The 72,089-nt window shown below is 44.5% G+C and overlaps 1 protein-coding gene across 1 annotated transcript; it reads left to right on the top strand.

Moving 5' to 3' along the window:
- Positions 1-15,548: 15,548 nt before the first annotated feature.
- On the top strand, positions 15,549-22,323 carry LOC146796925 (olfactory receptor 1M1-like). The gene is made up of 2 exons (XM_085631452.1): positions 15,549-15,622; positions 21,379-22,323. Exon 2 carries the CDS (start codon positions 21,382-21,384, stop codon positions 22,321-22,323), a length of 942 nt encoding a protein of 313 aa, XP_085487578.1. The 5' UTR covers positions 15,549-15,622; positions 21,379-21,381.
- Positions 22,324-72,089: the final 49,766 nt, after the last annotated feature.

The raw sequence follows: 72,089 nt of genomic DNA, 5'->3' as shown, positions 1-72,089 counted from the left end.
GACGGGCCATCTTGCCAGGTTGGATAAGAGTGGAGCTGTACCCAGCCCCATTTAGTTTTCGAGCCTTGACAGGGGAATGGAAGAACTTTCCAAAACCTGATGTGGGGGTAGGATAGGTAATACCCCACTTCAGAGGCTGGCACCAGGTATACATATTGAACCTCTAAAACTATTTTTCAGTACACTCCTCAACCCATGGACATTACAGAAGGAGGACTGCCTTCTTCTCCAGCGGACTGCATTGCTGTTCGAGTCCTGCCTTGTTCCTCAGAGGACTGCCTTGCTGCTACCAGTAGACTGTCCTGCTGCTTGAGGACTACTTTGATGCCCAGGGGACTGCCTTGCTGCTTTAGGCCCGCCCTGCTCTCTGAAAATAAAGATTGAACCTGATCCCTTCATCCCAGTCTTACAATTAGTGAATCACAATATATGGGTAAAAATCAGCCCTAACCACAAATTAGAAGCTTCAGTCTGCAGGAAAGACAGGTACCCAACTCCCTCTCTTGCCAATGTTCTCTCATACTATAGTAATTTGGGGAAGTACACTGCAGATGGGTATAAGAAATTAGGATAGGAGAAGAGAAGAGAAGAGAAGAGAAAGGACCCCCCAAAGACATCTTGTTTTGTCAACTAAAGTGTAGCTATTCTATAGTCTTCTATAATGTCAATGCTTGGTTAGGCCCCAAGCCAATGGAGTAGTCTCTCCTGTTCACGCTCATACATAAACAATCATACAGCATTACATAAAATATATTTTCTAGATGTGCTAAACTCTTTTAGTTAACTTGTGTTCACCAGATAAACCAAGTTATATCCATCTAATTCTCAAGTATCCAATAAGAGTTTTACTTTCTTTCACACTAGGGTTTTGATATGGGCAAACACATCAATGTCATGCTTTCTAGTATCTTCTGAAATAAAAATATAACTTTAGTAATGACAAACTTTGCCTATCTATTATATCCCAAGGTCTAACTAACATGCATACAATTTGCTGTCAATGTGCTATGTGCTTTTATTCAGGGCTGTGACCCTTTTGACTTCATTAGATCCTTCTTGTTTGTTGGACTTAAACTCTCCAAACTGGACACTCAGAGTTCACATTAGATTATATAATGATGGTATACCAAATTACTAATGTACTGAGTCTCAGCACCAGTTAATGTTCAGAGCTTAGATGTTGCATGCACCATACACGTTTGCCTTAAGTTTTGGTTTGCTTATTTCACAAATATTGATGGTGATTCTGGGAGCACAGGAAGAAAATAAGCTACCAGGAGACCATGAAACTCTGAGGCCTAACCCCGGATTCCACACCTAAAGAACTTCCACAGATCCATCCTCTATAATGAATGCTGCAAAGGCAAGCATGGCTTCTAACATGCGTGAGGCATAACTAGAGATCTATGCAAAGTTGAGTAACGATCCAATTAGACTTTGAACTATTGCTTGGTATGAGTGCAGGAATATTGCCTGTCACATGCATGCTTCACAACTATCAACTCAAATGCAAAAGGAGGCAACTCCTAATACTCTCACACCTGGCTGCATACAACTTTCATCCAGATCCAATGCCAAACCTCTCTTATTCACAGTAATTGACTGCACATGGTCTTTGTGTGTGCACAGTGGGAGTTGAATTCTACCTTGTGTTCTCCCAAACTCGCTTTGCAAACCTTTTGACAATTCCCAACCTCACTGTGTATGGCCTTTACATGTATGCAACAGGGGATTGCTGCGGTCTAAATCCCAACATCCCATGCACCCACCTCCCAATTGCCTGAGTACTCAAATTCACTTTCAAGGCATTCATAGCAGTCTGTGTGTGCAGGCACTGCACCAGGCACTGTACCACTAAATTCTTTGTGTATGATCTTTAGAGGTGTACAGCATAATTTGGCAGCAGGGCCTGGCCTGTGGATATACCTTGCACCAGCCTTAGTGCCTCTGAACCAGATATGCATGGCCCTTCAGTGTGTGCAATGGGCCCTGGCAGCTGGGCCTGTCCTGAAGCCAGGCCCAGTGCAGACCCCTGTGCTACTAAGTCAATTGTGAATGACCTCTGACTGTGCAATGTAATCTTCAGCCACAGAGCCTGACCACATACCAACTCCAGACATGCCTCCAATATACACAGTTCACATGATTCATGATCCTTGCCATAAATTGTTGCTATGTGATTTTGTTTGGCATATTAACTTTTTCCACAATTAGAAAAAAGTTTAATTGATTATTTTAAAGAAATTCTGAATCTGCCTACAAATGTGTGGATCCACAGGCCAGATCATGTAAAAAACTGAGGTTTTCTTTCACTTGTTCAAGGCACGTGTTTCGCTGCCTGATAGCCTGTAAAGTCCATCATAAAAACAATTGCTTCCAGTCAGCCAGAATAACTCCAATTCATTAAGGATCCATGAATTCTCCATTGGACTGAGGGGAAAAAGGCTTCCTCTTGAATTAGTTTAATATATTTTCTACTTTAAAATGTTTGGAGGATTTGGTTCACCTCTGATATGTGAACTAATGCCCCCCTGAAAACTAAGGGCCTTATTAAGAGTTTGGTGGTCCACTTGCACCACCGGCCATAGGACTGCCAAACCTTTAGTTGGACCGCCCGCCAGATCAGGAGTTTTCCCTGTGTCTGGTGGGCGGTCCATCAGCAGTATATCAGGCTCATTAGAGAGACTAACAGGCAGACCGCTTCTCTCAGAGCATCGCCTGCACCTTCCTGCACAGTGTGGCATCCAGGCCACACCGTGCAGGATCTGTGGGTGCAGATTTACAAGGGGCATAACATGTGACCCCCTTGCATGCACCACCAGGCCCAAAGGCACAAGACCACCCTTTTCCTGCCAATGCAACTGCCATGAAAAGGATTAGGGGTGAGGCAACTCAAAATATGCTCTGCCGTGCCGCTGCTGCACAGGCAGCATATTTTAGCCTCAACCCAATGCCGGGTCGCTGTAGGATCCTTGACCCGCGGCAGTTTCAGCGGTTGAGTCTGTATGCCACACTTATAATACTGCGGCTGGTCTTGCAGTGTGGCGGTGGCCTGACCACCATAGCGACTCTGGTGGTCCCATTGACCACCGTAGTTGTAATAATTCCTTAAATATTGCTCTTCTAAGCCCACCTGGCACTTTTTTTTATCAAACTTGTGTTTTATTGAATTTTTTACTATAACTATCACAGTACATGGCAATGCAAAGAGTCATACGTCCCGTATACAGCTGTAATAATGCTTGTTCCGTGTACAGAGTATTATGATTATTACGGGTCCCAGATGTTTCTAGGAGACATATACACATTACCGGTACATTGCTGACAATAGCTTCACCTTAAACTAACCCCTCCCCTGAAGTCCTAACCCCCCCAACCCCCAGACCTCTTGCCAAGTAGTCACTTCTGTTCTCGTTTACGGGAAGCCTGCAAGGGGGCCTGGGAATGAACCCCCAACTGTGTGAGAACAAAACATAAAAGGAAAATAAGTAAATAAAATAAACCTGGGCTCGTGTAAGACAACCTAAATGGAACCCTGGGTAATTAAAGAGTGCAGAACACAGCTCATGAGGCCCTGCGTAAATTATTGTGTGTTTGACAAGGAAGGAATCCGGATTGGTCCAGATGAATGAGATCCGGCAACAGTTTGTCCAATCTCGAGGCCAGTATCTTGGAGTAGAGTTGAGGGTCAAGGTTAAGAAGCGCTATGGGGCGGTAAGAACCACACAACTGGGGGTCCTTTCCTGCCTTAGGAATCACAGTGATTAGTGCTTCGCTCATAGTGGGAGTCACCTGGGCAGCTTCCGCTATATGGTTAAAAAGAAGGGTCAGTTGGGGAATGAGTTCTTCGCTAACGCTTTTATAAAATTGGGCAGTCAGTCCATCCGGGCTCGGTGCTTTGTGCAGCTTAAGAGTTTTAAGGGCCGCATGAAACTCCTCCTCCAAAATTGGTTCCTTGAGTGAGTGATTCCTGGTGAGTTCCTGGTGAGTGATTCCTAATTCCTGGTGAGTGATTCCTGGTGAGTTCCTGGTAAGTGATTGTGGTGCTGGGCAACAGACATGAGGCATGAACCTCCTCCTCTGAAATTGGTTCCTTGAGTGAGTGATTCCTGGTGAGTTCCTGGTGAGTGATTCCTGATTCCTGTGAGTGATTCCTGGTAAGTTCCTGGTGAGTGATTGCGGCGCTGGGCAACAGACGCGAGGGCTGACATTTCCTGGCGGCTTAAAGCGATCAGACGCGGCAGACGGAGGTTCAGCGGGGAGAGGCAGCCACCTGATAGAGGCGGAGGGCACCGCACTGGATACCCTTTGCTGGATGGGGTCCTCTCGCGTCCCGGACGGCACTCACTGCATTGTAACCACCTGAGAGTCAGTAAATTCAGAGATTGCCCGACCTCAACATGGCACCCGCGGCGAACGCCATGCCTGGTGTGGACACTGGGGCCTCTCATACAACGGTAGATCTGCACCAGGGGAGGAGTGTCACCCGATCTCCACATCACTAGGGTGCATTACATCACATAGCTCCAACAAATTGCAGGGAACTTGCTCATATCCTCTGTGGAGACTCATAAAGGCGACAGGTTAGTCATGTAATATTGAGGGCTGAAGCTGACACCCCTTGTTAGGTGGGCTGCAGGTAACGCAAAGCGGGGAGATTTGACGACAGAGCAGGAATATTGGCCGGAGTGTTGCTCCCACGACCTGGCACTTTTTTAATGTACATTTCTCAGACCAAGTAAATGCATCTCTCTGAGTAATTTCTATTTTCTTGATACGCTTGTCGAAATTCCATTTGTCACTTTTTGCTAAGCAGAGTTCCCAATGCATGTTGAAATTGGTAACATATTGTTGTCTCTTAGTTTATCCCGCCCCCAGGGATCTATCCAAAACATGTAAAAATTCATACTGTAGCAACTTTCACTGTTCAATTGGAAAGTTTCCCAGCAGAGTCGTTAGCAGTTGTCAAAGTGTTTGTCAAACAAAAATATGCCTTTTGAAAGGAACGTGAGACTTGCTCTTAACTTCACAGTTGCTTTCTCCGACTGTGTAACACATGTATCTGATTTTCCGCAGCTTTTATTTTAAAGCGACCTTCCTTCACATACTGTGCAGAACTCATCACACTCCTGGTGTAAGATTATGCACATTAAACAGTTCTTGTGTCACTCAAGACCTAATGTATGTGAAATGCCCAGCGATTTTTATGCCTCATCTACAGATATCTACAGTTGTCTGTGGTCACAGATCTATTTTCCAAAATAAGATACTTTGGGGCCTTTTCACAAACTGTATTTTGTAGTACATTTAGTAGTGCTACAATAACGAAACAGAAATATTACAAAATGCTTTTCACAAATCTACACACAGAGGTCTTTCGCCTTTGCCTCTCCTATCTTTTGTGTGCAGAGTTCTCCATACCAACTGTGGAGACCTATACAGATGTATACCTAGGTTTTAATAGTAAATATGGAAGAGATGGTGGAATGGCTGGAAAATGAGGAATGCTTACTATAGTGGAGTGGATAACGATGCCGTTAAGAAAGGCTCCGAACCGGATTTGGGTCTGCCGAATCAGATTAGGAACCCCAGTTTCCGACTGATTCGGACACCTTTCTGAACGACCAATTACGATGTTCTGTGTTTCCAAATCAGTTCAGAACCCAAACCGGATACCATTTGGAAAGTCTGAGTTGGTCGGAGCTGGATCGTATGTTTCTTCGGGTCGCGCTTCCGACTGAATCGGATGCTTACCGAATGAGCGATTACGATGTGGGATTTGGACAGCCTTTCCGAATCGGTAGTTCCGACTTGGATTGGCTGTCAGAAGCCAACTTTGGGGGCCCGTAGCAGGCCCCCCTGCAACTGGAGCCTTCCAAATCAGGCCCGTGGGGGGACCCATGGGTCCCACTTTCCCAACCATGCATGGTGTGGGAGGCACCAAGGGGTGCCCACCACTGGGTGCACCATTTTCCCCAGCCATCCCATTCTTAAATGGGAGCCTATGTATTCAGTTGTAACATAGGCTCCCATTTAAGTCAGTGAGAGTCCAACTGGACAGTGTCTGGATGCATTGTAATCGCTCAGTCGGACTCCCAGTATCCGATTTGTTCTGAAACCAATTCAGGACCGATTCGGTTGGAATGGTTTCCGACCAAAATCATGATCGACCCCTAAATGGGAGGTTTAGGGAGGAATAAGGAGGGTAGCGGGAGGGCTAGTGAGGAGATTAGGCAGGCAGAAGAGTAAGACAATTTTTTTCACAAACTGCAGTTCTATAGTCACTATAATCAAAAAGGATGCAAAACAGTAGAACATGTACTCCAGCTACGACATGGAGTAAGTCCTGCACCACACTTTTATAAAAAATGATTTGCTGTAATGTTAAACAATTAAATATAAAAACAAATACATATTGTTTTATTATACATATTCTAATCCTTAAACATACATGCAACATTAATTAAAAAATAGTTTAAATGAATCCTATACATAACTTTTACAAACTTTTAATACCTACCAAATTCATGAAAACCATTTTACTTTAGGTCAATTTTTTGTTTTTACTTAATCTTTACAAAAATAATATTATTTTAATTTAATATACTTAAATACATTGAATATGTAATTCAACATTAAGTTAATAGTGCTGTATTCTTTAAGATGTGCTCTATATCTAAAAAATATATAAAATTAATTTACATTAAGATTTAACATGAAAATATATTTTCCTTTTTTTTAAACTTAAATAAACTTTTATAATTGTTCCTAACTTTTACCAAAGGGGTATCCCCATCTCAACTGTGGATGGCTTCATCAAGTGTGCGGAATGTGAAATATAGTAGTAAGTTGCTACTACTGTAACTTTACTGTCATGCTTAATGTTTTTTCAAACTTTACTCTTTGTTTCAATGGGTGGGCACAATTTAGTCTACACTTTGTAGCATGTTTACATTCTTACATGGTGATTAGTCAACTGTATTATAGTTAGTTACTACAAAGAATAAGAGTAAATCTACAAATGTGGATTTGCTGATGTGTAAAGTTGCCATTGTGGATACGCTCCTTAATATCTGCTTTGAGCCAGCTACCAGCTTATTATTGGATGTCTTTCTCACATAGTTCAATTTTCTGCATTAAATGGCATTCCTCCATGTTCTTGTGATTGCGCTGCCCCTGTAAAATTACTGCTTTAGTTTACTTCTGTCTGTATGAGTTGTATTCTTCCACTGCTACTTTGGGTACAATCCTTTTGTATTTCACTTACAGCACTTCATAGAAGCACTTGCTTTGACTTGCTCATCAGTTTGCTCCCTCTTACATCCCTTCCCATGCTCTTTCTTTCTGCCGACTTCTTATTTGTCCATTGGTGTCAAATTATTATATTTTTATTCTACAATATTCTACAGTACATTTTTTCTGAGGGGCCAAGAGCTAAAAGGGACACCAGACTTCTTTTTCAATGCTTTCCTGTGCAGTTACATGAAGCAAACAGTGGTTCTGACACGACTCACTTTACAAATACAAGTAGCTTCAAAGTCATTTATCCCTTTTCTCCATTGGGATATCAACTAATGTTTCTAGAGAAATTAACTAAACACATGATACAAGCAAAATGGCAAAAATTAATTGTGGCGTTCAGTAATTTATTTTAGTCAAAAGAAGGTGTTATTCATAAAAAAGCAAGTACTACACACAATAGTATTTGGTGAGGGATGTGAGACAAAGTGAAACAACATATAACATACATACATCACAACAAATGTATTGGATACAAAAATAAATGACAAATAACATTCAGGCACGGAGTGAAAAACAAATATATATTCTCAGAGGGACCTAGAATTTTCTTTGAACAATTTGTAATGGTCACAGTGGAATGTACTGCTTCTAAATATTGGTCGATATGTCGACCGTAGTAAATCTGTGCTAAAGTTGAGCATCAAATGTGGGTCTTCTTCAGGACAAGAAAATATTAATGGTGTGTAGTCTCTTCGATATGGTTCCCAAGGAATCCAATACCTGCGGTCCTAGCAAGGAGCTCTGGCGTCACTCATTATTGTGAGGCAATCAATCCTGGAAGTACTCCCCATAATTTATCTTTGGGTATTTTTCGCATAATTCCTCCAGGAAATAGTATAGCAACATAGGTTGAGCAATCCCACTGAGTTGAGATATCCATTAGATTGTCTCTGATGATTGAAGGTTCCTTGATCATAAGCAGGCATTTATCTTCCCCATTATCTCACTTGAGTCCCAGTAATTGTTCCCGTGAGCTCTTTTGCGGCTAACACATGGCTTAGTCGTCGGGTGTTTCAAAGTACCCTGTGTCAGGTATTCAGACCCATCAGAGTCCCGGTATCTGTTCCCATGGGCTCTGAAAACGGCTCGCTAACAGCATCGTCGCAAGTGGCTCCTCTCCAATTCCTGTGCAGTTAGGCACTTATTTATAGAGATGTGGCATAGGGCAGAACAGCATGTCATCTTGCTGCGCTGCCCTATTTCAAAGTGAACGGGCAGGAATGCACCTCATTTATGCAATACTATGTATTTGTGTCCTTTCCCCCTGCACTGGTGCATTTTTGGTAGCCTAGCGCCAATGCAGGTACCCTTGCATCATGGTACAAGGGTGACTGTGTTGTCAGCAGGATTGTTTTTGTACAGGCAGGGGAACATTCCTGCACAAAAACAATCCTAGGAGGCATTTTCCTCTTTCTATGTCTGCAGAATGCAGCACACATAGAAGGAGGAAAACCAAAGATATTTCTCCTCATTACGCCTCACCTCTTGAGGCGTAGGGATTTGGCATTTCTCCAGGAATACATGATCTTGTAAATCTGGGACAGTATCAAAATCCATGGGTATTGCATGGGAAAACTCACCACTTTGCCCATGGAATGCCTCCCGAGTGTAGAGTAAGGCAATGCAGAAATTTGCGCTGCCTTGCCTTACTCCACATGTATGAGGCTAGCCAAAGCCACGCATAGTGGTTTGCGTGGCCTCATAGATATGAATTTGTAGTCTGCGCCGCTGTCACAAAAAGTAACACTCCAGTGGCGCAAGGGTCTCGTCAATAAGCCCCTTCTTTCCTAAATTTTAATTTGCCATTCCAGCATGGCCATCAATTATGTTGGAATGTTAAATTAAAACTGCACAAACGACTGCCACTGCATCAATGCTGCACATATTCTGCTACCATCTGCACACAATTGTGTGTTACCGTTGAGGTCCTGAGAAGGTGTGGGTAATTATTTTAAATCATTGCTTCATACCATGGTGGTGATATCTAGGATACTACATACATCGGAAGCAGTGCTGGAATGTTGCCAGATCCCAGTTAAGGCAGCTATTTCTGGGCTGGATCTGGGATCCGACTGACCCAGGGAAATATCCTGAATTTGTTGTGGTTTAATTTGCCGACACCGGACATAATTCAGCAGCACCCGCAAGTTGTCTCTTATGTTTGGAGCAGTAACCTGCAGCCAGCACGGAGGGGGCATTCTTCCTTTTACTTCTGGTGGACCCAAGACAAAGGGCTCATTTAAAGGGCCATGAGCCTTTCTTTTGTTCAAGTATCAGTCTGGCTGGGTGCTATCTGGTGACTACTGCCTAGATTCCAATGCAGTGGAAGGCAACAAAGGCACATGGTTTATCACTTCACAAGTACTTTAGAGAGACTGTGACTCGGAGGCAGCTAATTGTAAAAGATGTGCATGCTCTGTAAAAATAAAAGGTTTATCCATGTGAATGAGTAATTACACAACTAATGATTTAAATGGCAACTACCCCCGCAGTAGCCGCCTTTCTTGACGCCACTAAGGCCCTTGATACCCTAGAGTGGCCCTTCTTTTTCTTTCTCCTTCCACGTCTTGAGTTCAGCCCAGTATTTATATGCAAAATCTTACTCCTATACACTCTACCCACTGCCCGTCTTTGAATTAACGGACAAATATCTGATCCCATCCCTATCGGATGCGGTACCCGCCAGGGGTGCCCGATTTCACCCATGTTCTTCGCTATTGCAATGGAGCCACTGGCGGCCAGACTCTGACAACACCACACCCAGAGGGGCATTGGCTTCACAGCCCATGCCCTCTTAGTCTCCATGTACGTGGACAATATTACGCTGTATGTCCGCCACCCCCAAGAAAATCTTAGTCCTCTGGTATGCGAGATCATACGGTTCGGAGGTTATTCTGGAATCCAGGTGAACTGGAGTAAGTCAGTCCTCTTTCCTCTCACCGTCGCCACTACTCCCTTCACTCCGGACTTCCCTTTTGTGTGGGCATCAGGCCCTACTCACTACTTGGGTATCTGGCTTATCAGGGACGTGGATGAACTTTGGAGGGCTAACTTCGGTTGTGCGGTGGACTGGCTTGAGTCCAAGATTCCCCAATAGAACCGGCTACCCTTGTCTTTGGCCAGTCGCATAGCTATTGCCAAGATGGTGGTCCTCCCGAAATTTTTATATCTTTTCCTGAACATCCCTGTTCCCCTCACTGCCCACTTTTTTCGTAGGATCCGCTCACTGATCATCTCTCTAACCTGGTCTGGTAGGCAACCCAGGAACGTGCATGACACTCTCACCCTCCTGATGTCATGCGGAGGCCTGGGGGCCCCTAACTTTAAGCTTTATGCATTGTGTGCTTAGGCCAGTTTTTTGCATTTCTGGATTCATCCCACTCCCTTCCAGCCACATGTGGTGGCTGAGGTGGACCTCGCTGCCCCGTGGCCGCTCGTCACCGCCCTGTTTGTCCCTGTCAAACCCACACGCAACGAAATAGACACGGTCGAGACCTTGCACTCCCCCCTCAATGACCACTCTTGATTTTCTGTACTCCTCTCCCTCTCCTCTGAAGTTGGCGACCAAACTTTACGCCCTCACGCTAGCAGCCACCTCCATCTCCACTGACCGCGCTTGTGTGGCATGGGGCGAGGACCTTGGTGTTGACATTTCCCAAGCTCACTGGCTTTATTGTTGCAACCAGACGAAGCGATTATCCTCGAACTATCGCCTGCGCCTAATACATTTGAAATATTTGCATAGGCTTTACTGCACCACCGTTCAGCTTCATAAGCTGGGTCTCACCCCCAGTGATAGATGCCTGCGCTGTTCTGCTCCTGCGGCGGACTTTTCCCATCTCGCCTGGTTACGCCCAAAGGTCTCCGACTATTGGTGTGAGGTCTGTACTGCTATCTCCGAGATCACCTCCTCACCGGTTCGACCTGACCCTCTGCTCTGCCTCCTAGGTTTTGTTAAATATTGCCCAGACGCCTCCCGCCACTTGATTGCTATGCTGCTTGTCCTTGCGTGGCGTAGGGGTGTCCATGTGCTGGGGTCGCAAAGCTGCACCTAAGTTCGCCCAGTGGCTCGAGGATGCATCACGATGCCCGACCCTTTTATCTGAATTCTGGGACCTTACGCCAGCCAGATCTCGTCCACTGGACATATGGGGCCCCCTAGTGTCATACCTTCATGCTCATACCCCCAAAGCCAGACTGCCTCTCCCACGCTCCCCGCCGGCACTCTGCCCACGGCGGCTGCTGGTGAAGGTCAGTAGCCGCCCTTTACCCCATTCTTATTCCCTTTCCGGTCAGGCCCGCTCCCTCTCCCGCAGTTTGCCTGATTTATATCCGCTGTTTCTCACTGGCCAGATGTGCCTAAGTAATGTCTATCCAAGCCGTTGTACTTTGCTGGTCTGTGTAATTGGCCCTCCTTTATATCCTCAATTGTTGCTATGTATACGGTGCTCTGATTTGATGCAAGATTGTAAAATGTCTATGCAATTCTGTCAATAAAGGTTTTTTCCCCAAAAAAAATTACAAAATAGCAACTACTATTTTTCTACTTAATTCTTTTGCAGTGGTACACTACCAAGTAAAAGGTTTCAGAGGGCTTTACAACACACAGAGATGCACAATTAAGAATGCAAGTTTGTAAATCAATGTACAGGGAATATTACATACGAAAATAAGTGTTATAAGGGGTAGGATTCACATACCATCCATACTTGAAGACATATATTAAAAGTGAATGGACGTGAGAAACACAGTCCGAATATAAGAAGTAACGCAGTGATTGTGGTTATTATACTAACAAGACTTTTATACTTCTCAAAGGAAACCTTCCTTGCAATCTTAAAATAAAAATGATTAAGAAAAGCTAATAATAACCCATATTGACAGTTTGCAGGCAGCTCATTTAAGCAGATAAATAGATAACTGCCCTATAGTAGGAGGATTTCAATTTATGAACTAGAAGTCACAACATAATCTGTGTCAAAAGCAGTAACCCATTTACGTGTTTATATAAAATACATCTTTGTGATTTTCATGTTACACAATGTGCTTTGTAGCAGGCATATTAACCCTCTATGCTGCTTTATGACTCAAAAATATGACTCAGCAAAACTCAGAGCTCTCACAGAACTTCATTAACCACTAGAGGTATCTCACTGCTATTATAATCTCCTCAAAATTGCTGGGCACACAAATATCTCTACAACAGGTGCCTTAACCGTATAAGATGTTTTAAATGGCAGCTTCTTTGTGGCCAATTATGTGAGCTAGAACAAATTTACTGTCACATATGTCCTTGTTGCCAGAGATGTAGTGAGACCAATTTGAATTTTGGAGTGTGAAATAGTAGGTGACCATCCACGTTCTACACAATTTGAAGTCTTTTCACAGCAGACTTAGTAACTCATAAATATAAGACATTACGATAGTCAAGGCATGAACCAATTAAGACATGCACAATGATCCTCTGGGAAGAAACTGGCAAAAGCCAGAACAACTTCCTTCAATATCTTAATAAGCCAAAGCAGACAGCAGCTACTTTATTGACTTAAAATGTTGTCATCAGTTTGTTTTCAAGCCACAAGCTTAAACTATTAACTTCCCAAGTTGAAGAGAGGAGAGCAACAAAAATTGTTGGACACCATTGATTATACAGATTCCCCACACCTGGCACTTCTTATTACCATTAAGTTTAGACATTTTCTTCCTATCTAGTGTGCGGCCTCCGTCAACCACATACTCTGGATGGATGGCATGGTAGAGTCGAAAGAGTGCAAAGAGACAATTATTTGAATGACATCAGCATAAGAAAAAAGATAAGGCTGTAGCCTTTTTAGTATGTCATCCAATGGGCATTTAAATCAGGTTTCTTAAGTAAAGGAATTACCAAGGCATGTTTACAAGCCAAGGAGGCCCTACCTTCACACATAGAAGCATTGAGTAATAACAAAAGCAAAGAATCTAAAATGGGACTGGTCCTCGTCAGGACTTCAGGAGGAAGAGGATCTAGGGGACAGCCAGGCTTATTTAAATTTAAGATTGCGTTAAAATGAGTTTCCTCAAGAAGATTAAAAGAAGAGAGAGGTGGGTCAGAATCATACTGTTGTCTATTAATGAAGATATCTTCTGTATAAGTAGTAAAAGAAGCACGAATATCAGCAACTTTATTAAAAGAAAGTCAGCAGAGACATATTACTGGGATGAATGAGAGATTTGACTATTTGAGATGGATCTCTTAAAGAATTTTGGGACTTAGAAATGTTTTCACTGGGGGCGTGGCTTGGAGCCCGGCGGTGATGGCGGTGCCGTGGTGAAGCTCGCGGACCGGAGCGGGAAGACATCGCTCATTCCGCCTCATTCTGACTAGTCCGTGGAGGAAAATGCGGGTGAACTAATACTCGCAGGGATGCTGCGACATTAGAAGCTCTTCCGGTAATTTTCGTGTCTCTATTTGGCAGTTTGTGCGCATCGGTGAAATCGCGCTATGCCGGCCGCCATTTTGTTTTATTCTGCTTCTTTTTGCCGCGGCTGACAGGACCCGCGTTCATGAACCAAATGGGCATTTTTTTTCCTATTTCTGCCTCCTTCAACTCCAGTCTGGCTATTTCATCTTCCTGTGGGGGCATGTGGTGGCGCAGCAACCTCGCTTTACCCTGTCACTTCTGGATGTTGTGGTGATTAGGATGTAGCCGCCATTTTGCCTTGCCTGCTATTCCTTCTGCGAATGCTCCTGAGTCACCAAGGAAAACCCTGCTAATTTCAACGGCTGCTTCTTTTACGTTGAGAGGTCAGCATCTTTCTATTAACTAGTGACTTTACCACTTAATACTTATTTCTTCGGGCAATGTGGTCCTTCTCTCCTCACGTATCAATTGCCTCATACAGTCTTCTCAGGCTTTCAAGCTATCGTTGGTGACTAAATAGACTCTAGATCAATACTAAGTCCTATTGCTTATTTTTTTTGTCTACTTTTCTTTTATTTACTTATTTATTTCTTTTTCCACTGCTCACCTCACGCTTCCTCCATATTTCTTGTGGGTTGAGTCTGTTGTCCTGTATTCCGACCAACAAGGATTTATGGGACGCACTAAAGGGACCTCCTATGTTACTTCGAAACCTAAACGCATTTTCATTAAAAATTCAAAAGTTTTTTCAGAGCTTTCTCAGCTAACTACTTCAGGTCTCCTGGTACCTGATTTGTGTCACGCAAGTATGGAACCTACACACTCCGCCATCGGAAAGGTTAATATGAGGCGTCAAAAAAAAGACCCCCCGTCACCACCTAAATCGAATTCTCCAGTTTCCATGGAATTGCTGCTGCAGGAAATACGAGCCCTCAGGCCGTTTATGGAGGAAACCAATACCAAACTACAAGTTCTTTCGGATAATTGGTCACAATTGGACGCCAGGCTTACAACAGTGGAACAGAATGTCTCCTCTTTTCAGGACACTACCAAGTGTGTTACCTCCTTACAATCTCAGGTATCCACGTTACATAAACAAGTTGAGGATCTTGAAAACCGAAATAGAAGGAACAACATGCGTATTTATAATCTGGCAGAGGGAGTTGAAGGTACAGATCCTGTCGCTTTCTTCAAGTCCTTTCTCCCAAAGGTTCTCCATTTACCAGAGGACACCAAGCTGAACATACAACGTGCTCACAGGCTGGGTCGTGTTGCCTTTGCAGCAACGTCCTCACAGAAACCGAGGGGTGTTATTCTCTACTTTTTGGAATACACAGATTTGTTAAAAGTTCTAGCTGCTGCCAAAGCTCGTCAGCAGATTTCCTGGTCAGGAGCTACATTATTTTTCGCGCAGGATTATTCCAAAGCTACGGCGTCAAGACGTAAGGCCTTTCTAGACATGAGACCGGTTCTTCGATCCATGGGTGCTAGGTATGGTCTATACCACCCGTGCCTGTTCAAAGTCACCTACAACAACAAAACCACTTCCTACGAGGATCCAGTGCGTCTGCAGAGCTTCATCAATGCACACAAGATAGACTTAATGGACTCTTCGAGACCCTCTTCCTCACATGGAACTTGATTGGCTTGAAATCTTTTCTTAAGACTGTTCTCTTTTATTTACTATGTTTTTTCGCTTGTTGATTGCAGGAGCTATGCTGTTGTTATATATTTAGATAATTACGTATTGTGTTCTTATCCTAAGAAATAGCTAACTGATTTCTTATTTTTCATGTTTCTTCCACAGTCGCGTTTATGTTATGGCGTGTTTTCCCATGGTTCCGGGTTGAGCTCCACCGAATGGCCCGTCTGTCTCACGCTGCTCCACCTTTCCCCATCTCCTCGTTCCCTAATTGTAGGTATGTCTTTTGTTTTGTCTTTTGTCTTTTGTTCAGTATTTCTATTTCCCCTTATCTTCGCTTCAGGTGTCCTTTCTATTCCTATCAACTCCTATTTTCTGTCTTATTTACCTTCGTTCACTTTCTTACTTTTTATTCTTTCCGGTTTCTGGACTCATTATCTTCCCCTTACCAATAATCATTTCTATTCTTTCCAGATTTTCCTCTTTTCCTCAACATTCACGCTTTCTGATCATCCTTTTTATCTCTTATCTGAGTCTTATTCTCCTTTCCAATTTTCTCTATTCTCATTCATTTATATTCATTGTTGTATTCATAGAATGGTTGTGCGTTTAACAGGTTTGGATCATTATTTTTTAAATTACTTATGTCATTGAGATTTATTTCATGGAACGTTAGGGGTATGAATTCGCCCATCAAAAGGCAGAGAGTTCTCACCCATTTAGCTAAATTGAATGCTGACTTGGTGTCCTTGCAAGAGACTCATTTAACGGACATCGAGTCATCAAAGCTAAAAAGAGGGTGGGTGGGGGATGTTTTCTCATCTCCAGGGGATGGGAAGCGTAACGGTGTAACGATATTATGTCACAAGTCACTTCCAATCTCACTCTTATCGCAAGAATCTGATGGGGAGGGCAGATGGTTGCTTGTCAAATTGATGTTAAAAGGAGTCCCAGTATCTCTTCTTAACGTTTATGCCCCTACTTCGGGTGAGTCCTCCTTTTGGTCTACATTGGCTAGACAGATTACACACGCTATGGAAGACAATTTTATACTGGCGGGTGACTGCAACCAGGTTTTTGACCCATTTATTGATAGGAATTCCAGATTCCCTTTTGTTCCTACCAAACAGCATAAGTCCTTTGTTCATACCATTAACCAACACAAACTTCTAGATGCGTGGCGTTTGTGCAATCCTGCCATTAGAGAATATACTTTCTACCCATCACACCCAATCTAGGATTGACTATATTTTTGTATCCCATAACATCTCGCAAACACTCACACATGCAGAGATAGGCCCTATTTTACTTTCAGATCATGCTCCCGTTTTGATCGGCATTGATATCTTACCCAAATCCTTAACCCCTAGAAGATGGCATTTTAATAATGCGCTTCTCTTAAACCCAGAATTCACTGCTTCTTTCACTGCTTTTTCTAACGAATATTTTCATCTCATTTACACCGATTGCCTACTGTTTTCAACAATATGGGATGCATTTAAGGCCTCGGCAAGAGACTTTATTATCCGTTTTGTTGCTAAGAAACGAAGATCTGCTCGTTTACACACCAAGAATCTTCTTCAAGACATCAAAAAGTTGGAACACTCTTACTACACATCACACTCAAAAGACTGTTTGACTGCCCTTATTAATGCTAAATTGCAGTTCAACAAAAAGTATACAGATGATGCTTCCTTGTACTTGTTAAAATCTAGTGCAAAGTTTTATGGTGGCAAAAATAAGGCGGGGAAAATACTGGCTAATTATTTAAAAGTCAAGCAAAACAAATTGAACATTGATTCAGTCTACGATATTAATTCCAATCTAAAATTTAAGGATGTAGATATCTCAAATGAATTCTCCCATTTTTATCAATCTTTGTATTCATCTGAAACGCAGCCCACTGAAGATTCCCTATCACACTTCTTCTCTACCATACCAAGACCAAACCCCTCCTCTTTGGATCTGTCCCCTTTGGAGTCGGACGTTACACAACAAGAGTTGACAGATGCACTTCAACACCTTAAAAAAGATAAAGCGCCTGGCCCGGATGGTTTTACCATTGAATTTTACCTCCACTTTTCCAAGATCCTTTTGCTCCTCCAAAAAATCCTCTGGTTCCTTCTCTGAGGCACATATCTGTCTCATTCCCAAGGAGGGTAAGGATTCTCAATTTTGTAAAAATTATAGGCCCATTTCCCTAGTTAACATTGATTACAAAATTTTTTCAAAAGCTTTGGCTATTAGATTGGATTCTTATTTGCCAAGTTTGCTGGGGAAGGAGCAGTCTGGCTTTGTAAAGGGACGTTTTATCACTGATAACACCCGCCTTCTTTTCAACATTTTGTCTAAATCATCTCGGCTAACGCACTCCCTAGCAGCAATTGCATTGGATGCGGAAAAAGCGTTTGATAGGGTTGAGTGGACTTACTTGCTCTACACTCTTAACTGGTTTGGTTTTGGCCCTAAATTTGTTTCTTTGGTTTCTCTCCTTTATTCTAATCCTCGTGTTGCAGTATGTGCTAATGGTTTAATTTCCTCTTTCTTTGATTTAGGCAGAGGAGTTCATCAAGGATGCCCCCTATCCCCTTTTCTGTTTAATCTTGCTTTAGAACCTTTCCTCTCTAAATTACGCCACAACCCTGGCTTACATGGCTTTCAAACGTCTAACTTTCACATTAAAATGGCAGCCTATGCTGATGATATTCTGCTTTTTGTTTCTAAACCAAATGAATCGATTCCTGCCTTTCTAGCTGAAGTCCAAGCATACTCCCTTATCTCTGGATATAAGTTAAATAACGACAAATGCGAGATTTTACCGCTAACCAAATATACTTTCAAACCAGATTTTAGTGACTCCAACTTCACATGGAGTCCCAAGCACATTAAGTACCTAGGATTGTATGTCACACCTAATATTTCAGACACAGTAGCATTGTGTATGAGTAAGTGCACTCAGAAGCTTACAGACCTGACCACTAGATTGCATCCCCTTTACTTATCTTGGTGGGGACGTTTAGATACAATAAAAATGATGCTGTCACCTATAGTCTTATATACTATATCCAACATGCCAGTTACGATTCCTGTTAAATCACTTAATAAGATTAACTCTATACTAGTTTCCTTTTTATGGAATAATAAAAAGTCCAGAATGTCCCTGCAACGGTTAATTTGCTCCAAAGATAAAGGTGGAGTTAATTTTCCGGATTTCCGAACGTACCACCAAGCATTTCTCTTACGCCAGGCATCTTTTTGGTTGCTTGAGTCCACGGGTGATTGTCCTTTATGGACCTCAATCGAGCCTCTTTCTATATCTCCTTTTTCTTTTCAGGAATACCTTGCCTTTTCGCGTCCTCCGCAGTCTATTTCGACTCCCATAATCAAACTGACTTCCAAACTTCTCCATCTATTGCATTCCCCTGCACGACTTGCTAAGGATTCCTTCCTCCAAACACCCATTTGGCACAATAAGAATCTTCTGATTCGCAATAGGCCCTTTTATTGGAGGACTTGGAGACAGAGGGGACTACTATGGGTTCACCAATTATTTTCCCATTCCGACTTTTTATCTTTTCCCTCGCTTAGCCAACTATTTCACTTACCTTCTTCATTCATTACCAAATATAACCTTTTAAAGGAAGCTGTGAGGACTGCTTACACCCATTTACCCGATGCACCCAATCCTTCCAATAATCCTGATTCCCTGCTACAATTTCACAACATGTTAAAGAGTACTCCTAAAGCTTCTACCATATATAGTTTTTTGCAGTCCACTCACGTAACTGGGCAGAAATCAAAAATAGAGGAAGCATGGGAACATGATCTTCACACCTCTTGGCAACTTTCTCTCTGGAAGAGCTTATGGATTAAGTTACGCAAATCCTCTGGGGCTGCCAACAGCACGCAAATATTGTTTTATATATATAACAGGCTTCTCTTAACACCGCATGCCTTAAACAAAAGATTTTCAGATGTACCGGATGCATGTTGGACGTGCTCTTCCCCAAATGCTGATCTGTTCCACATGTTATTTTCTTGTACGCATGTATGTGATTTTTGGAAACAAGTTTGGAGTCAAATTAATCTAATTTTTGATACTGCATGTTCTTTTACCTTTACTAATGTCTTCCTCGGCAGTCTCTCTCCTGTCTGGGAAAGCACAATGTCCAATGTTAAGATTATTGATTTGTTAATTGCAGTTGCTTTTCAACAAATTACTGTTAATTAGAAGGATTCTACAAAAATTTCCTACAGAGCATGGTGGTATGCTGTCTGGCATAACCACAGATTGGATACAGCTTTTATTTATCCTGCACATTTGGCAACAAAGCGTCTGGCGTTATGGTCCCCTGTCACACAATTTCTTGATAGAAATGCTAAACAGTTTTCTCAGATGCAACCGTCACAACAAGAGGTTCTCAAACCCCCCTGAGCCCCAAATTGTTCCAATTTTATTCTTTTTTTTTTTTTTCTTTAAGTATAGGATACTCAGATTTTTTGTGTACTATTAATCTCTCATTTATTGTTATTCATTTATTAGTTTGTGTATTTCAGATTAATGCTTATCTGGATATGTTGATATGAGGCAAATGTTATGTTTTTTTTTTTTTATGGACACCTTTATGCTTCTTAATAAAAACTCTTTTTGAACTTGAGAAATGTTTTCACTGTAGAAAGTTCAGAGCAAGCAGCTGAACTGGCCATAGATCTGAAGTTTGCCGGTAATGAGGCGTAATTTTAAGCTTGTCTTTGTCCTGAGCATCAAACTGTTTTTGCCATTTGCATTCAAGGCACTTCCAGTTTTTCTTCAAGACTAGAAGAGAATCATCAAACCAGGGGGCGAGGTAGCTACCTGTCTGCCTAGAGAAAGACATCAGAACGACCAGATGGTGAGACCATCATTGGCGGCTCGCTGAGGGAGTGCTGCGGGGTGGGGGGGGGCGGGAGAGGGGCAGGGTGAAGGGGTAGTGGAGTCCGACATACAACGGACAGGAGTAAGGTAAGTAATTAAATAAATAAAACAATTTGCACTGCGTGCGCTGCTGTCGCTGAGTTGGTGATGCAGTGCGCGCAAGGTAAATTTTTTTTATTTATTTAATTACATACCTTACTCCTGTCCGTCGTATGTCGGAATCCACTACCCTCCCACCCTGCCCCTCCCCCGCCCACCCACCACCCCGCCACTGCAGACCATATCAAAGGAATGGGAGAGTCTACAACAAGAAGAGGCAGATTAGTAAATATGGGATTAAGTACATGTCCGGCTGGATTAAAAACGAATTGTGGCCAGCAAGTGCTGACTCCGAGCAACTATTAGAATCATCAAAATGAATACTAAAATCCCACAGTATGCTGAAATTGGCATATTTTTATATAAAAGATAAAACCTCTGCAATAGTGTTTCTGGAGAAATCATTAAAATTGGTGGAATTTGCCAGTTTTTTCTCTGCTGCTCTAATGAGCTGGAGTTATTTCTGTAATTTCCAGACTCCAGCCCCTGCAGAGCAAATATGGATTCCCTATTTTTGCAGAACCGGGAAATAAACAGGACACGGGCGTTGAAACAAATGGCATTTCTACTATCTATGCTCCCTTTGCCTTACTATGTCATGAATCAGGAGTGAAGTGTTTTGTTGGAATAGCATGAAGTTAAACAAGACAATACAAGGATGAAAACGTAGAGCAGCCAGAAGGGCATGGAGTGTGTGTATACCTCCCTATGCCTAAGAAGGCAAAAAAGAAAGAAAGTGATCACAGCCACCTGTATAGATTCCACAAAATCTGGAATGTGTAAAGAGAGGGGCTTGTTAAAAGGAAACAACCAGATAGCAATATTATGAGGTATTCCTACGTGCAAGGAAGGGAACCGTGCTCACCTGCACCATTATAGTCAACCATTCCAGAGATTTCATCACAATTCTTGCATATTCTGTCTGGCATGGTGTCATTACTATTATGTTCTTCCCATGCTTGCTTGTTATTCACACCCTATGGTACCCAATAATGATTTCAATTTTTGTATTTTCTTAGATTATGTCAAGTATGGAAAAAAGTAACACAACTACTGCAAGAGAATTTATCTTTTTTGGATTTTCTGACCTCGGTGACAATCAGAAATTCCTCTTTTTCATCTTGTTGATCACATACATCGTGACACTGTTTGGAAACATTGTCATCATCTCATTGATTGTTACTGACTCCCACCTTCACACCCCCATGTACTATTTCCTCTGCTGCCTGTCAGTGGTAGATCTCGGTTTCACCTCCACTACTATACCCAAACTTTTATCCGACCTCCTTCATGAAACTAAGACTATTACTTTCTTGGGCTGTTTCACACAGATGTTCTTCTTTCACTCCCTTGCATGCATGGAAAACATCCTCCTGGCCTTGATGGCCTATGATAGGTATGTGGCCATCTGTCGACCTCTCCACTACACCATGGTCATGAGTACAAAGGTCTGCTTTCTTCTGATATCCATAGCTTACGTCATCGTCTGTCTGCATTCATTGCTGTACACGGTGTGGACTTCCACGTTCACATACTGTGGGTCCCACATGATCCATCATTTTTTCTGTGAACTTGCACCTCTCTGGAACCTCTCCTGCTCAGACATTGCACTCATTAACCTCATAGGTTTAGTGGAGGTAAGTAGCATCATATTAGTCCCATTTCTGTGCATTTTCATATCCTATGGACACATTGTCAACACCATACTAAAGATAAAAACTGCTGCAGCCAAGCGCAAGACCTTCTCCACCTGTTCCTCACATAGTATGGTGGTCATGCTCTTCTATGCATCGGGAGCTTCAATATACATGCGACCCGATACACACACGTCTATTCTTCATTACAGGATAGCAAGCATAATGTACATTTTCTTGACTCCTCTCCTCAATCCTTTCATCTACAGTTTCAGAAATAAGGATGTTAAAGGGGCTTTGAGGAGAGCCCTTGATAGGCAGAAAAACTGAACTTTGACTGGTCAGCATGCCGGATTTGTAAGAAAAATTGTCCAACAGTAGGAAATGTCTCTGAGAAGGTTTCTCCGCCGAACATGAGATGGGGTATTCATTGTTGGGGCAAACTCTCTTCTACTGATCTTTGGCCTGAAGACTAAGAAAAATCATTGATGGTTAAATAGACAGGCCATTAAGCTTTGGGTTGGTGCAACCATGTTCCATGTAGATCTGTCGATGGAATTGCTTGAGGTTAAATGTTGTAAAGTAACATAGCTTTTTACCTATCTGCCATGGTAGAATTTAATAACATTTCTGAGCCAAAGAGCACTGACTAAGTACGCCTCATTACTGGCAAACTTCAGATCTCCAATGGTACACCTTGCTATCCTTCTTTAAGGGACAATGTTTCTTTAAGAACAAAAGATCGCATGGAACTGGTGAGGCTTGGCCTCCAATTCTTACCTACAAAGTGTCCAACATGCACGGTGCCGACTAAAAATATATAAAGAAAATATATGACATTCAATGATGCCCATTCTTCTTTGGTTGTCTATCCAGTGAATGCGTCAGCAGGAATATAAGATGTAAGTGCCTTCAGTGGAAATGAAAATCAAATGAGTAGAAACTCTTGTGAACAACAGATCCGGCATGGACAAAATAAGTCTTTTGGAACTAATCATCGGGGAAACGGAAAGAGATCGAGAATGCCTGACCATCTACAAATACGTGGTCACACTCAAACTTCCTTAAAACGTTCCCGATTCCTAGCTGTGAAACTACGTATGGAGTGAGCTGCAGAGAGCGGCTGGTTTCATGCAAACTGACAGTCCTTCTGTAAATGACAAGTACAGAACATCAATGAAAGACTTCTGTTAGTACTTCATCAGCTACGCATCTTTGAGTTGTTACCACTAACAACAAGCTGGACTGCTCCTGGGATCTAGAAAGTGAGGCTGTGAATTTCCAGTGTCACCTAGAGGCAAAATAAACCTCAGCTGGCCTTGAAACTGTACAATGTGTGCAATCCTTGCTTGAATTGGTGGCTTCACTGTTGCCTCAACCGCAGAATATGTTTCACTTGTTTATGGCATAGAGATCGTTTCAGATGTGCGGTAGCTCAAATCCTGCCAAAGTATGTGCTTGACTTTGGAACCAGCGCACTATCCATGGCTGCCCCAAAATCGTGCTGGAGGGGACCTTATGTCCCAGGTTCTGTACTCTTCAGGGGCTCTGCACCACGGGGCATATTTACAAGGGGATTACGCAACCGAAACATCACTTTTTTGACGTTCCGGTGGCGCAATGCCCTGACCTTTTTTACAAAGTGGAGTTGTTGCAGGGATTCTGCGCACAAACAGAACTATGCATGGAATTATGTGACCTTAGTATGTAGGGACTGAGTTATCCTACCACCATAGTACACATAAGCCCGGGACCGACTAGCTGTAGTGTCTCACTTGCCCTCCTATTCACTCACAGAGGAGCAAGTGATTAGACACCCTAGAACACAACACTCCCGACTAGCTCAGGAATCGTGGTTGCAAGACATACCCTTTCGCTCACACTTTTGTACTCGTCCACAATAAGATCTGACAGAGACATGAACAAGCTTAATATATTTATTTTAACTAACGTGCTCTAGTATGCAGTATAAGTGCCACAATAAGCAGAAAAATACATAACACAAGTACGGTCAGCATAGCAAGTAGTTCGTAAATCATAAAAGGAAGCTATCATAATGAATGAGAGCCTACCCTAACCTCCTTCCCCTTGTATAGAGCAAGATGATTATATACTAGAAGATCTCTGGCGTTATCAGCAGACCCTTTACCACAGTATATATTTGGTAGAACTACATCATAGGTGCTGTCATGCTCACCTCCCTGGAACGGTCCCTCTCCAAGTATGTGTTCCCAAACAACAGCTCATATGAATGTTTTTTCTAGGTGTTATGGCCTGAACAGAACGGAATAGCAAGGGGCATTGTTGTTCGACCAAGTTCACAATGTTCAGACTAAATCACAGGAACCTGCAAAGCGTGAAAACAACTGCAGGTTCTTATCTGAAGGTTTCAGAATGTCACTTGCAAAATAAACTCATGTGGTAACGTGCGCAAAGCAGCGAACGGTCTGCAGCGTATTCATGCTAACTTAGGGAAGACGACAATGTCCCCATGGGCCATGTGACAGAGTTAAGCCACTTTTTGTGGCGTAACGCCGCTTCGTAAATATGGTACGCTTTCATGCAGATATCTGCTTGTAAGGGGCATGCAGTGGGTTTTTCTGTGGGCATTCCACCACAACACCTATTGCGTTTTGACGCTGCACAAGATTTACAAGGATGTGTAAATTTGAGGCAGCGTCAAAAACTAACACCATGCAATAGAAGGTGTTAGAATGGCGCAACGAGGAGAAATACTTTATTTCTCCTCATTTTTGCTTTTCCTATGTGTGCTGCATTCTACAGCACACATAAAAAGAGCAAAATGCCATTAATGATTGTTTATGTGCCAGAAAGTGTCACTTCCTGCTCATAAACAATCATTAAATAATGGTGATTTGATAATTCCATGTGCTAAAGAATGCAGCACACACAGAAGTAACACATCGTGATTACTGATTGTTATGTGCAGGAAGGCACACCTTTTTGCACATAAACAATTATTCTCTGAAACGCAGGCACTATTGCACTATGGCCCAAGGGTCTCTGTGTTGGCACTAGGCACCTATTTTTAGCACCAGCGCTAGGGAAAAAACATGGGTGGGCCATATTGTTGTAAATGCGGCACATCCCTGCGGCTCTGCAAAATTTGCAGCAACGCTACACTCCGCCAGTTCCTTGTCAACATGCTTCCACATTGTTACAATAGAGTGCATATCTTTGCCTAGTAATGCAAACATCTACAATTGACCATTGCGTAATTCATGCAAAAATTGATGCTGGGGATACCGTCTGGAGGCAGCTTGCACCAGCCCATTTCTCCTGTAACGCCACCCAAAACAGAGCCAACTACTAACCAGGAAGTGGGGAGATGATGTGGCGTAATGGCCAGAGCTGCCTACTTTGGAGCTGGGAAACCAGGTTTGAGTCTTGGCATCAGCCCAGCATCCTGTGATTCAGGGCAAATCACTAAGGGCCAGATGTACAAAGGTTTTTTTGTGTGCGCAAATGGGTTTTAGACCCATTTCCGCCCGCAAAAAACCTGTGGCCTATGTACTAATTCTATGCTGCGAGTCTCAAATCTAGTTGCAACTCCCAAAATAGGATTAGCGACTCGCTATTAGGAAGGGGTGTTCCAAGGGCGTTCGTTCCTAATAGTGACTCCTTCAGCTATGTAAGAATGTTTTGCGACCGCAATTGTGAATTCAAAACACTCGCAGTTTACCACCCTTCTCAGAGGTGGACCCATACCCATTTGTGAATGCATGCTCAAATATTTTTTAAGGGCAGGCAGTGGCCCCAGGGAACACAGACTGCCCTCAAAAAATTAAACTGAAAAGTTTCTATTTTATTTTTTGAATGCATCCCTTTTTTTGCTTTATGGAAAACGGGCTGCATTAAAAAAAAACCTGCTTTATTTAAAAGCAGTCCCAGACATGGAGGTCTGCTGGCCCCAGCAGGCCACCATCCCTGGGAGTGCCAGCCATGCCCAATGGGGTCGCAAATTGCGGCAGCCTCATTAATATGAATGAGGCATGCAATTTGCTACCCCATGGTGAATCGCAAACTAGCGAGTCTGCAACACAATTTACGACTCGCTAATTGGCAGATCGTACATCTGGCCCTTAATCTCCCCATGCCTACCAAAAATGAGTGTGTCCTTAACTGGTGCTGATCAATCTATAGCACCGGTGTTGATGATTAAGTGCCAATGCTGAGCACCGGAAACCACCGGCTCAAATTAAGCACTGCAATTGACAGGCAATCTCTTTCTTTTCACTTGCTTGGTTGATACAGGTCTGGTGTAATAGGGCACCTATCTGCATGACCTATTGTAATCAGTTCTTTAAAATATGCACACAATATGCACACAGGAAGGTATGACCCGACCCAGAGGAGCATCACTCTCTTGACTCCTGCTATCCCCAATTTCATTTATCAGTCCGCCTTCCTGTAAGTGGTTAAATTGAATGCATACACCTGAAAAGCCCCTGAAAAGCCCACCTAAACATCACACTGACTGTAGCACTCTGATGTGTACCTCCTATATTCACTCTATACAAAATCAATCCTTTCTGGTTACTTTTCAGGGCAGGCTGCAATATGATTAACTCCATTTGCATTAACAACATATGTAAACAGCATTTGTTAATGCCCTTGTTTACACGCTTTGGCACATTATTGATTTTTGTACTGCTAGTCTCCTAAGCCTCCTTTCCGCTGTACATCCAGCAGTAAAGATTAAACAGTGTTTATTTTTTAAACTATGTACATATAAATATGTGAGAAATAATTTCATATATTTGTTTGAAGGTGAAAGAAAATGTCTGTTTTGTGAAATTTCCCTTGCAGCTTCAGCATTCATGCACTAATTCAAGAAAAATGATTAACTGTGCTCTGTGTGGAAAAATTACCACATCTTCGGGAAATATTCCATTAGCATTTTTGGCTCAATTTCCTTGTTGAAACAGATGAGCAAATATAAGATGTCCACTGTGTTGTGATTGGTTAAAGGCCATGTAGTTATCTATGTTGTTCTTGAAAAAAGTGAGACGGTGATGTTTGTTTAGTTCTTTCAGGACACCTAGGGACAGATATTAGACGTTTCTGTAAGATATTGTGCAATGATTTGACAATATATTTTAGATTAAGTTTTATAACTTCGTTGCGCTACAATTCTATGCACGACCACAGGGACATATTAACAAGGGCCAGCGATAATTATCGCTGGCCCCACATAGCGGTAGAAATATTATCGCCGGCTATCGCTGAAAATTATCGCCATGATAACGCTATATTAACAATACATAGTGCTATGACGATAATATTTCAGCGATAGCAGTGTTTACCGTGGAACATCGCTGGTTTTCAACAGCGATAACATTGCTGATACGACCCTGTGGTCGTATCAGCATAATCCACCTACCATTATTAGTATGCCTTAGTCTGGGATTTAACAGACGTTAAATTCCAGCGTTAAGGCCGAGGTAGTGCGATTTTTGTATCATTGCACCTCCTTGTTAATATCGCGAAGCTGCCTTCGCGATATATTCATGTGTTGTTTTCACAGCCACGCCTTCTTTGCATCTCATTAGCAATGCGAGGCGAGGCTGAGAAAAAACGGGCTCGACATCAAAGAAACACGCGCTACCATGTCCTTGATGATTATCGACGCTTATCGCCCGAAAACAGACGCTAAAGCGGCGATAATTATATCGCCAGCCCTTGCTAATATGCCCCATAAGTGCTTCTTTATTTATGAGGGGTGAGTCTGTCCCTTAAGTTCACCCTGGTGTTCATTTTGAAACCATCGATCCCAAGTATTTTCTCAAGCCGCACTGTTCTGGTGCCTTCTTTACTGCCTCACAAGAGAGACAAAGATCTCAGCAGCTGTTCAACCCTTGGTCTCTTGGCGGATGCTGCCACCTACCGCCGGTGACTAATAACTACACAGCCTCCTGCTCGCAGCTTCACCTGTCTGCGGAGCACTAACTACATTCAGCCACAGCCTTTCTGTTTCCTATGGAACGCATCCTTAACGCAAAGCAGCGCATAGAGCTGCCTTGTGTTACATTTTGGGAAAACTCACACATAAAGCCACGTATGTCTGATTTGCGTGGCTTTATAAATCACAGATAACATTTTGCTTGGGGGCTGCGCCTAAAAAGTGTCAGTCCTTAAAAAAAAATCCAGAACTTTGCAGGTCATTTTTGGTTTCCTTATGTCATCACTATAATCAATGTCTGGTCTAAATCCAGTTTTTGAGTTGGAATTAGTAAAGGGCCAGATTTATCAAGGTTTTGCTTCGCCCCTGTGTCACGCAAGGGGATGCAAGGGCGGCGCAAAACCTGCAGGTGAATTATCAAGCTACGCAAGGCTACCTTGCATGTCCCTGCATGGGTGGGTGTTCCCATGCATCCATCCATTGATTTTGGCCCATTCCCAGAGTTACCATTAGAGACCTGGAAATTGTTCGAAATGTTATGCATCCCCAGGTGAGGTGTAACAAGGAGAAATATCTTTATTTCTCCTCATTCTTTCCTCTTTCTAGGTGTGCTGCATTCCAGCACACATACAAAGAAGGAAAATGTGTCTGAGGATTGTTTTTGTGCAGGAAGGTGCCCCTTCCTGCACAAAAACATTCCTGTCTATGATGCAGGCACCCTTGCACCATGACACAAGCGTGCCTGTTTTTGCTCTAGTCAGCCAAAAGGGCGTTGGAGCTAGAAAAGGACATGAATGAGATATGTAACAATAAATAATGTGCATGCATTCCTGCCCTTTCCTTTTCATGCAGCACAACACGGTGGAATACTGCATTGGACTGCATGAAATAAATAATAAATAAGGGCCATTATAGTGCTGGTGTACAAGAATAGATAATGTAGGATTCCTGCTTGATATAGACAAATAGTGTCAAAGTCCAACATTTTCACTACTGCTGCGCTGTTTGGAGTGGGAATAGTAAATGCCCCCCCAAATCCAGTGTTTTCTCTACTGTTGTAATGTTTGGAGTGGGAATAGTAAATGTAAGAAAAATAAGAAGAGAAGTCAAGAAGCACGTGAGTACCACTACTAGTGGAAATGAATCCCATCAGCCACCTTGGTAGCCACCCACATCATCCAGTGACCCTAGCTGTGTCATCAAGATTGAACAAGGCAACAGCTTAGCAGGCAACTAGACTCAAACTCACGGTTCAAGATATAGTATCTACCGTGTTGAACAAAGATGTGGTGTAATCGTTGGAGGTGGTGAGAGAAAGCAGTGCAGTGAAAATTGTGAATCTTAAAATCATCTACTGAAACAGATATGAAGCTTTAATGGTTCTGTCTAAGTGATGAAATAAAACCAGTGCAAGAGCTGCTTTGAAAAAATAGCTGCTCACGTCCAGTTGGAAAAATGGTCTACATGTTTCAGCCTATGGATTATGTGGAAATCCGGCTTTCGTCAGGACCAAGGAGTATTTGCTACTGCTATGTAATAATGTGAATTATCCCAATTGTGAAAACACATCAACGTGAAAAAAACACAATAAATGGAAGATATACAACCTACTTTGGTTGTGGACTTAACCATTCAACACTCTGTACTGGTTACTACAAGAGTGTCCATCCATTTCCTAAAAGTAAAGAATAGAGAAACAATAGATAGTACAAACACCTGCTTCATTGATAATCTTTTCTCAACTTCTAGCATGATAATGCATTTCGCAATGTACAAAAATAACTCCACCAAAACATCAATAAGCTTACCCGTCACAGTCCGGGCGTGCTCTCCTCCTCACCAGGCATCCGCTCTGGGAAATGAGGCACCGCTCTGAATCAACAGAAACGGGAATACAGTTTGTTGCAACAAATCACACGTAAATGTAAGTTACATCCTAATGAACCAAAGCACACCTCTTTATTGACCTAAAAACAAAGGAAATTTGTTATGATGCAGCCCCGAGTGACTGCCCCTTTAGTTAATGATCGCCACACGTAATAAAAAAGGACGGAGCAAACCGTAAATTACAAAATTTCAAAAACTAGTATTAATAATAGCGATCAATGTTTAGCTCTTCTAGGGGTATCCCCATGGTTTAGTCTTCACTTGCTCACAAGGGCTCTACTAGCTGTTGTCAATTGAGAGCTCGTTATTGAGTGTACGATAGCACAACCTTTACTAGCTCATACACCGTTTGGTGTTGACGTCAAATGTAACATAAGTACCGCGTCTATAGATAGAGAGCGCCCGATCAAGAATAACTATTTTTAGAGCTAATCGGTGGACTAACCTGTCCGTCGATACCTCGGTCTTCTGATCGAGAAGGAAGGGGAGGCGGCGGTATGTATATATTGGTGGTTTAAATAAGCTGGTTTGTTGGCGCCAGACTTACGCATCATCATAGCGCGCTAGTGTCTAAGCCTCATGGGAGTTGTAGTTGTTACTGAGATATCTCGCTAATAAATGAGAAAGCGCTTTATTAACGAGTCAAAACATAAGTCTCTTTTACATGAACGACTTTAGGTACACGATGAGCGCCAGGTATTCATAAGTTATTGTAAACAACTATATACACAGCAATTATATGGACCATGCCGTTTTAGGGCATCCTGGAAGTTGTAGTCCATTTGTCATTGCCTTGTCTGCCTAGCTCTAGAACAACCCGACTGTTACAATAAGGACCCCTCGAATTCTTTTTATTATTAGAATGATAATCCTAGTCAGTTTTAAGTTGTTTGTCGATGAACTAACTAATTATTTGTGTACCTGTACATAATACATTCTCTTTGGTGCTGACAGTAAGAAATGTAAAAAAGGTGTTTTGTTTACTGCAAGAGACTGTTATTTTTGTACATTGCGAAATGCATTATCATGCTAGAAGTTGAGAAAAAATTATCAATGAAGCAGGTGTTTGTACTATCTATTGTTTCTCTATTCTTTACTTTTAGGAAATGGATGGACACTCTTGTAGTAACCAGTACAGAGTGTTGAACGGTTAAGTCCACAACCAAAGTAGGTTGTATATCTTCCATTTATTGTGTTTTTTCACTTTGATGTTTTTTCACAATTGGGATAATTCACATTATTACATAGCAGTAGCAAATACTCCTTGGTCCTGACGAAAGCCGGATTTCCACATTATCCATAGGCTGAAACATGTTGACCATTTTTCCAACTGGACGTGAGCAGCTATTTTTTCAAAGCAGCTCTTGCACTGGTTTTATTTCATCACTTAGACAGAACCATTAAAGCTTCATATCTGTTTCAGTAGATGATTTTAAGATTCACAATTTTCACTGCACTGCTTTCTCTCACCACCTCCAACGATTACACCACATCTTTGTTCAACACGGTAGATACTATATCTCGAACCGTGAGTTTGAGTCTAGTTGCCCGCTAAGCTGTTGCCTTGTTCAATCTTGATGGCACAGCTAGGGTCACTGGATCCCAGATGATGTGGGTGGCTACCCAGGTGGCTGATGGGATTCATTTCCACTAGTAGTGGTACTCACGTGCTTCTTGACTTCTCTTCTTATTTTTCTCCAATTTGCTTTCAAGCTAGACCATAGGTTTCTATTGTGTAGTTATAATACATGTAGAATTAGGGGGTTAGGAACCTAGTGGTCTTTAAATAATTTTCCCCTGGGCCCCCTTTGATGTATCTGGCAGAGTGCAGATATATTTCAGTTATTGAGAATAGTAAATGTAACCCTTTCGAACTCAAACACGTTCCTCACTTGTGTTTAGACTAGTGTGGAAATAGTACATTTTCCCCATTCGAAGTCCAGCACTTTCCCTACTGTTGCACTCACTGGAGTGGGAATAGTAAGTCTAATCCCTCGAAAATCTAGCACTTTCCCTTATATCGTGGTGACTGGAGTAGGAATAATAAATCTAACCCCTCTGAAATGTAGCACTTTCCCTGCTGTTCCATAAACTAGGATGGGTATAGGATATTTAATATTCTTAGACTCAATGTTTTTCATAGTATTGGTCAAATAGTTTTCATTGCATTAATTATGTTATTTATATTTTATACTATTTCCTAACATTTTAAAACTAATTTTAATGTTGATAAAAAAAGACAAAGGTTAAAGGTTGTTAGGTGTGCCTCAGCAGGAATATATGTTATGTATCTGAAAGAACATTAGAACTGAAAAATAACAAAAGTTAAGAGGAGGTTATAGTTAGGTGGAAATGACAGTTAAAACATTCTTTTCTAAATTAACAAAATCACTGAAATTCAGCAGTTATTGTTATCTCACATAACGGTAACTTATGCCCTTAAGTAATTATAGTTCTCGCCTTTTCCTGCTGTACTACCTGCAGCCCCCAGAACACTTAGAAAAGATGGTGCTGAGATGGGGCACCACTGTGCATCAAAATATATTTAATTTATAGCAGCTCATTTATTTTTCTTTCTCCTTTTTTTATTAGAATTTGTGTGGATGTCTGGTGCTGCACAGGACACTCACTGGCTTCATCTTGTTGAGGTCCATGAGGGGAGTCCCAGGGCCCCTGCGTACCCTAGCAGCTCCCCTGCCAGAATCCGTTGTGGTTGCTAATGGAAGTCAACCTCTAATTGTTTCTGGTGTGTGCCTGTGCAAAACCAAGGCTCCCACAGCTTTAGTTTCTTTCAAAAGCAGTCCAGATAGCCCTCTCTTGTGCTACTGTAATCTCTTTTTTTGGGGGGGTGGGGGCACAGACTGACTTGCTGCAAGTGAGGAGCCAGCAGTTTTCTGCTTCGGAAAACATCCTTTACACTGAAGGTCTTTCAAACGACCTGCCCTTACAACTCAGTCACTACCCCGACTTTGTCGTTACCACTAGTTACTTTACCCTGAAAGTCATCACAACGACTTGCTGTAGGAGGCTGTTGTTGGACTGGTATTGGATTTTTTAAGTCCAACACCTTCCCTACTGTCGCGTAGACTGGAGTTGAAATAGTAATTTATACTAGTCCAAAAAACAGCGCTCCCGAAAGCAAGGCGAGTGACTGCATTGTAAATGCGTGTGGGTTCCATCACACAACCATCTGCTCTCTGCCAGCATACAGTAGGCAGGGAGTATAATGCAGTGTGCCCACACTACCCCAGCTATGGGGGCTGAGCGCACGCTGACAAAGAACAGGTGCAGGGGTGACCGCCTACATGTGCCTTCGGTTCCCTGAGTCTCGGTCTACCCTTTTTTGAAAACAGCAGCAACTCCATGGAGATTAAGCCATTTTGGATGGTACTCCCCAATCCTTGCTCACCGGATTTTCCTAAAACCACAAATGTGCTACTCTCCAAACATAGACATTTCGGATACTTCTCCTTAGTCCTGAATAACATTTTCTGGCTTCCAGATCAGTCCGGAATTGACCATTGCTGGTGGACATATGGACCTCAGGATCAAAGAAGCCTTACATTTGCAAACCACAATATTCTAAACATCTCTAGATTGTAATCAATCCTTCACTGGTGCTGCAACCAGCATGTGGCACTCTTATACTCCTCTAGTGTGTCTCAAACTGCCCAGTTGGGTTAGGTTTATTCAGTCTTCTGTTCTTTGTCTCTTCTCTGCCTGTTCACCTGTGACCTTCACAGCTGGCAAGCGTCTGTCATTGCCTAAGGACTGTTCTTTTCTACAATTTCATTGGTATCTGGAATGCTAAGCCCTGCTTCCCTAACTTGGCATCTAGTTCCCAACTTGATTATGACTGGCTACTGGCTTTAACCACACTTATAGGTCTGTGAGCAGCAAACCTCAGTACTGACACTATTCAAAACTTGTGCTCAGAGACTCACTGCTTTCAGAGTAATGGTTAAGACAAAGCCCCTCATTATGTATGGGCTCTTAATACCAGTTTGGGCAGAAACATGAGTTTCCTCCCAAACCAATATTGTGAGTCCTACGTTATTACTGCATGCATTAATACTGCCTTGGGTTCTCGTGCCACATCCCCAGGTCAAAGTTCTTGGGGGCATATTATCAAGAAACGGCGTTAAAATTATCATTGCCTTAGCGGCAGAAAACTGCCGCTAAAGCGGTTCTAATAGGCTTGATAATATGCCCTTAAGAATTCCCACAGAAGCCCATGTTCTGGTGTCAACGTGGGCTTCTATTGGAATTCTCTGCGGCATATTATCAAGCCCATTATCGCCACTTTAGCGGCAGTTTTCTGCAGCTAAAGCGGCGATAATTTTAACGCCGTGCTTGATAATATGCCCCTTGATCCCTGTACGGTGGGCTAAAAATTGTTTTTGATATATTTGGAAATAAGCCTCATTCCTTGGGGAGCATACACAAATAATGTATAATCTCTCTGTGGTCCTAAATCTGACATTTACAATATCGCCCTCTTGGTAATACCAAGTGTGATACCACTACATACAATGATAGCTAGTAGACAACGATATCTAGTACTGTATTACAGTCTACTTTAAAGACTCTTTGTTGGCACCTTAACTTTCACTTTGACCTCCTAGAGCCGCCATTTTCCCGAGGCTGCTCTAAAGTAATTCTCTCCTCCTTTGCTATTTGGACCGGCTGATGGAGCGAACAGGCAGCGGACGTGCCCAGCGGACGCGCTGCTGGCATGCCGAAGGCGCACCTAGGACAAGTTGCTATGTGCCTGCCTGCATCTGGATCGTGGCCAGCACCAGCCACGCTGCCCATGAGGTACCCTATCGAGTACCTTTTATTAAATATAATTAGAGGGAGCTTTGGGCAGTACACCCTGTGCAATGTATTCATTTGGGCATTCCTTATGCTGTAAGCTCGGGTATAGGCTTTACTTGCCCTAATTGCAGTTTTACCTTTGGATCAAGCCTCGCCCTCATTTAACAGTCTCCCTGGATGCTCACTTTCTGATGACTCTTTGTAAAAAAAGGATCGTTTAGGGGAGGTCTTTTAAATTGCCACTCCCTACCCAGGCATGCTTTGGACATTTTTAACCTGTTAGATGATGATAACTGGGATGTTCAGTTCCTTACTGGAACATGGCTGGAAGATAGTTTGGTACCGGATATCGCACTAGCCATCACTCAGGAATTCTCCATCAAACAATTTGATTGAGATAATAAAATTGGTGGTGAAATTGTAACTATACATTGTGTGTCATCTCCATGATCTGTCACTAACCTTAACAACTTTGACAATATGAAGGGCATGGTGCTCACCATAACTCTTTCTGAACCTTCTCTGTCTCAGATGCGCTTATTTTTATTCTCCCACTGCTTTATTAGCCACATAATTACAATCTCTTTCTGAGACATTAGGCAAACTTTATTTTCTCCATGCTAATTTTATGGTGCTAGGAGACTTTAATCTCCATATGGATGACATTGACAACATTTTGGCACAACAATTTCTGGGCACTTGGAAGCTTTTAATTAGGGACAACTTTGTAAGGGACCCACTCATATAGCAGGTCATATCTTGGATCTTATTTTGGCCAGTCCTCTTCGGGTCAAAATACTTTCGGTCCTTATTCTTACATGGTGTGATCATGTCTTAATTCCTTTTGAGATTTTAAGTTCCAACTCGCGTGTCCTTTCCTACACAATCAAAAAGCTGTTCAGACCCTGGCACAAAGTTAAGGACTTGCTTTTGGCTGACGCCTTACTATCCATCACGATTGATCAGACTGGAGTGTTAGAGCACGATGCCGCTCTTTTCAAAGATTGGGTTGAGAAGGCCATTGAAACTATTGCACCTAAGAAAGTGTACTCTGGTTGGAGACTTAAGCCCTCAGCCCCCTATTTCTCAGATGCAATAAAACTTCATAAATCTAGTTGTAAGAAGTTGGAGAGGCACTGAAGAACTAGTTATGGTGAGGAAACAAAACCAACGTCTCAGGATGCTCTGGAAAAAGTATAATAGAGCAATATAAATGCTCAAAAAGCTTTTGTTGCTCTATCAATCCCCTGAGGCAGATGATTTTCTCAAAGAGCTGTTTAACGTGCTGAACGCCTTTCTTTCTCCATTAGAGACATGAAATACGCTAATTCTATCAATGGAACTCTGTGCTGACCTTTCTGATTGTTTTCATAATAAAATTAAGGCCATTGAAAAACTTTTTCCTCAGCCTTCTACAGCCTCTTTAGGCATTCTTTCTCATTTCTTAACCCCACTCCTGTCTTGTTTCTATCCAATTTCCCTTGAAGCATCTGCCAACGACCTTGCCAATTGCAAATCAGGATCTCCACTTGACTCATGCCCTGACTATTCTTAAAATGGCAGCTTCAGGGGATAATCCCCTGGTGAACAACTTGCTTAATGAATCTCTTCCTCAAGCAAGGGTCCCCTCGGGAGGGAAGCAGGCCCATTTACTCCCCCTACTTTAAAAGCCTTCTGCTGACCCTCATAATTTGAGCAATTTCAGTCCCATTTCTCTTCAGCCCACTATGGACAAGCTGGTGGAAAAAGTTCTTAGCAGAAAGCTCTCTATTTTTGGAGGAATACAATCTGCTACATGACTCACAATTAGGTTTTTGCATTGGTTATATCCCTAAGACTGCCCTTTTTGAGGTCTCTCAACATATCAAAAGTAATCTTGACTGCAATTCTTCTGTTGTGTTAATGTTTTGGGATCTTTCTGCGGCATTTGATATGGTCTCACATGCTGTTTTGTTGGAGAGTTAATGTATATATGTCACTCTTGGCCAATATTGTGGATGGGGAATCCCAGAGTGTGTTTGCAACGGAATAGAAAGAAGATCACTTCATCTATTTATGAAAGATAGACCCAACCCTGAGTAAGTCCATGTTGGACAAAACGCATTGGCTGGGCTGGTGTATGCATTGTCGCACTTGACTTCAGAAAAAGACAAATTGAATACAAGAAGCTTCAAGACTCCTTGCTCTACACTTTTTTAATTTTGTGGATTCAAAGATATTGATTATACTTTACAGTTTAATTGTATATAATTGTATGCTCCTTTTCATTGCTTTATCATTGGGAGGGAAATAAAAAAAATTCTTATAGGTTACTTCTAAGCGGTGGGGTCTCGTTAAGTTGAGCATCATCAAGTAACAAAAGGATTGAGAACTACTATACTTGTGCAGCCGATATTAGCCAACACTGCTGATTGCATAACTCCACAGATAGGAACCATATTAAAACTTTAGATAAAACACTAGGTTAAAACAATATATAATAAAATATGTAGGGCAGTACAAAAACAGGTTGGATTGCAGACAACTGGCCAATTCATCTACCATCTGCCAAAAGCGGCTAAATGCAAATAATACCAGAAAATAAAGAACTCAAGGTAAAGGGGCACCCATTAAAGGTATTCTTAATTCATACTATAGATAATATAAAGTGCAGAACGGTGCCACAATCAATTAAAGTGCAAGTTAAGAGATGAATAGTCTCATTTTTGATAAAAGCAACCATAGGTAGGATGCGACACAGAAATCTACATAAGGGTCGTTTGGAGAATGGACAAAGCTCGGCGACATTGTACAAAAATTGTACATCAAAAACAAGGTGTGAATATACTTTTTCCATACACAGGAATAACATTTGCAGAAAAATATAAAATAAAGATTAGATTGGGTGGAGGTGCCATCACATGGGCAAACTGGGAGTTCGTTGCTAGGATACATTCCTGATGGAAAGCCCAGCATGCAAGGGATAAGATTTAATCTGAATCTCAACAATAAATTCCGGTGTCGGGCATTTCTTACTAAAATTAGATATGAGTTTGCTTCCCCAAGGGCAGGTGGAAGGCCCACATATGATGCCACCATAGTTTTATTACAATTTAGTGTGAACCTTTCATTATCCCTATACTCTTTTGAGCAAGATTTGATTTTGGTTTTTGGGGTATTCAAACAGGTGAGAGGGTCATAAAATAAAAAATCAAAGCCCAATGTTGACAGGGTGGCCTTTACATACCACAGCCATGGAACCTGGTGCACCTGCTCAAGGGATAGACAGTCTCTAATAATATTTTGAGTAAGTCCCACTGCATCCCTGGTCCAGATTGAGTGCCAAAGAAGGACCGGGGCTTTAAATATTAAATCAGATATAAATGGGACATTCAGCTCTTGGTGCATCATATAATTTGAACAACCTTTCGGGCGAGATAATAATTTTTTTAAGAATCCATCTTCTTTCTGTTGCAATGCCTCAGCTTTGGTTATTCCCCAAATCCCTGCTCCATATGTAGCTGAAGCGATAGCTTTAGCAAAGTAAATCTTTTTCATTGGTTCCAAAGGCTTTGTGCCCAGCTTTTTCAAGAACGGACATATAGCCATAGCGCTCTTCTCTAATGCATTACATCTGTTCTCTATAATGTTTGTCCAAGACTCTGAACTATTAAAAAGTACACCCAAATATAAAAAGGTCTTATTTATTTCAATTATCCGAGTAGCAATAAAAAAAGATGGTAATTTTTTAGGCTGTTTCCCCACTATTAGGACATAGGTTTTTGATTCGTTAACCTGGAGATCTAATGCAGCCATATAAGACACATCATTATTTATTAGTATTTGCAGGGCTAAGCCAGTCCTAGCAACCAATATGGCATTGTCAGCATATAACAGGATAGGAATCCGTTTCTTGTTCACCATGTGGACGCCAATCACCTCATGATTCACTAATGATTTCAAGCTGTTTTGTGTACAGTGAAAACATGAAGGGGGCTAGGACGCATCCCTGCCTAACACCCCGGAGAATGGGGAAAGATCTTGGGGAAATTCACAAGGAGCTATCGCCGAATTAACGGCACTTTATTGCAGCCAAAGTTGTAATAAATGTACCTCCCTATTCACAAGCTGGTGCTAACAGCCCACAGCAGCAGTTTACCAGCGATAGCAACCGCAAAAAACATTGCCACAGAGGATCCCCGCAACTATCGCTAATGAGATGCAGAGTAGGCGTTCCCGTGCCAAAAGCCGCGACAACAACACACTTTCACATTCTCAAGGACCAGCCAGATCGGCGATAAGAACACAAAACCGGCGATAAAGCGCATTAGCACCAGGAAATCTACACCTGCTCTGACCTGGTGTTAAGTCAGACGGCAGCCAGCACCACAAAAGGGAGATCAGCCCAGGGCCACATCGGAAGTGCAACAGATGCTATGGAGCCACACATCATGCGGCCCGGACACCCAAGAGGGCCACAACACCCATCAACACCACCCCCCAGACCACCCCTCCCTGGCAGCCCCACACCAACAAAGACATGCCACATCAGCTACACAAAAACATGTACAAAATATTCTGCATGATGTCGCACAATCACAACAGTTGAAATGCATGTGTCTTCACAGAAATGAGCATCACACATTCACTTTCGAAGCAACAAATAAAACTTTATTAAAATGAACACCGAAATTAAATGAAGACACATGGCGGCTCCCCGCGGGACAGTCCATAGGTCACAGCCTGCAAGACAAAAAACATGATGAGAAGGTGTGTCCTGCGCACATCAAAAGACAGAGAGAGAGCGAAGGAGATAGAGAGGAAGAGAGGGAGAGAGAGAGACAGAGAGAAAGAGAGAGAGCTTCCCCTGCTCACCCAGTCCACACTGCTCACCTGCTGCCACCGGTGTGTCTCCAACCACGTGCCGGTATGTCTAGCAGTACACCAGGACACACATCTGAGTCAAAGCCGTCATCTGAAACAGAGTCCAGATACATGACTGGCACAGTGCACACACTTGCACAAGAAAACATCGCCTACCCGCCCATGCACACCCAGGCAGAGGCATCACAAAGGCACCCCCTGCCCACGGAGCATGCCCGCCCATGCACACCCAGGCAGAGGCCTCACAAAGGCACCCTCCGTCCATGGTGCATGCCCGCCCATGCACACCCAGGCCTCACTGCTCACCTTCCGCCACCGGCGCGTAGGCAGGAGGTCCCACCACGTGCAACTGCAAGCCACAAGCCCGGGGCCTGCAGACATGGCACACTCCACACCATGCAGCCATGCTCCGCAGGCCACCAGGTCTCACATTTGTTGCTGGGTCTTGAATACTCCATGGCAGAGGACATACCAGTGCACCCGGAAACATCGCAGGCTGCACACCCGCTCAGTTTTGATTTGTTCAGCATTACGTATATCAATTGTGTGTCTTTTGCACACCTGATCAGCCCAATGGGTGCCACTAGTCTGTGACCCGGAAGCGTGGCCACGTGGCGGTAGGCCCGCGCTGCCCACAGGCTCTGGCCTACACTGCAGTCCAGCAGGGCACACGAAACCTGAGTTGTCTGGACCGCCGGAACGGGGCATCATCGGAGGGTGCCCATCCGCTCAGCAGCTTAAGGTGCCACTGACTCAGTGCACCCAAAGTCAACGTTCCGTGGCGTGGTGCCTGTGCCTGCTGCAATGCACTGGGTGCGACTAACCCTGTGCAACCCCAGTCAGCATCACATGGTGGTCGGCCCGTGCCGTACGCAGACCTTCGTTACCACTAACCCTGTGCAACCCCAGTCAGCGCCACATGGTGGTCGAACCGTGCTGTACGCAGGCCTGGGTTCCAACTAACTCTGTGAGCAACAAAACTCTTGTGCCCTTCATGATTCGGAATCGTGGCGTCCGTCATCCAGTCACCACGGGCAGAGGAGAATGTGATGTCATTGGCCCCTTATATTGGCGAAGTCACATGGCCAGTGATGCCTGTGCCAGATGGATGTGGTGTGCGTGCAAACCTGCCCTCAGGGAGTGGCTGTGAAATGCTGACAACTAGACCAGTGACCTGCACACCATCAGCGGGTTTGCCTGCGACGGGGAGCAATGAGGACCCCACTTTGAGCGTAAGCGAAGTGGTCTGGCCTGCCATATGCTGGACCAGCGCAGGGCTTGCCACAATGACACGTGGGCTCTGGGTGTGGTTCAGTCCATGTCTGGACAAGGAAGTGGGTGATGCATTTGTCCCAGTTGTAGTGTCCACGGGACTCGGTACACAAAATGCAATGTAGCACACTCTGACTGGCATCCCACAGGATGAGCATCATTGACGCGAGGGAAATCACTGTCCCTACATTCATCCACACATGCATACATGACTGATGAAAGACATGACACAGCAGTGCGTTAATGGATGTTTATTGCTCATCCAGTGCAGTCATACAGGTGGAGCGGTTCAGGGCAATGCCCAGCACACTACACAATATGGGCCCATGGAGGGCCGGCCAGAGTCCATCCGGGGATGACAAGTCCCGCTGAAGGGAAGGGTACAGTCCGCAGCCTGGTCGCCATGTCATTGGTCATCAATCCGAAAGTGGCAGTCCATGTTGCTGTCCAAGGTGAGTGCATCGGAGTGTATCGTGGGTCAGTGGAAGGTCATGAGGCCATGTGCAGGACCAAGCGGACACAGGCCAGGTGACAGTAATGAATGCTAGTGCCTAGCCCTTCTGACCACAGTCCCATCCACGTCCTCATCCCCGTGTGTGTGCCCTGCCCACCTGTGGGTGTTGCAGAACCGGCTGCCGCACTGTGTGCCACTGACACATCAGGGGCCTGAGTAGATCCGGCTGCCGCACTGTGTGCCACTGACACATCAGGGGCCTGAGTGGATCCGGCTGCCGCACTGGGAGGCACTGACACACGAGGGGGTGGGGATGTGGATGGTGTGGGGGCAGCAGCATTCATCAGCGCCACGCCTTGTGGCGGCAATGCCATGGTGGAGGTCTGTAGGGCATGAAAGATCCCAGCTACATTTCGATGAAGTGCAGCGGTGGCTGCCATTCTTTCCGCCTCCATCCGCACAATGTCCTCCATTAGCCTCCGTATGTGTGCCAGCTCACGGCTGGCATTGCTGGAGCCACTCTGAGCAGACATGTGTTCTTCTCTCTGCGTCATGACTCCAGGGATGTCAGTCAGGGTTCGTAGGAGACCATGGGGTGGACATAGACACCCAAGGATGGCGTCCAGTTTGGCAGCCATGATGCCAAAGCCCACCCGCACCTGCTCAGCCGTCTCCATCTGGCACTCCAGCACACGACGTTGGAAGGCCATGTGTTGCTCGTGGAGGTCTTGGGAGGGTGCCGGGGAAGTGGGTGCCTCCTGCTGGGTAGTTTGGGTGGTGGGTGGGGTCTCCAATGTAGCTGGGCTGCCCTGAGCCTGGAGGTGAGTGGCGGATGAGGTCAATGATGTCTTGGATGGTTTGGGTGTCGATGCTGGTGGTGTCCTCGTCATCCGTGAAGAATGGCTGGGACTGCTCTGCAGGAGGTGTTGACGGTGCCCCTGCGATGTGAAGGGGAGATGGTGTATTACAATGTGTCCACATGTGTGTAGACGCATGGTACAGGTTGACATTCAGACAGCATGGCAATGTACATTGTGACAGTCTGTTTATCTGGGCGATGACCCAGAGTCATTGTGGGTGTGCACTGTGCTCTGCTTGATTGTGCATGTGTGCCATTGTGGCCATCTCCACCCGTCCCCCCAGTACCTGGTGGTCACTCACCCTGTTGCGTTTGTGTTGTGTCCTGTCGAGCAGTGTCCAGTCCCCCGACTCCGGCCTCAGTCTCCACACTGATGACTGTCAACACCAGCTCCCCCATGTCATCCAGCTACAACTGTGGCGCTGGGCCCCCACCTCCAGTCTGCATTGCTGCCTTCTGGTTGGCAGAGAGTTTCTCCTTGGTCTTTCTCTTGATGTCATTCCATCGCCTCTTGACTTCATCCATTGTCCGCTTGTGCTCTCCGACGGCATTCACCTTGTCGAAGATGTCCAGCCATATTGCAGTTTTGGTGCCCAGTGACACATTGGAGGTGACAAAGAGTTGTTAATGGTGTTCCATCTCCTCAGTGACTATGATCCTGTTCGCCTGCGGACTGAACTTCGTCTTCCTTGTCTTCTTGCCCTTCCCTGTCCCCAAGGTCTCAGGCTGGTCGTCCTGGGTGCTTGTGGGGTTGAGCTCATCATCTGTGCCTGCTCTGGCTGCCTCCATGGTGCTTGGGTGTAGGTCAGTTTGTGTGTGGGTGTTTTTTCTGCTTTTATGGAGATTTTTCCCACCTGCCAGACGTGTGTTGCAGGCCTGGCGCTGCTTATCGCTGAGTTCCTCATCGAGCTTTGGCTCATCGCAGGTTTTTTGGTGTTGTGGTTTGTGTTTTTATCTCCATCGAGGTGCTTTTATCGCAGACATTGTCCACGGTTTCGGCAGACTATCGCATGCTACCGCCTTGTTGTGATTCCCACATTGTCAAGGGGTTATTTTCCTGCGATGGGCTGCGATATTGAAAGTTGTGTCACGCTACTCTTGCGGTAGTTATCACATGTTCTTGTGAATATACCCCCTTGTACATTCGCCCTGACTGCCATATCTAACACATACAGAGGACTGGGAGTATAGTTGACAAAAGAAAAGTGTAATATTATCATCCACACCCATGTCTTTCAAAATATTCCATAATTTATTATGTGAAAAGAATCAAAAGCAGCGGAGGGATCCAGAAACAACATAAAAACAATTCCTTCCTTTGATATTGCTATAATTTGCTGGAATTAGGTTTAGGTTTAGGCACTGATCCAGTGTCCCTGCTGGAGCGGGTAATATTAAAAATGTTGTATACCCTCTCCATTTTGCATGTTTATATTAATTGATTAATTTACTAATAATAATATTACTGATTGATTTGCAGTGGATACTTATCAACCTTACTAATATATGAATTACACGTGGGATTTGCATTTGCATGGCCTAATTAATACGTAAACTAAAATATGTACGCATACTAATGATAGACAATTAGAATATTGCTTGATATATGTTGCTTTTGTGTTGTATTTGTAATTTTGCTTTATAAAGTGAGTATAATCCGCATTGTGTGTTGCTTTCGGATAGATGAATACACCCACATATGGGTATTAGTGAGGGAATAACATTTTATTAGCCAATTCTATGTATTAATTACGTTTTGTGTTTCTTTTGCTTAAGTTGACCATTTGGGCCTATCGTAAAATGGCCGCTCCCTGTACCCGACTTGACTGACAACCTTCCATGAGGCTTTGGGTGAAGTGCGCCTGCGCTAAAGCCAGCAACAGTGGCCTCGTCTTGACCCTAACCAGACTGTACCCACCAAGGTCGTCCTGGGAAGCAAGCCAGTTTTCCAAAAGAACAATAAGACGCCTCTTAAAACCGGAACAAGCATGTCTGATGACCTAAGAGACATTATTCCATGAGAACCCTGTCAGACGATCTTTAGTTGTCCAATCTGGAGTGGCGAAAACTAATATTTGTTACAATATTATGTTGATTTTACTATATATTACGGTAGAATAGTGAGGTTGAGAGCTCGCTCTTGATTTTCCTGATGTTATGCTGACGGAGAGGACGGTGAGACTGCAGGACAGCTGTTTCCCTGAATCTTTGATGGACTGATCTGATGCCCAATTTCCTGATGAACTGAACTCTTGAATTAAAATGGGCATAGAGTGACAGAACTACTGAATTTGACTTAGAGGACGACAATTAGCCAGAATAGGTAAATATGATGATCGACTGCTTGAATAACCAATGATTTAACTTGCATTAATTAGATAACGATTGATTTGATTCATTACAGAAATGAGTTGGGTTGTTTATTTATGGAAATGTATTAATGCAAAGGGAATAGAGAATTAGAAAATCAATCTAAACCAGCAACTAGCTGATCTATCGCCAACCTATGAGAGGGATACCAAAGGAGGAAATTAGTGCCTAATGAGTTGTAGAGGGTTATGTGGAGTTGTTGCTCATTAGGGTCAAGAGGTATTTCCTTTCATATCAGCGTATGGAACAACCACCTCCCTAGAAAAGCAGACCGATGATGAGTGAAAGTTGGTGTTATGGGCCCCACCAGCGAATGTAGTGATTGAGTGTGTTTGTGAAATCTTTGGTCTGTGACGGAGGGAGGGATTTTGTATTCCACGCTGCAGCAGTTTTTCTGGTAGCAGAGTGATGGTTAGCTATTGTTTTGGTTTGGTGATTTTTGCTTGTACATTTATTATTTATTATTGATTGGTATTGGTTTATGTACTAACACTCTATGTAGAGTTGCGTCAAGTTTTATGTTGTTAGCATGGCTTCTGGGATGTAGGAAGTCGGAAGTGTGTAACGGTTCCGTAGTAGAGCAGAGGTAAGCGCTGCTCTCGAGAAAGACGGAATTGTTGTTGCCCGTAGGTACACGGGAAAAACGTGTAACGATTGAAGTTGCACGGGCGCATTGTCTGGGTTCGGTTCGGTAGCATCGTCGTGTGTTGCCATTAGAGACATTTCCTGTATGAGAGAAGAGTGTATGATAGCAAAGGTTACCTGTGAAATTTTGGTCTTAGGTACCAGGAATCCCAATGGCATTCCGATAACGCTTATCACTGAGAAGGTAGCAGGTGTTCTCTGAGCTTGCTAGAAGGACAAAGTAGAGGGAAGCGCTGCTTTGTTAACAGGTGTTATAATTCTGTAGTAGGGCAGAGGTAAGCGCTGCTCTCGGGAAAGACAGAATTCTGTACAATTGTACTACCTTTTTCTTGTATGAAAGTGCGTGAATGAAAAGGCTTTCCGATTAATTGAGAAACTCTAGTGTTATTTCTCAGGAGCATTGGATCTCCAACTAGGCGTCTTAATTCTAGAGAAGCGGTTAGCTGATGCTTGGTAGAAGGATAAGGTAGAGGGATGTGCTACTTTATCAACGGAAGTAACGATTCCATAGTAGGGCAGAGGTAAGCGCTGCTCTCGGGAAAGACGGAATTCTTGTGAGAAAGGTCTAATGCTGTTCTATGGTTAGCGGAGTAGACAATGGAGATGTTTTTATGTTGTTACTAACAGAATTGTAGAAATTGAAACAAAACTTACTGAGCGAATTTTGTAAAGGAGGGGTCAGCAGGAGCTGCCGCAGCGGCAGCTGATGTCAGAACGACTGCGCTGGGATTGGACAGTCGGTCAGAAACGTGAAACACTCCGGATTGGTGCGTTAGTGTGAGCCGCACTAGGAGTGGAGAAATACAGGGTGACGTAAATGCTCCCTATTGGTGCGTTAGTGTAAGTCGCGCTGGGATTTGAGGACTGTGACAGTGACGTAGACGCCCCTGATTGGTGCGTTAGTGTGAAGTCACGCTACGATTGGACGGAATAACAGTACAATTGTAAGGAGAGACTAGCGATACCCGGAAGACAGAAAATGTATTACGATCCACCAGAAAAAGAGAAAACGTCATGGTTCGGAAAGATTAAAAAGTGGTCTAAAAAGGACAAACCGATTACGACAAGGGAAGGACAGTTACTTCCTCCACCTAAAACTCCCGCATCCTTTATGGTTGCGAAATATGGATATCATACTTGTATTTGGTTAGACAATTGGGTAAAATATACCAAGGACGATGGAGTCCTAGCATTTCCAGAACATAGTTCATTTAAGTTGGCTGTCTTGAGAAATTTGAGAGAAAAAATGATGTATTTAGAACCAAGACCTAGACCGACACAATTTGAAGCGTTGACGGAGTGGGAAGACGAGATGCATGATCGAGAGAGACAGAGAAATGGTAGAGGATATAGGTACCTGTTTGGCAGAGCATACGGACATGAGACGCATGATGATCGAATGAGAAGGTGGCAGAATGCGAATATGACTGAGGGTTTGTTTCCTGTAAGAACTGCAGGAGAGAATGAAGGAAGAAAGTGTGTAGAAAAGAGGCATAACGTGGAATCGAGAGGGTATGGAGTGAATGAATCGGAAGATGATGTGCTTGACGATGTGTTTTATAAAAATCCACCACCGTATCGACCAGAACCAGAAATGTTGACACCAAGCGCCCCAATGAAAGAAACATTACGAATTATCAAGACCGAGACTGTCACCAGAGTAAATGGTGAAAATTCAGCAGAATTGGCAAAAACTACTCTGGAATTAACAGAGAAAATAAGAGAGTTGACCAAAAATCTAGAAGCTGTAACAGTTTCAGTGACCATAGGTCCAGTGATGCCTATTTTCGATAAACAAAAACATAGCGAACATTGCTTAACAGTTCCTTATATGAGCCATAAACAGGTTGAACAGCCACATCTGGGTCAAAATGAGAATCCATGGAGACAGACAATACGTATGATCGAACCAAGTGTTTCAAATAATCCATTCATAAGTCAGAATTATACTGAAAAGAGTAGAATGACAGTAGAATCATTATTAGAACCACAAGGGAACTCAGAACAAGGTAGCATAGAGAAACCAGTAGGACCATCTACAGAAGAACTAAGTGAATGGTTAAGAAGTTTGCAGAGAAAAGATAAGGAATCCCAATCAATTTATGTGGTCAAATTACGACTGGTATTAGAAGAATTAATAGTAGGAACTATCCCTACTGAGAAATTGAAAACTTATCAGGATGAGGAATTACTGTTTTTGTGTAAAAGTGTGACATGGAGAGCGAAAAACATATATGAAAGATTAGGAGAAGTAGCAAATGAAATGGGAATAGACATTGAAAAGGTAAAAGCATTGCAAAAACCCTATCGAATTGATTTCACTGAAAAAGATATTGAAAATCTGAACAACACAGGACGGATAGGTCAGATTAAGGAAATAATTATCCTATTAAGAAAATGGGGAGACGCCGATAAATGGAGAAGCAGGTGGTATAGAAAGCGTGACGATGCCTCAGAAAAGACATTTTCAGCATTCCCTGTTAGAGAAAAAGAAAGAGTAGTGACAGAATACCCCATGAGGGAGATTCCTGGAGGAGGATACGTACACGTCCCATGGACAAGACAGGATATTTTGTCTTTTACAAATGATTTCCCTCGACTGCGCGAGAAGCCCGTCGAGTGGTACAGGCAGGTAGACAGATTTGTAAAATTGTCTAAAGTACTATGGATAGATTTGAATAGTCTATTTGACATCATAGTACCAGCAGATTTATGGACAGAGTGCAAACTTATGATAAATTGGCCAACTCAAGAATACCCTAGGGATCCTAAAACAGGAGCTCCCGACCCTGAGGTAATGAAGAAATATAAACAGGTTATGGCATTTGTGAAAAATAAGGTACCTCCTAAAGAGACAGACTGGGTAAAAATTGACCGAACACATCAAGAAAGTAAGGAGTCAGTACATGCATACTATGAAAGGCTGATTCTAGCTTTTAAACAGTTCAGTGGAGACAAGAACCTGAGTGAGAAGGATTTGAGTCATTTCGTATACAGATTTGTATATGGTTTACGTCCAGAAATTGGTGAAATGACAAAACAACATACTGTTGATTGGCAAAATAAGAAAATAGATGAAGTATTGAGACATGCTAAATATTTCAGCGATGAGATAATTTCCGACTTCATTCAGCAGGCTGGTTGAGCGATATCAGTTGTAACATTTTGTCAAGTCTTTAACATAACATTTAAGGCTAAAATACACTTCATTGACTCAGGATCATTTTAAGAATTTCGTGGGTCCTGAGCAACAACATTTTGGGGGCCCATGTTTAGAACAACTCAGAATTTTATTACCAATTTTTACTAACTCAAGCCCAGTGTTGTCTAACAATATTGAATTATATATTAACGATTAAGACACAAAAATACATGAAAGTGAGCTACAGAGAAATTTCACTTTCCCACTGTGACCATTAGAAAGTGGGGGCCCGGGGCAATGGCCCCTTCCTCCACCAAAACAGTCCTACATGCAACTGAGACACCCTTCCTCCATGGTGCAAGGGAGCCTGCATTGGCGGTAGGCAGCCCATTGTGCACCAGCACTGAGGAAGGGACAGGAATGCACAGTTTTGGGATGAATTCAGCGCATTCACTGCGTCACTTGCCAATGAATATGGCCCTTGGAATTTATCATTGGATAAACCCTGCCTGCTTACAAATCAAGTTGCACAGGTGCCAGGTTTGAAATTACATCTAGTATCTTGCAAAACATTACTCTAGAAGATAGTGACCAGATGCCTGAAAGTAATTAATACAAGAGCTTGATCCATGGGTACAAGAGGAAAGTGTATTCTTTATAAGTCGAGTGTAGTTTGACACCCACCAGTGAATGATCATGTTTAATGTCAGTCAATACAGCTTAGACAGAAAACCAGCCCCCTTTGTGTGGGGGTTTGGTCCTGTCCAGGATTGTTTTGAGCACTAGATTCCAATCTCCTACAAGTATTTGAGCGGAGTCAAATTCTACCAGAAGTTTATTCACAACTGTGAAAACATAGGTGCCAGAAGAATCTGTGGCATACTGTTAGATCTGTCAGCCTTAAACTTTTTGCCTTCGCCGCTCCTATTTTCCAATTCCATTTTTGTTGGCCCTAGGACCCCGTGCACTTTACCACTGCTAACCAGTTTAAAACATAATAGAATTAGCCTAAATCCAATTGGAATATTTAATTCACTTGTAAGTCCCTACTAAGGTGGTACACAGGGTCTGTAAATTAAATGCTACTAGTGTGCCTGCAGCACGTATTGTGCTACCCGTTAAGTAGCCCTAAAACATGTCTCAGGCCTGCCATTGCAGCCTGTGTGTGCAGTTTTAAACTGCTATTGTGACCTGGCAAAATACATTTTTGCAGGCCCAAACCTTTTTTTTTAATACAGATGAGTCAACCCTAGGGTAGGCCCTGAACAGTCTACAGGACAGGGTGCAGTGTGGGTAAAAAAGTGGACATGTACATTTAGGGTTCGCATGTCCTGGTAGTATAAAACTCCTAAGTTAATTTTTCACTACAGCAAGGCCTACGTCTCGCTCACTGGATACCATTGGGTTACCTTATTATATTTAAGCAAGAACGTTCAATTGGGAGCAGCTCTACAGGTCAAGTTTGTTGTCCAAAGAATTTCAATTTAAATCGTTCTTTAATGTTTATCCACATTTCTGACATCAATGTTTGAAACAAATGTAACAAATTCATAGGGTATGTCGGGACATATAAATGATGACAAAAATTGATGAGTATTTAAAGAAGACTTACCGGAGATGAGGGAGACCCTCTACCAATGCTGCCCTTCAATACACCAGCTCATGATCAGGCCAGCAGAGGATGTGTCTCAGACTGTACCACTCGACTTACTGGCAGTCCCTGCCGCACATCCGCCACTATCTCCCACATGACCTTTGTCCCAGCAACGACAGGGCTGAGACAGCAGTGAATGCCAGGTGAGCAACCCCCAGTGCATAGAACCTACAATAGTTTTGAGGCGCCAATGTCCGGAATACCCAACCGCTTGGTAATTGCTGCCCTTGCTGCGAATTGTAATGCCTGCTGATGCACTCGCTGCCGATGCTGTCAATTGCTGAGCTTGCTGTAATTTGCAAGTGCCGCCCTAGACCCCAATGCTTCCTAACCGTATCTTGACCCCCACGCACTGGAAGACTCCGGCCTTAATGTGATTCCGGGCACCCCATATTGCCCCATGTTTAGAGGCAACTGGTAGCCTCTTACTGACGGGCAGAACTTGCTGCTTTAATGGAAACTATTGAATTGTTGATAAATTGGAGACAATAACTAAGGAAAGACGTCTCCCTCCCCGTCTGATTTGTAGGCCAACAGGAGTTAAAGGCGCCTTACCATCCCATAAGGGCAACGTCAGCCCAGTCAATACTCAGCATTGTTTCTGCAGTACTGTGAGTCTGAGCCAGTTTAGCTGCTATGCGTGGGCCTGAATTAAAAAATCATTTTGCGTCGCTGGAGCGTGGTTTTACCTTCAGAGCTGTTCACTTTCTGGTCTGCCCCTAGAGGACGCTTTACTACCTATTATTCTTTTTATGAGCTCTTTGCAGAACTCCTTGAGTAACAGCCTGTCCCATGGGACATGCTGGATCACTTAGACTGCCTCCTCCCCCCTCTTTCACACAGGAACAGACATCAAAAGTGGACTTCCCTCTCAATCTAAACAAAAATAGGACTGCCATAGGCCCGCATAGCCAAGACAATGTAGAGTTAAAAGGTAACAATCAAGGGGGCACCACCACACAATAACAGAAGTCTACCCATAAACAAACTAGCAGAGACAGCCGTTTTTAGGTCTCGCTGAGCCCAGCGCATGCGCTCGCTCGGAGAGACATTTTGTATGTGGGATTTCCACAGTGTTTTGCTGGCCTAAAGCATGAGTGCACGATCGCGTGTACATGCACAGCTGGCATCTAATGGCTTCTCAGCTCGCACTCCCCCCTCCCTTCTCATTAGCTTTATAGATTGAGGCTCCTTTGTTTGTATTACCCCCTTCCTTCTCTCCCTGCTCTTTTTGCACTACCCCCTCCCTTCTAGTCAGCTTCCTTGAGGCTCCTCTGACTGCACTTCCGTCTCCCTTCTCTCCCCGCGTCATCTCGGATTGCACTACCCCCTCCCTTTGGATATGGACCCCCAACTTCAGAGTATTGCATTTATTTCCAACATTGCTTACAATGATGCACACTCCGCCTTGAAATCTCAACATTTACGATGTTGTACACCCCCCTCCACAAAACCACGGCGATGCAGACCAACAACATTAAATGTTACCCCTCAAAAGTACGCCTCCCACATTCCACGCGGACTTCTGCCTTTACATGCGTTTTAGCCATTTCGAAGCGGTGATAACACTCAGACACTCCGCACACACAAACGCATCAAAATCGCTTCGGTAAACATCCGACTGAGTCCTCCTACTTATAAATCCCAGAGCAAAGCACCAGCAAGTAACTAACATTTACCCCTCCAGCTTCCCGGCGCAAGACAATGTACCAGGGACGCACACCCTGCGGCAGCCTGCATACCAGGCTGGTCTGCCCACAGTAGAGCTCGCCCCCCTCTGCCCATAAACGAGCAGCAGTCTACAGCACAATGTACACGCCCCACGCTAGAACAAACAAAACTCATGCACAAAAAAAGCTGTGAAAAGTGAACTCACACTTATGTCCCCATTCACCGGCCGGGGGTGTGACTGAAGGCCTGCACGGGGTCCTTGTTGTACAGCTTCAGGAGGCACTGGTCCTGAATGCTCCTGGAAGCAGAAACCCCAGTGAGTACAGCAGGTTGAAAAGAGCCTTATTTTAGACATCCCCTCTGCCAGCCCTCAAGGAGTTAGGTAACAGCGAGCAACATGGCTGCCGCCGAGGGAATGGAATGCGGCTACAAGCAGAACACTACAGCAACAGGCGCACACTTCACAGCAGGCTTGAAGCACAGGCACGCAAACTCTTCACGCATACCTTCAACTTTTGAGCTCAAAATGCCTCTTACTGACTGCAATGGCTGAAAACGTGTAGGGACATTGGTTCGTTTGGTTAGCAAAGTACTTGAAACCGAGTGAACAGAACTGCTTTCTGGGTGGCTTTTGAATCCAGGTGCCTCGTCACACCTAGACTACTTACATCGCTTTTTATCAGACACACATGGTTAGTAGTATCTTGCATTTGTTTACATTTATTTTTGTCTCTGCACTTCCTCAAAATCTACTGCGATTTGTTTCAAATCTTCCCAGAAAGGTACACGCTTACACTTCACAATAATAAAATGCCTCACATAATTCTCCCATAAATTAGGGTTGGATCGTGCCTTAATTTATTCAGCATTAAATACAACCAAAACAGAGGTTAAAAGACGTAAGCAATTACATTTCCCCGAATCCCCCCTATTCATTGTGGTGATCGTGGGAGATTTTAAAGAGACTGGATTCTTTCTTTCAAGGTGCAGCTGCGAGTTAGATGGCTGAATTTATAAAGCGAGATTGTTTTAGCAGAAATCTGAAATGCTGGCTCCTTCCGCTGGCCTGCTTTCCCTCTAAAGTCATAATGCATAAAATGTTTTGAAACTACCGCTAGTTCGAGCTTTCAGGGGCTGACTCGTTAAAAAAGATGCATAACGTGTGTCGGAATTCCTGGTCGTATATAACACACCATACACTTTGTGAATGTGACTGATTAACTTTTATTAATCCCGAGCGCCGGGACACATCTGAATGCCGCTGCGCCTCGCGGCTATCTGGCACAAAGCCGCACCTATTCCCGGCATGCCCCGGGGCGCGCTCGAAACACTAGAGCGCATCGCTACATATCTCCCCCCTTTAGCCCCTAACAATACAAGGCCACTAGCTGGCCTACACTTTTACAGTCTTACTTGCTGCGTGTGTCAAAGTCCTCAAACCTTCTCGGCATCTTGATCACTCTGCCCGATCTCGTACAGTTCTGTTCTTGCAATTGAGCCGATCTTTGGCCCCCTGTCGGGAGTTCTCCACCTGCTCCCAACTCTCCCCGCATCTCTCCTTCCTTTGCTTTGGCCCTCACGTTCATAGGGTAACTTTGTCTGGTCGTTTCTCCTTCTCTGCTTCCGCCTGAGGCGTTCTGAACCTCCATGTTCCTCTTGGGAGAGGTAGGCCCTTGCTCTCTGACCTCCGGACCTCCTTCTATCTCAGGCTCACTTCCCTCTTCAGTGATCGGTGCCCTTCTGTCCTCCGGATCTTCCCACTTCACGATTTTATTGCACTTCGCCATCCTGTCTTGCGACCATAACTTCCCATCACTCAACAGAGCCGACCTGGCGTAGGGTTCTACCACCTGCAATGGTGGGCTGAATTTGCTGTCTCCTTTCCTCCTCAGCGTAGCTTGTTTCACTCTTACCCACTCTCCTTTCTCTAAGGTTACTTCCTTGACGTTGCGTCGTTTGTTATAGTACTCGGTGTACAGGGCTTGCGCCTGGTCCAAGTTGCATCTTACCACTGCGGGCGACCATCTGCTTTGCTCCAGGAGTTGTTTCCACACTAAGTTGTCCTTCGTGAAAGGGTCACGCCCCCGTAGGATCTTGAACGGACTGTACCCGGTGTTGGTCGGGGTGATGCGATACGCCCACAGCATGCGTTGGAGCTCCGTTTCCCAGTTGAGCCCTGCCCTTATCGCTGCTTGTACCGACCCCATTAATCACCTGATTAAACCTTTCTGCGAGTCCGTTCCCTGCTGGGTGGTAGATTGGCGTGTGTTTGACCTCTATCCCATTTCTGGTCATGAAAGCGTTCCATCTCGCTGATACAAATTGTGGGCCGTTGTCGCAAGTTATCACTTTAGGTATTCCTTCCCTCAGGAACGTGGCCGTGAGGAATGCTAATACAGCCTCGGTGTCTGCCGTTTCACATACTTCCACCTCCGGCCATTTAGAGTACCTGTCCACTAATACTATGGCGTATTTGGACACCCCTTCTGCATTCAGGATTGGGCCCAGTATGTCCACGAAAAGCATTTCCCACGGGCTAGACAGCCCAGTGAATTTTCCCAGTGGCAGGCGTAATAATGTATGTGTTTTGTCTGCTCTACTGCACTGTTCGCACATTCTGACATGTCTTTCCAGCTGCCCATCCATCGCTGGCCACCAGTATGCCTGCTTCGCTCTCGTCTTGGTCTTCATGACCCCAAGATGTCCTTCGTGTAGAATAGTAAGGAGATGGCTCACCAGGGATTGCGGCGGGACTACTTTATCCGCTCTCAGTAGGAACACTGGATTGTCTTCAATGGATAGTTCCTCCCGGACTTCCCAGTATTTCCTCAGCTCACTGTTGAGGTGCTTTTTGTCAGGCCATCCTGAGGGTCACGTAACTTTTCACTGCTCCTTGGGTCTCGTCTGCTGCATACGCCTCTTCCCACTCTTGTGTGCTGACTGCTCCTTCATGGTCTTGGGTGATTGCTACCATGTATTCCTCCCATTCTGAGGATTCTTGGTCTTCGGCTGGCTCCATTGTGGCTGTTCTGCTCAAAAAGTCAGCTACCTTGTTCTTTGATCCTGGGAGGTACTCCACGTCGTACACATAATCCAGCAGCCTCAGGGTCATCTTCGCGATGCGGGGGGTTGCATGCGCATGTCCGCTTGAGGTCAGGACTTTCACCAGTGGTTTGTGGCCGGTGCGGAGCAGAAACTTCGAGCCCCACAGAAACTGTCTGAATCGTTCCATTGCCCAGACGGTGGCCAGCATTTCTTTCTCTATTACACTGAATTTCTCTTCGTTGGCCGCTAAGGATCGTGAGGCAAAGCTGACAGTGGTGATGTCTCCGCTCCGGGATTTTTGCATTAACACCGCCCCCAGGCCTTTGTCACTGGCGTCGGTGGTTACTATAGATAAGGCTTCTTGGTCGAACCCCTCCAGGGGAATCGCTGTACAGATGTCATGTTTTATCTTCCCGAATTCTTCTTGCTCCTCGTGTGTCCATTTGAAGGCGTTCTTTTCTTTCAGAAGCTGCCTCAAGTGGTGCGTTTTGGTCGCAAAATGAGGGACGAATTTACTGTAGAACTCCGCCATGCCTAGGAAGGACCGAACATCTTCCTTCCTTGTTGGTGTTGGTGCTTCTTTGATGGCCGCCATGTTCGCTCGTTTAGGTTCTATACCTCTCCCACTGATTTCATGGCCCAGGTATGTCACCGATCCCACTCCAAATCTACACTTTTCCCACTACGCCGTGAGCCCGTTTTGAGCTAATATCGCCAATACTGTGTGCAGTTTCTCATCGTGATCTTCCTTTGATTTCCCCATGATGAGGATGTCGTCTTGGAAGTACTGAACTCCTTCCACCTTCTGGAACAGCCGATGCATGAGTTTTTGGAATACCGCGGCAGCTGAAGCTAGGCCGAACGGCATCCGGAGGAACTTGTAACAGCCAAAAGGCGTGATGAATGACGTCAGGTTGTTGCATGTGGCATACAGCGCGATTTGGTGGTATGCAGAGGTGAGGTCTATTGTTGAGAACCACTTGACCCCTTTCGTTTTCGCCAACATCTCGTTTATCCGGGGCAACGGAAACTTGTCTACCAAGATGTTCTTGTTGAGTTCCCTCAAGTCCACACACAGGCGTACCTTCCCATTGGGTTTCTGGGCGACCACCAGTGGTGCGAGCCATTCCGCACTCTCGATCGCTTCTATGACTCTGTTTCTCTGCAGTCGTCGCAATTCCTCTTGGACCGCTTCTCTGCTTCTGAAGGGGATGTTGCGAGCTTTGTGGCTTACTGGCTTTGCCCCGGCCTTGAGGCGGATTCTGTGCGTGAATTTCGTCATCCGTCCTATAGTTCCCTTGAATACTTCTGGGTATTCCGTCTTCCATCTGCTTTCTCCATGCTCCTGTTCTGCATCAATCATCAGCACTTGCGTGGTCCCTCCGGGGTTGAGTTGTATCCCTAAATTTCCTTGGTCCATCCATCCTAGTACGGAAGGTCCCTTCTCTGCCACGTACAGTTTTCCCTCCACTCTTCGTCCTTTGAATTTGAATCATAGCCATCGGTACCCCACCATGGGTATGGGTTCTCCAGTGAACGTGACTGGATGGATGTCTGTGGGTAGTAGCTCTTCCCCTACTCTGGGCCTGAACTCGTTTTCCCATACCGTCCTTTGAATAATTGTGTATGGGGTGCCGGAATCCGCCACCATGTTCACTTGTACACCACCGATCTCCATCTGTAACGCTGGTTTCTTGGAACGCGTGCAATTTACTCCCAACACCTGGTCGTCGATGCACAGGACTTCATCTTCTTCGTCTCCCTCTTCCTGGGTTTCATCCTCACCCTCTGTTTCCTGGGCAACGTAATTCACCTCCGTCCTGCTGAGCTTGCGCCGGCACACTTTCTCGTAGTGCCCCATTATACCACAGTAGGAGCATTTGGCTCGGAATGCGGGGCATGCTCTGTCATTGCTAGCATGTGTTTGGCTGCCGCACCTGTAGCACGTGTGTTTGCTCTCTCCTTGCAGTCTCTGGGTTCTCGTGGCCTTCTGAGGGTATTTTCTCTGGTACTTCGTGTTGGTCGGTACCTGTTGCCTTGGAGTTTCTGGTTTGCTTCTGTCTGATATCCTACAGACCGGTGTTCTGTCGCCACTCTCTCTTTTAGCCGCTTCTGCGCACCTTTTTGATAGTTCTGCCTTCTTCACCAGCGCCACCACCTCCTTCAGCGGGGCATCGCCGTTGACCCACAGCTTCTCCTGTATGGCTGTGTTGGCTGTGTGCATTATGATCTGGTCTCTGATGAGTTCATCATGAAGGGTGCCGAATCTACACGTCAACGCCAACTTCTGTAAAGCTGATACGTACTCATCTATCGACTCTCCCTTGCTCTGTTTTCTTTGGAAGAAGTTGCATCTATCTATGGCCGTGCACACCACGGGGCGGTAGTGAGAGTCTAGATCTACCAGCGCGTGTTGGAACACTTCTGTGTCCTCCACGGGTCTGGTCGCCTTCACTAGGCTGTCGTATAGCCTGATGCCCTCCGGGCCTAGGTTGTGTAGTAGTATTTTCTTTTTCCTTGAACTGGAGAACTCTCCATCACCTTCTTCTTCTAAGGCCTCGAGATAGTTCAAGAAATACCGCTTCCAATCTTCCCAGGGCATCGCCGGTTCGCCTCTCTTTGGTAGGAAGGGGACCAGGTTGGTGAGAGACGTTGCCTGTGCACACATCCTGCCCCTGTCGCGTTGGACCAAGCTCTGTCTGTCGTCTGTCTCCGGTGGGCTCCCTGGGGCCTGCCTCTCACCTGATCAGCCAGGTTGTGTGGGTGAAAGGCTTCCTTGCCCTCTTCGCGATGACCCTGGGGTCGCCAGTTCTACTGCTCCCCTTTAGCTTGCTGGCCGCAGGTTACCTTCCTCTGGCGCGCACCCTGCTTCTGACTGCCGCCCCCTCCTGCTCCCACGTGTCGCTTTGCGTGCAACTCTGCGAGTCTTGGCCTGGGTTCGATGGAAGGGTACTCTCCCCGGGTGTTGCACCCTATGGGGCGTCCTGCCTCTTCTATGGTGGTGCCTGGGCCCTGAGGTTCTGGACTTTTAAGAGTCCAGAGGTGTCAGGGAAACAACACCCGAAGACCCCTGAGTTCCTCCTGTCTCGGTGCACAAATAAACAGAGACACGGGCTTCTCGATGGCGGCGTCAATAGACCAAGGTTTATTACTGCAGGGATACAGAAATCGTAGGAACCACACAGAGGCAGAATCTAGGAGACTGTTCAATTTGCATTAGGTGGGTCGCTTCTTAAATACAAGAAAAATGTCTCGGGGCAACATTACACAAATATTTCTCATGCCCAACCCGGTATCCCAAACAGATAATAAATAAATATCAAACAATGGTTAGTTGTAGGTTTTCGGTATTCGATCAGGTCCTCTCGACAGTTTTTCATTCTTCGCCCGATCCTCCCCACCATAAAAATCGTAACCTCCCCATTGTAAAAGCCCAGAAGGATAGGAGCAGTGCCAGGTGCAAAGGATTGAAATGTAGGATAAGAGGTGTTTATGGATCATAAACGGGCAGGGCAATCGTCTTCGGCCTCTCAGTCAGGACAACGGACACGAGAACCAGTATAGCAGGGCTGGCCTCAGGCAAAGGAGGCAGCTTGATTCTGCGAGTCATGTAGCGTCAGCCTTTCTCGGGCTCGAGCTTACGTGTCCTTAACAAGGTGATCTTGCCGGGGTCATCGTCCGTTCATTGACTATGTGAGGGCAAGAAACAAGATGGATGCCGTAACTAAAATGGATGCCATGGCGTTTACGAGAGAATGCCCTATTTTCCAGTGAATTCATGCTAGTTGCGCAGCGAAAACACTGTCACGTATACAATGGATCATTTGCGGTTCATTGGTACCAAAATCGTGTCAGTACTATGATACCGAATTCACGGGTTCGGATTGCTACAGAACCTCAGACCGTCCTTTTGCCCTTACATAGGCAATAACTCACTCTATGTCAGAGTCCAGTTCTATGTTCATCAGGTCACTGATATGTTGTTGTACCATTACTCTATCCCGTGGCGTATCTCTGAAAACAGGTGGTCTTCTTACGCATGATGAAACACAAACGCTACATAAGGCCGGGCCACACTGAATAATGAGACAGCACGAGAATAAAAATACCAACGTAACACCAATGACCATTAGAACCTTCCACCCCCATGCAGATAACAGATTCCAGAACCATCCCATAAGTGACCAGTCACCTTCCTCTACATGAATGGAGTTGGAGATTTTGTGTAACTTAGAGATGGCCTTGTATACTGTTGGCGCATTATCTGGGATAAAAACGCAGCAACTTGATTGGATCATTTTGCATACCCCACCTCGATCTGCAAGTAACACATCAAGGACCATACGGTTCTGTAACGTCATGAGGCGATCCGCTTGAAGCTCAGCCGTTAGGTTACTAAGGGCACCCGCAGTTTCGGTAATGGTGGATTCAACTACTCGTGTTAGTTGACGCAGGTTTCTACTGTTGACCATAGGCCCCCAGAACGGAAGGTAACCTGTGAAAAAGTCTCCTGCTTCTTGGCCAGCAGTATCTTCTTTACTGAATACACCTCTCACAACTCTCGTTTTGTGATAGTCCGGTGCAGCAGTGTATGTCGGAGGTAAAAGTCGAGCGATATAACATGAGCCTGAGAAGTCAGCGGGCAGCCATGTATATGCTCTGTCTTGACAAACAAAATAGGTACCCTTAGCGGCTAAGAATGCAGGGGAAGATTGTGACGGGAACACGTATGTTTCAATACAGTCACTCTTCCCCAGTCGAGCTTTCGGATTCCTCCCATTCCCTTGCAAACAGACCTGACCTTGGTGGGGCACAACCCAGATCGGAGTTGAGCTCTTACGTTTGTTCTCGCCCAGAGTAATGCCATATTCTGTAATGTTCCACCCCATGTAAACTCGCAACTCATCCTTGGGAATGTACGGAGTATTATTGACATCTCTCACCATGTCAGTGATTCCTTTCACCAAGGCTCTATTAGCAGAGTTATACCGGGTGGAACGCGGAGGTCGTGGAGGGTAAGTCTCTAGAGCATAGGCGAACATGGTCTGAAATGCCCAGAATGATCCATTATAACTGAAAGGCAGAACCAAATAAGGGATGCCCTTGTCCATGGTATGTGGTATCAAGCCACATACCCAGCAGTTTGTTGTGTTAACCACTAGTTGATGTTGGTGTAAGAGCTGAATGAAAGTGTTATTTATAAACTCAGAGCGTCGAGCTTGCTCGTGAGCAGGAAAAGGGTGGAAAGAGTGAATAGTACCAATAGTTGGGGAAACAGAAATATGGGGAGATGCTGTAGACGTAACAGGTGCAAAGATCAATTGAATACCAAAAATAATTCCGCCTACTAGAGTTATAAAAACAATCAGAAGTGTCAGAGCACATTGTATTAGGAAACATTTACTGTACAATATGTCATATAATTTTGTCTTGTGCATGCTTATGACTTTAACCCGTCGTAATTCAGGAAGCTCCATCTTCTACAACCGTTCGCAACGGATGGTTTGTACCTGTTAGAAACTTACCTCTGTCTATCCTGGGAGTTCCCAAGACAAACAGAAGAAACCGACCTAATGTCTGATTCCCTGTAAATTAAAACAAGGCACACGTTACGACCCTACGGTAACCCAGACGGCAAGGTAAAAGGATAGCAAAAATAAAAGCAAACTTCCTGACTGTACGGGATGCAATGCGATCAAAACAGTTTTACAGTTTTCAAACAAAAAAATGTAATAATGCAATGTCATCAGTTTATCACATGAGAACGTAGATTGTATCTGTATTTTCCAGGTCTTGTTTGGTCTTGAAATAGCTGGTCCACAGGTGCAGAAGTGTTCGACTCCACAGATGGCAAGTGTTCACTTTGTGCAATACTTGGTTCAGGATTCAAAGGAACGGTTTCTGCTGAAGTGTCAAAGTTCTGCGTTTCAGTTCGTGGATGGTCCGTTAGGTACTCTGCATCACTGAAAGGGATGTGCCTAGGAACAGGTTCTGTCTCGGATATACCAATTCCTTGTCTAACCCAGTTGTCATAGGGAAGTGGAAGAGGGACACGCTTTGTGTGGCTGGCATGCACCCAATTTTTCCTGCCGGCCAGGCGTACTGCAGTTCTGGTTACAAGGAGGACCTGGAACGGGCCCACGAATCTTGGCTGAAGGTTTCGGGTGCGTTCAAAGTTCCGCACCACTACCTGGTCCCCGGGTTTCAACGTATGGCCTGGACTCTCCGGCAGTTTAGGCAAAGATTCGAATACCTGTTGATGAATAAGGCTCAATTTAGCAGTCAGATCATAAAGGTAATCAATCAACATTGGGTATTCCATTTGTCTAAATTCCTTTGGCCTAGGGACTCCCCAAACATTAGCAGGGCGGCCGAACACAATCTCATATGGGCTAAGCCCTACTCGAGAGTGTACAGTCGCTCTGGTGGACAGTAAAGCTAGAGGCAGTGCGTCTGGCCAAGAGAGACCAGTGGAAGCTTGAATTTTCGCAATTTTCAGCTTCAGGGTGCCATTGTACCCTTCCACCAAACCTGCTGACTGTGGATGATTCGCACTGTGGAATTTCTGTACAATTCCTAGGCCTGCACACACACTCTTCATAACTTTCCCTACAAACTCACTTCCGTTGTCTGACCAAACAATCCGTGGCATACCATACCTAGGGAAGTATTCTTTGAGAAGGATTTTGGCAGTGGACATGGCAGTGTTATCCTTTAATGGGTATGCCTCAATCCATCTCGAAAAGCACATACTACCACTAGGACATACTTAAGATTGTTACACCTGTCCATGTGGATATAATCCAACTGGATCACTTCAAAAGGACAAGAAGGGGGAGCAAAATGACCAGTTGGGGTTGGGGTTCCCTTGCCAGGATTATGCATCAGGCATACCATGCAATTTTTCACCACTCTCTCCGCACACTTAGTAATTCCATCGTTCTTCCATACTGGAGCTAACATTTTACAGATCCCTTTCGAACTGATGTGCGCCGCTCCATGCGCCATCGTGACTACTGCAAGTACATACGCATTGGGTAACATCCAACGTTGCTGCTCAGACAGATCAATCCAACATCCACTCGAATCTATTTTACCCGTTTTCTCCTTCCATTCATTCTTCTCATCTTCAGTTGCCTCATTTTGGATTGCTTTCACACTGTCAATTGTATTCTCACACATTCCTGATTCAGCAATCCATCTTGCAGACGTTGCAACGTACATTCGGCTCATCATGTTCTTGGCCGTTTCTTTAGCGACCTCATCAGCAAACGCATTCCCTCGGCCAACATCATCCGTAATCTTTCGATGTGCACTGCACTTCACAATCGCAACTTCATTCGGTAGGGTCAGGGATTCCAATAGATCGCTGACTAACTGTCCATGTTGGATCTTAGTTCCATGGGACGTGAGAAAACCTCTTTCTTTCCAGAGACGTCCAAAACTATGTGCAACGCCGAAGGCGTACTGGCTGTCGGTAAAAACATTCACTCTCTTTCCCTCAGCTAAAACACACGCTCTTGTCAATGCAACTAATTCTGCTGCTTGGGCAGAATTCTGACTCACTCTTGCAGTCTCAACAATCGTACTCAAAGTCGTAACTGCATACGCGGCCGTCACATCACCATTCTGGAGTTTAAAGCAGGACCCATCGACATATAACGTGCCGTCTGGGTCTGATAACGGAGTATCTTTTAAATCGATTCTACCTTTTGTCTCTTCCTCAGTTCTGAAACAACAATCATGGGGCTCTGAATCACTCGACTCCTGGGCAATTGGCAACAGCGTTGCTGGATTCAATATGTTGCATCGCTTGATCTGAATGTGGCTTGCCAAAAGTGTCAGCTCATAGCCTGATAATCTAGCACTGGTGAGGTGCTGAGTTTTCGTTCGATTCATGAGTGTATCCACAGCATGTAGAACCATGACTACTAGCATGTTGTTCATGACTAATCCAGCAGACTGTCGAATAGACACTGCGGCTGCTGCTGTGGCTCTCAAACAACTTGGCAATGCTCTGGCTACCGGATCTAACGTGGATGAAAAATATGCACAAGGCCGCTGTTTGTCGCCAAATTGTTGCGTTAATACGCTCAATGCACAACCTTCTCTTTCATGGACATATAGTGTAAACGGCTTACTGTAGTCAGGAGTACCCAACACAGGAGCTGAACACAGCGCATCACGTAAGTCGGAGAAGCTCTGTTGACATTCATCAGACCATGGCAAAGGGCTCGGAACACCTTTTCCAGTCAGGGCTACCAATGGTTTTGCCATGAGAGAAAAATTTGGGATCCATTGACTGCAGTATGACGTAATACCCAAAAACGCACGCACTTCTCTCTGTGTACTTGGTACATTCATCTGCGAGATTGCTTTGATTCTCTCTGGGGTCAACCTTCTTCCCTCCTTTGACAAAAGATGACCTAAGTAGGTCACTTCTTGGCAACAATATTGCAGTTTAGAAGGTGACACCTTGTGATGTAAGTCGGACAAATGTCGTAATAAAGAAATAGTAGCTGCTTTGCAAGTTTCCTTGTCGTCAGCGGCTAGTAAAAGATCGTCTACGTATTGGATCAGAGCAACACCATGAGGAAGTACAAGAGCATCTAATTGACTTTTTAATGCTTGGCTGTAAATTGAAGGGCTTTCACAATAACCTTGTGGAGCGCGTTTGAATCTGAAACTGCGTCCTCCTAAGGAGAAACCAAAAATGTCTCTACTTTCTTCTGCTATCGGAATGCTGAAAAATGCATTTTTCAAGTCGATCACTGTAAACCATGATGCCGATGCAGGAATCAACGTCAGTAATGCAGTGATATCTGGTACCACTGGAAACTGTGGAATCACAATTTTGTTAACCTCTCTGAGGTCAATCACAAATCTGTAGATTGGAGGTTTGGAAGGATCAGTGCGTTTCAAAATCGGCAGGACAGGACTATTGCAGACATTTCCTCTCGTTTCTTCTATCACATCCTTTTGTATCAAGTCTTTTACAATCAGCAAAAGTGCTTGTTCACCTTCATTTGAAATCCGATACTGTGGGATTCGTGGAAATTTAACATTCGCTTTTAGACTTACCACGTAAGGGGGAATTTCCAAGAGGCCTACATCGTTAGGACCAGTTGCCCAAAGAGTATCAGGGAGAGAACGCAGCTCCGGTGGGAGCTTGTCCATCGACATGTACATCGGAGAGATGACTCTTTTGCCTAATGTGAGCTGTACTCCCGAAGGAGAACAGTACAGTGTCGCATGCAGGCGTTTCAACAGGTCTAAACCAAGCAGATTCTCATTACAACCAGTAGTTAGGATAAGGGGTGCTTCTAGCTCGCATGGCCCAACAGAGATTGACAAAGGACTAGAAACAGGATTGTGAACAGGGGCGCCTGAGAAACCTACTGAAATGTTTGTTAAGCCGGACAAAGGTGCGCCAGGGAGTTTTGTACGCATGATTGAACTTTTTGCCGCACCAGTATCCAACAGAAACGGTTCGATCACGCCTGAGGTAGCTACTGCGACATAAGGTCCACTCTGATCAACTGGAACTGATACTACTCCCTCTCTCTGCCTGTGGCTGTCCTATTGCTCGTTCCTATGAATCTCTTCATTATGATCGTAGTAATCTTCAACATGATACTGTGGAGATCTACCTGGTTGTGTAGGTTGTATATTGCGCTGGTCGAAATAATTCGATTGGCGATCAGTCTGTGGTGTCATCGTACCACGCTCCCTAACTCTAGGAGCTTGCATAAATCCAACATTTCCTCTCTGAGCTGGGATACCACTAGTTTGTGGGTGTAGTACTGGACACTCGTTCTTATAATGGCCCTCCTTTTTACAATAGGCACACTGATTCCATGCTAACTGTTGTCGGGGAAAATTATAATTAAATCTTTGGGTCGTCCCTTGCTGGAATTGTGGCTGCGGTTGAAACTGAGGTCGCTGCTGTGAATCTGACTGATTCGAACGAGGCGGATATGCTTGTTGCAACAGAACTTTGTTTTTTAAATCCTTTGTTTTCTTTTCTGATTTTTCCTTCTCTTCTTTCTCTCTATTCTCGTAGTACTGTGCAGTTGCAAGTATCTGTGCTGTCGTCGACACTGCCCATGCACTTTCTGAATCTTTTAACTTGTTACTAAGCTCAGGTAATAAATTAAACACGAACTTATCAACAAACAACCTCTGACCTCCCTCGGTACTCATATCTTGCCCACTGTGGTCTACGAAAGTCTCTTCAAATCTAGTGAAGAAGTCAGAGACGCTTTCGTCCTTCTTTTGCTTACATGCTGATAGTTTATCCCAATTTACTCGCAACGCTGGCATCAGCGTTTTCATCAGATTAATTATTCTGCCAGGTAAGTCAGCAATCAGGGGTTCGGGTTTAGCTCCGCCAACCTGCTGTGCGTCTGCCGCTACGATAGCTGGCCAATCACCTCCTAAGTAAGGGTGGGCGTAGTTCGCGAAGTAGCACTTCCCGAAGCTACGCAAAGTGAAGTTCGCACTACGCGAGCTACGCGTAGCACTTCGCGAACTGCGTAGTAACATGTTCGCACTGTGCAAGATGTTGTTTTCAATGATTGCACAGTGCGGACAAGCAACCGGCACTGTGCAATCATTGAAAATGGCATCTTGCACAGTGCGAGCTGTAGTTTTCTGCTGCTCGAGTAGATTTTTACTCGAGCTTCAGTTTTCTCAACGCGAACTGGTAGTTTCTCATCGCGAGCGGTCGCGAGCATACGCGACCACTCGCAATGAGAAACCTGACCTCCTCGCGTTGGGAATCTCGCCGGGAGGTTTATTTTCCATGCTCGCGATCGCCAACTTGCAGTTGCTGATCGCGAACAAGGAAAAAGTGTCGCCGGGATGTCATTTTGCTTGCTCGCGGTTGCCAACTTGTCGTTGAGGACCGCGAGCAAGCACAAAATGACCGCAGCACTACGCAACACTACGCTACGCGTGTTCGCACTGTGCTACGTGCAGTTCGCGTAGTGCGAAGTAGCGCGAACTTCGCAAACTACGCGAGCGTAGCGTAGTGCTTCGCCCAGGCTTACTCCTAAGGCGACTGGGTGGTTCTCTTGCCGAATCTTGGCCCATATAGGCTGTGGCACTACATTACCAAATAGCATTTCAATGTCTGCCAAATTCATGATACATGCTTGGACTGTCTGCGTTAATTCTTCGTAATAACCAGCAGGATTTTTACGAGGATCTGGCAATGCTTGTTTTACCGCTAGTACTTCAGCTCGCTTCCAAGGGATGTGTATCCATACTCTCTGGAATTGTGCTGGAGCAGCCGCAATATTATTAACCCCATCAGCGGCAACTGCTTCGCGCCATATGGGCGGAACTTCCCTCATCGGATACTGACCTCGTCTTTTTCTAGTTACCGGTGTACCATCAGCGTCTCTTGTTGCCCTGAAAGGGGACTCATCCCTATAAGCTAAAACCAATTCTATCGCTCTCCCTACTTCTGAACCTATCACCATTCCTGCGGCGAATTTCTGCTGAATATTTATTAAATCAGAGGGGACTGTATCTAAGTCATCATCTTCCCATTCTTCACGCACAAGAGTACACATCACGTCAAAAACATAACGTTGAGTTGGTTCGTTCCACTGCATAAATGTGTCTAACACTCTTCGTGCATCATACTTCGCAGCTTTCGACATCCACCTAAGAGCTGTCGAATCTAACGTGTCTCGTTCCTCGGGACCAGGAAGCTGGCTACGTCTCTGTATAGAGTCAGAAACGGGGGTCCCAATTAAAGACCTGTAGAGAGGAGTTAAGATATTAGTTACAGAGTCGGTTATCTTCCGACGAACGGAAAGCGGAGTCAGAATGACAGGGCTTGGGGACAGGGCAGCTGGAGCAGACGAAATAGTAAGGGTGGGTGTAGCAGGTAAAGCAGTTTGTGAAACGACAGGCAAAGGCGGAATAGGCGACCCAGGGAGAGGGGGTGCCGTAGGATCATTGATCACGGGAAAGACAGGAGCTGGGTTCAAAGGAAGTGGAGCACCTATTCCATGTTGACCAGCAGCTGGCTGTACAACAGGTAGTAACTGTGGTGCTGTAATACCCTGTGCATACGGTGGAGGTGAACTTAACAGGTAAGACAACAGAGGATCCTTTTCAGGGTCCTCTATCGGCTTAGCAGGACAAGATGGCAAGACAGGGTAGCATTTATCGATCGCCAAATTATGTTTTCTATTCGCTATTTCTATTGCTTTTTCGGTCTCGTTGACATGTAGCTGCCTAGCAGACTCCATTAAGGTCAACCCTTTCTCTTTCTGTTCTTTCTTCGTTTTCCTAATTTCTCTCTGTTTGGCTTCTTTGCGCCATACGCGAAAAGAATCAAACATTGCCGGCCGGGCTTTTTTCTTGAACAACTTCATTTCCAGATTGTCTAGGATTTCACTTTCGAAACTACCATGCGGTGGCCAACTAAGGACACCATCATTCTTGGTATAACGGACCCATACTTCATTGAACGTAATAGGACCCACACCATGTTTACAATAGAGCTCATATGTAGGAGTTCCAATCGGAGGAACCGAACACGAATCCTCCAACCGGGAATCCCCGTTGCAACGTAATAAGGACAAGAAACAATTTTTACCCTTAATCATGATTACAAAGACAAATTCCAACCAAAATGCGCAGAGGACTTAGGCCTACCAAAATTAACCAATACCAAGTACAAAGATTATCCTAACAAGAGCAACCAATGATAATCTACAAATCCAAAACAAACGTATCCAAATAACCAGACTGAGCACGACCCACTTAATACTTAACTGAAATGTGGAAGACGTCACCAAGGAGAACCCGTCTACGTCTCGCCGTACTAAGGTCTGCACCTCGGGTCCAAGACAGGGCGACAGTCAAGGCAGCGGTCCTCTGTAGCCGTCTGGGAACGGGAACCCTCGTGGAAGAGATCGTCGGGCCACTTTTACGACATGCAGGGATCGATGAAGCGGGGTACCTCCCTCCGGAATCTTCACACGAAACTTCTCGAACTTTTCAGGCTTTGGACCGGTACCGGATGACGTCGCCCCATGTTGGGCGCCAATTTGAGGTTCTGGACTTTTAAGAGTCCAGAGGTGTCAGGGAAACAACACCCGAAGACCCCTGAGTTCCTCCTGTCTCGGTGCACAAATAAACAGAGACACGGGCTTCTCGATGGCGGCGTCAATAGACCAAGGTTTATTACTGCAGGGATACAGAAATCATAGGAACCACACAGAGGCAGAATCTAGGAGACTGTTCAATTTGCATTAAGTGGGTCGCTTCTTAAATACAAGAAAAATGTCTCGGGGCAACATTACACAAATATTTCTCATGCCCAACCCGGTATCCCAAACAGATAATAAATAAATATCAAACAATGGTTAGTTGTAGGTTTTCGGTATTAGATCAGGTCCTCTCGACAGTTTTTCATTCTTCGCCCGATCCTCCCCACCATAAAAATCATAACCTCCCCATTGTAAAAGCCCAGAAGGATAGGAGCAGTGCCAGGTGCAAAGGATTGAAATGTAGGATAAGAGGTGTTTATGGATCATAAACGGGCAGGGCAATCGTCTTCGGCCTTTCAGTCAGGACAACGGACACGAGAACCAGTATAGCAGGGCTGGCCTCAGGCAAAGGAGGCAGCTTGATTCTGCCGAGTCATGTAGCGTCAGCCTTTCTCGAGCTTACGTGTCCTTAACAAGGTGATCTTGCCGGGGTCATCGTCCGTTCATTGACTATGTGAGGGCAAGAAACAAGATGGATGCCGTAACTAAAATGGATGCCATGGCGTTTACGAGAGAATGCCCTATTTTCCAGTGAATTCATGCTAGTTGCGCAGCGAAAACACTGTCACGTATACAATGGATCATTTGCGGTTCATTGGTACCAAAATCGTGTCAGTACTATGATACCGAATTCACGGGTTCGGATTGCTACAGAACCTCAGCCCTTCCCTCCTGTCCTGGGGCCTCTGGTGTGTGTGTGGGCACCTGTGTGGCTCTCACCTCTATGGAGTCCCTGGCCGCGCTTGTCGGCGCTCCTCGTGCTCACCCGTGGCTTGAAGTGGTGCTGGGGAACTGTGCCGGACCTCTGCGCTCTGTCTATTTGCCCGTGGTGAGGATGCACCGCTGCCACGCTCGGGGTGTTGCCAGGTCCTTGTTGCTCCTAATTCTTCCTCTATGGAGTCAACCCACCCTCGTTGCATTTTGTAGGAATTCCTGGTCATATATAACACACCAAACACTTTGTGAATGTGAGGGATTAACTTTTATTAATCCCGAGCGCCGGGACACATCTGAACGCCGCTGCACCTCGCGGCTATCTGGCGCGAAGCCGCGCCTATTCCTGGCATGCCCCGGGGCGCGCTCGAAACACTAGAGCGCATCGCTACAACGTGTTCTGCGGGATAGCACTCTTTCAACAAGTCCACAAAACCACCAGCCGCAACACGGGTGTCAACAAATGCACAGAAAATCAAAGGCGAGTCACTGAATATTTTTCCTGAGGTGCGACTGATTTTAAGTGTAGTATCACGGGAGTAGTCTAAGAAATGCAAGGAGTTCACGCCTAGAGTCATAGCTTTGAAGTCACCCATACACACTTTGCAATGCATTCCAAAACTGGTAAGACATTAATAGGAAAAATATGTATAGCACAGAAATAAGTTAGGGTCACAGATATACACAGCTTTATAATTTTCCTTACCCTCTGCAGGTGTTTCGTATGCAGCGTGTAACCAAAACACTAAAACTCTTGCCATTCTGGGGCATAACCCAAAAATGCCACTATTAACATGTTTTTTCCTGCTTTCATCAATTAGCTTCTAAAGGGTAAGATGGGCTCTTTCTACCTTTCAAAAGTGAGCCTGTGAATTCTGATACATGAAATCTGTCAAGGAGACAACTTTGTATTGAAAGGAGGTTAAGGGGAAACTGCATATATAGGAATTCCCAAAGTACACTTGGTTTTTAAAAGGGGTCAGAAAATGTGGTGGTAGACATTACCTACTTGGTACCTTATGATCTAAACAAGATAAGACAACAATTAAGTGCTTGCAATAGCAGCTAATGTTAAGGTTATGCATTATCTACTAATGTAGCAAAACAAGATTTTAAAATAGCAGTCTCAATGCATTCTCTTCAGAGGACAGTGCTTAAATTGTGCCAGCAGTTACCGTGGTGGCCCCGGTATTAATTTTTGGGGACTAGGACATATTTATCATCATTCGACTCTAAGCAAGAGTAAACAAGCATTGGCATAGCCAATAGGTCTCTCCTTTGGGACCTTATAAGTATTTAGTTATGCAGCACAATATCCTTGGTGCAACAACATCAACTGTTGTATAGCTAAACACTTATAAGGTCCCAAAGGCGAGACCTATTGGCTATGCCAATGCTTGTTGTTCATGCTGGCAGAATGTATCTCTTTTGACCTGTCGAGTGACCCCCTTCTCTTACCAGAATCCATCCTCCTTGCAATGCATCTTTAATTACACTGGTTTTTTCTACACTAAGCCTAACACAACCTGAACAGGATATTTTGGAAACGCTCAGGATTACCCTGATTTAACCTACCTTCTAAATCTGCAAACACTGGTTTTCTTCTAAGCTTTCTAGCCGGCTGTCCTGAACACTGTCCCTAAAACCAGGGCAGGGCATGAAATTCTCAGGACTCCGCTTCATCTTGATTGGGTCCCAAATGCAGGGAAGTGCCCCAACGACCTACTACTACCACAAACCATACAATTCCACACTCGAGGGATTCAGCCCCAACTCATGGAGCATAAAATATTTTAAAAAATCTCTCAAATAAGGCAAAAAAAACTTTAAGCACAACCTTCTCAAACAATTTCCTCAAAAACTAATAGCCAATACCTACTACTCCGCAAACAACTGCAACTTGAAAACTGACTATATTTTGCACCCTAAACGCCCTGCAAAATGTAGAAACATTTTCCTTCTCCACCTAAAGGTTACTAAAGCAATCAGAATTCTCTACAGAATGAAAGTCAACTCAAACCCTTCTCAAAGTTTTAGAGGGGAGATCTCCATTTTTATCTACAAGATGGGGAACAAACTAATTCAAGCATCAGACTTTCACCTCAACATCTTTGATCAACACTTCTCAGCACTTCCCATCTCACTAACACAAGCAGGTTCTGTTCCAAACCCACCCCACTACCTTCTTCGTTGTCAGTTAACCCAGAACCTATCCCCCTCCAGGACGCCTCTGCCACTCCCCCGTTATACTCCTTGGTCTAGACAGCATCAGTCTAAACTCCACTACAACCTCTCTTACAAATGACCACACTGAAAAACAGCCCCTTGATGCTCCCACTAGACAGAATAGCGCAAGCCCTATTTCCAGTCCTTGCATAACGGAATGACTGAATGACTGACTGACTGATATACTTATAAAGCGCTCGATTGCCGAGGCGTCTTGGCGCTGAGGTGAACTCATTCTGATGAAGAGACTCGTTTATCTTGGCGCTGAGGTGAATTCATACTGATGAATACTGATAGAGACTCGTTTATCTAAACCCTTAAGGAAAAAGCCAGGTCTTAACCTGTTTCCCGAAGATAGACCTATTGGATTGTAATCTCAACTGTGACGGGAGGGAGTTCCACAATTCAGCAGCTTGATGTGAAAAGCTCCTACCACCCCATCTAACCTTTTTTTATTTTAGGAACCAGCAGCAGCCCTGTATTGACCGACCTCAAACTCCGCAGAGGTTGGTACCAGGAAAATAGCTTTTGGATATCCATGGCACCGCCTCCGTGGAGTGCCTTGTGCACAAGGCAGAGGACTTTGACTTTTACTCTTTGCGGGATAGTGAGCCTATGAAGCTGTCTGATACTGGCAGACATGGGGTGATATTTAGGGAGAGCGAGCAGAGATTGTAGTTTTTCAGTTTGGCCTTTATCTATTCCTAGATACAGTGCATTCCCATAATCAATTTTGGAAAGTACAAGGGCTCCAACTACCGTTTTCCTGAGTGTAAATGGAATGAACAGCAGGATTTTGCGCAAAACTTTAAAGGTGAAGAAACAGGAGGAGGTTACTTAATTGATTTGCTTCCCAAACTTTAGTTCGCTATCGTATATAAAGCCTAGGTTCTTTGCCTTGGTCACCGGGACCAGACAACTCCCAGCCTCCGAAGGCCACCAAAGTTGATTCCATACTGAGGGGCCCATCTCAAACTCAATAACCTCGGTCTTTTCGGTATTGAGTTTGAGGAAGTTTGCGTTCATCCAGGCCATAACTTCATTAAGACAGTTACAGAAACGGGCCGCTGTAATGTCCACCCTCTGCATGACCGATACCACTATCTGGGCATCGTCAGCATACAGGACAAAAACAAGGCAGTGCTGTTTGATTAATCTAGCCAGGGGAGCTCCGCCTGCACCCCCGCTGTCTCTGCTGCTGCCGCTGGTGAATCGAGGCCCTCCACCACCCGCAGGCTTCCACCTGCGCCTCATCCCTGGT

This window comes from Triturus cristatus, chromosome 10 (genome assembly GCF_964204655.1).
Source record: "Triturus cristatus chromosome 10, aTriCri1.1, whole genome shotgun sequence".
NCBI lineage: Eukaryota > Metazoa > Chordata > Amphibia > Caudata > Salamandridae > Triturus > Triturus cristatus.
This window is presented reverse-complemented; position numbering and strand designations above follow the sequence as displayed.

Excerpts from the sequence above, each read along its gene's own strand:
- LOC146796925 (XM_085631452.1), top strand. The coding sequence starts at position 21,382 with ATGTCAAGTATGGAAAAAAGTAACACAACTACTGCAAGAGAATTTATC.